This window comes from Primulina eburnea, chromosome 9 (assembly GCF_022965805.1).
Source record: "Primulina eburnea isolate SZY01 chromosome 9, ASM2296580v1, whole genome shotgun sequence".
Lineage (NCBI taxonomy): Eukaryota > Viridiplantae > Streptophyta > Magnoliopsida > Lamiales > Gesneriaceae > Primulina > Primulina eburnea.
The window spans coordinates 28,430,740-28,492,801 of NC_133109.1; the positions used below are offsets into that span (position 1 = coordinate 28,430,740).

Here is a 62,062-nt window from a genome sequence, read left to right on the forward strand (position 1 = left end):
ATGAATTTGCATATTTAACTTGCATAACTTAACGTAGAAATCATACTTACTCTCGAGCTCGACCACTACTTAGGACATTCTAAAATTTCCCATGACACGACCTTGATAATCCTTGCACTAAACCATGACATCAAACCTCAAAGCATGCTAAAATATTTTTCCCAAAATATGCAAGACACGGACCCCGTGCCCAGGTCCGGCCCCGTGTTCGTGTAGGTACTGTAAAATGTGTGTGCAGAAAAGGGGAGACACGGACCCCGTGCTTAGGTCCGTGTAGATTCTGGAAAAAGGCAATCCGGAATAACAAAGGCACGGACCCCGTGTCGAGGTCGGTAAGGGTCCGTGTACTCTCGGTTTCTTGGCACTAAGGAGGAAACAAAGGCACGGACCCCGTGTCAGGGTCCGTATGTCCTCGATTTTTCTGCACCTGCGAGGAAACTTATGCAATGTCTATTCACCCAATTTGACACTTAAATGATGTAATTCAACACCTTACAACTCTTCTTAGGACACCATAACATTGCACCAAAACCCGTACAAAATCCCCAAAACACGACGTCCCCTCTACTACCCAATGCAACACAAAAAAACGGCAATCGACATCAAATCGATTTCCTACGTCTTCCCACTAGTTCAAGTGCCTAACGACATGAAACGAAAACGCAATAACCATCTTAACAATATGCTAACCATACCTAAACGCGGCAACGATCGCACGTCGATTCCCAACGAAGCCTGCAACATATAGACTTCAAGACACAAATTTTCGCAAAAGTCGCAGTTTGAGCAGTCCCACAAAAACCGTCATAACTCACTCCATTTTCATTCAAAAATCTCGAATTTTATATCAAATCGAAGGCATCAAAATGTTCCACAATTTTATAGTTGAAAGTTTTCTCAAAATCTCGACCGAAAATTCGCAGTTTCAACCAGAACAGTAAAAACGTGATTTTTAGATCTAAAAAAGGGCTCCAAAAGCGATTTAAACATGATTGCTCAAACTTCTACACAACATACACATGGCTTTACGCATAAATAACAATGCACGCATAATATGACATGATCGATGCATCAAGAACAGAATATACGTGCCTTTTGATGATAAACTTTACCGAAACGACGATACCGACGTGGGAACGGAGCGAGGCTTGATCGGGGACGATGGTGGCTCGATTTTCTTTGAAGAAACTAAACGAAAATTTGCTGGCAGATGGAGAGGGGAGGGGGCGGCTGCTGATGACTTAAGAACCCTAAGCCTTCTCTTCTCAAAATAATAAAAGTTTTGAATGAAATAGGTGTGTGTGACTTACGGGTGTAGTGTGAGTGATTTTGTGTGTGTGTGCGTGAGAGAGTAATTAAAAATAAATGAAATTAGAGGTTAATTAGCTTAATTAAATAATTGATGAGCAATTACATGGTAGTTGTAAGGTCCGAGATTACAGAAATGATATTATTTTAAACCGAGATTATTGAATTAGAGAATTATGGAGTGTTGAATTATATTCCAAGATGTTTGCAATTATTTAGGATTGAAATGGAATTAATTAGGATTGAATTGAATTAAAAAGATTGATCGGGGGCCAATTTGCAATTAGTGAAAAGTTGAGGGACTAAAGTGCAAATATGAAAAATTGAGTTGGACACTTGTCTTGGTCACCCTTGAACGTGTCATGTTTCCTTAAAAAAAAAAATTCAGAATTGCATGAGTAAGAAACGAAAGCTCCATAGAAATCCCTCAAGCTTTTATTTTCTTTAAAATTGCGATTCGGCAAGATCCGTCTATCAGAATTTGAATCCGAACACAGCACCGTGCTCCTCTCGTCAACAGCTACAACTGGACGTAAGTTTTGTTACGTTTTAACATATTTTGAAATTATGATATTGTCAGAATTGAATAGAAGTCATATATGCAGTTCTTGTGATATCAGACATTGTATAAACGAAACCGGATTGAAGAACGGACTGCGTATGAAATTGTTATGAATTTTCAGAGTTTATTCGATTGTAATTATACCCATTGGATATCAGAATGACGGTATTATCGATTATGTGGTATGGGTATTGATATTTGAATTATACTGTATCACTGGATATATTGATATTAGTCAGAGTTGAATCAGATGAGTTGGTTATTTGGTTATACTGATATTCTATTGCCGGTATTGCAAGACTATACAGAATTGAGATTATATTTTGTACTGATATTGATTAGGGGTCGAATTATGATATCTGTGATGTTGGAATTGACGGGGTTACTGAGATTGTATTATTATACCGTCGAAACATCAGTGGAATGAGATTGATCAGACTCAGTAGTGATTGTGATTATATCGTGATATCGTCGATATGGATTCGATTGTGTCTTGATTCGATATTGATCAGATTATGTTTTGATTGTGTATTGATCAGAACAGGCTTTGAATTAAGCGGTATATTGACACGGTCTATTCTATATTGTTATTTCAGATTGATATGGACAGATTTGAATTCGGGACTTCGTCTTCGTCAAACCGAGAAGATAAAGGTATAAATCAATGTGTATTGGGACATCGACTCAAGTAGGATGTACTTGAGTTTCCCTAAATCACATACTTATTAATTGTTTATCATTGTGTATAATGATTTGATTAAATGCTTGTTCTATGGATTTATAGGAGCATGCATTAGACGAGTACTCTTGTGACAGAAGTACCTGATAGTGGCAGGTAACCACGGGTACATTGCACGATGTCACAAGATAGTGTATTGGCGATAGACCACTGTCTATGACGGATATGTCTGGACACTGGATGTTTGGTTATATCGACTTGGATAGAACTGGAGTCTTTTCTATTACTGTTTGTCGATATAGGAATACCACATCTGGACACCGGGATCCCTAGGCTAGAATTGAGTCTAGTCTGAGTCGTGGAGTCACGAGTCTATTTGACAGTTTATGTTGATTTATGTTCCTAATAATGGCACATGTTTAGAATAGGAATTATTCTTGATATGGATTTATATTCTGATTTGGATATATGTTATGAATTTCTGTTACATGCGTTATATTATTTACATGATTGCATGTTTCGTTGATTTATACTGGGAATATAATTCTCACCGGAGTTATCCGGCTGTTGTCTTGTTTGTATGTGTGCATGGCAACAGGTGGGATAGGATCAGGGTCAAGAAGAGAACGAGGCTGGACTAGATAGCGTGGAGATCCGGGCTTTGAAGCAACTTAGGATTCAGCATTGACATATAGTTGAACCTGGTTGAATTCTTGTGAATAATACAAGATTTGTATGGTTATGTTTAATATGTAATTTGAATTAGATTACATTACGTTTCCGCTTTGTATTTAAAAAAAATAAAAAAAATTAGACCCTGTTTATACTAATGGATTAATTAGTTATAATTATGATTTAGAACATGATTTGCGTCCGGGTCCCCACAGTAGTAAAAATAGAAATCCCTCCTTAAATTACTAACCTCCCTAAATTTAAATAAATACACAAGTGCTACAACTTTAAAAGTTTGAAATCATATAATTACCTAATAATTAAATTAGGCCTTTAAAATGCTAAAAACTAAATAAATCATTTAAAATGCCCTATCTTAACTTAAAATAAAATACGGCAATAAAATTTGCCTAAAATCGTCACCGATCTTTTCCTCGATCCCGCATCGAATAATCGCCTGAAACATGAAACTCAAAAAACATTTTGACATGCATCAATTAGTCATAAATATTAAAACTATGCAAATTTTTAAACCGTGAATTAAAACCCAAATCAATGAATTAAGAATGCATTAAAACCAGTTAATAAAATACATGAAGAATTTAATAACTTGCACGCACGTGGTTCATGTGGAACTCAAATTTTCGGGACGTCACATATATATATATATATATATATATATATATATATATATATATATATATATATATATATATATATTGAAAATTATAAATCGAAATATATCATATAATACCAAATTTAATGTATTGAATTTATAAATTTGTCTAATATATAATTTTTTTTAAAAAAAGTGCTACTATGATTCATTTTTTAATAATAAATAAAATAGCTATACATTATATGAGACAGTGAAACTAATTTTTTTTTTTCAATTATGAAGCAAAATTGATATATTATAAGAGCTGATTTTGAAATTAAAACCAAGAAAAGATTTAGCTCTAATTTTGGTTCTACTGTCTTTGGGAACCATGATCGGGTTTACCTTTAGACCCTTAATTAATGTATAAATATTAATCAATCTTTAATTTTCTTATTATAGCTAAACTCTCCAAATTTTTCTAAGAGGTTCATACTTTATGAGAATATTAACATATTGACATTCATAATTATTGATATAAGATTGTAGTCTACAAAAGATCGATTTCGATATAAAGTTCAAAAAACAAAAGGTAAAAAAGTTCTATAGGATATTAAATATTATTTAAATTGAATATTATGAGTTATATTTTACTATTAATATTATTATGTCATTAGTTTTGATACTGTTTTGATGAGTTAGTCACGAGTATTTTAATTAATAATTATTTATCCTTAGTGTGCTTCACTATGAAAATTATGATTTATGCATTGATAAAATCCATAATTCGATTGATTTTTATGTTATTATGCTTTATATGTGGTGTTCGGATATATATTTTAAAAATTTGTTTTAGTTTATTTCGTTCTATATATTATGATAATTATAATTTATTATATAATATAAAATCAACTGCTTGAATTTTAATTTGAGAAACAATTTTGAAAGTAAGTTATATAAGTTCTTAATTAATTTATTCGTCAAATATGACAATATATTGCACTAGATCACTTGTAATTTATTCGTCAAATATGACAAAATTTAATTTTTATTATAAAATTGGTATTTACGTGAATCGCACGTGCTTCACGCTGGTCTATGAAAATGGACTGCCCACTCAGTGAAGGAATGGAAAAAAAAAACCAACACTTAAAATGCAGGCTTTGGATTATTAGTACAAGGGGGGATTTACGTTTACACTTTTGGGAGATATGAAATCCAATTTCTTGGTCGTCTATCCCTTGAATCTGTAGTTGATTTTTTTAAGGTGGCTGAAGAATGATCCGATTCTCTGCCTTAAAAGAGCTTTTAAATCCGACATTCTTTGAGGAAAACCTCGGAGATAGTCTTTGAAATCTGTCATTCTTTGGATAAAATATGCGTTTGTGCGCAGGTATAGGACAAGTGATATAACAAGGCAAGCAAGAGTAACACAACCTGTAATGGCAAAAAGTACCACAAAGCTTCTTAATGTAACACTGGTCGCAGAGTTCAAACTATCTGGACCTGCTGCACATTGTTGATCGGCAGACAAACGCTGATCGATCTCCTGAATCGTTCCCTTTTCGGTCAGCTGGACTATTGCGCGAGATATATCAGCAACAATCGGCGAACCTTTAGGAAACGCCTGTCCATGAACATATATAAGAGAGAATGTTGGTTAACACAAGCTCCATTTTTTTTATCATGATTTTTAGATTGAAAGAGTAGATGCTCACGAAAGCGAATCCATCAGTTCGATGGATAGGACCTATCATCATGTACTTCCCACAGTACTCAGTCAAGAAAAGCCTGATGTGAGGCATGACATCATAATAGGCCGATACACCTCCGTATTTGCTTCCCAAGGTTAAAGCTTCGTCCACATATTCAATGGAACTGAATGTCTTGATTTTTGATTCATTGAATCCTAACCCTTTCAAGTAACCGACAAGAAACGAACCTTCCTGACACCCCACATGTTGTCCGCTCTTGATAAGTTCATTCACATCTGTGACGGTTGGTTGAAGTCTCTGTAGAGTTAGTCTAGATGACAAGCTGGCAGTGTAAGTCGAGTTCAGTAAACTAGCTACCACTGCCCATGTTACTAAAACCAGACACAGTAAATTGGCTTGGATTCCTTCCCCTACATGTAAATAGAGTTACATTAGCATTAGAGTAGAGACTAAACAGAGTGTTACCCACCCGAGCTTATAGTTTAGTTCTGCTTCAGAACGGAAGAAGCTGCAAGTATAGAAGACTTGAGCGTTAATATAGAAGACTTATAGTTTAGTTCTGCTTCAGAACGGAAGAAGCTGCAAGTATAGAAGACTTGAGCATTAATATCAGAAAAAAAGAGGCGGGTTGGAGGAGAATCACCTGGAAAGAATGGAAAATAAGCCATCAGGCCAGGATGTTGACCAGGGGGATCGGCAATCCTATGTGCCAGTATCCATACTGCTAGAGCAGTGGAGGTATAGAATAAAGCAGTCATAAGCCACAGTTCTTTGGTTAGAGGCTGCACAAAAGTCAATATACCATTCTCATCCTCATACTCAATTGGAACTACACTAGTAAGACCTCCTTCAGCATATGGCAATGTGAAGTCTGCATATATCGAACGGTTTGCTGTAATGGTGATATCTCCGAGAGCAGCATCATATTTTTCCTATGATCGTCACCAAAGATGAAAAATAAATGATGAATTTATAAAACTGACATGTTTTAGTATGGATTTCACCTGCAATGAAACTTGATATACAAGATCATTGTAATTCCCAACTCTTGAACCCTCAAGATTAAAGAACGAATAGGGAACAAATTCATGTGGCACAGCATAAGGTAATGCTGTCATGACAGAGTCGAAAATCTCTTTATAATATCCAGTGACTGTGACGGCATTAGTTACAGGGTCCACTTCCACTTTCAAGAAATCGTTAAAACCAGGCTTCACCGGCACTCCAATTCTTAGTTTTTTGCCACTTACTGGGACCTCCCATCCTTTCGGTGCTGCAGTCGAGTCTCCTGGCCAAATGATAGTCCTAAAATTTTCCTTTGAGGTCGAGTAAGAACATGTGACATTTGGATTCAGTTCCCTGGAAAATCCAATAGGCGGTGTCCAAATTCCTACCTCTTTCTGGGCTTTCCCGACGATATTGACTATCTGATATTGTGTCTGCTTCAATTGTCCATTGACAAGATGAAACTCTCCAGAAAGTCCTGTAAAATATGTATTTGATATTGCTTCAAGAAGCAGAGGACCTGTTTTCGAAACTCGAAAGGTGAACAGGCCCTGGGGATCATCTACATGGGCTAAATTCTTTACACCATTTATCCCAGTTTTAACCAATGTTTCTGCTGCCATAGCAAGAGCCCACATAGTATCGTATGCCCAAAGACCAAAAATACTAACTTCGGCCAGTTTGACGTCTTGGTTGTCCCGCATAAAAGTCCTGATCCATCTCGAAGCAAAAGATTTTTGTTCTCGGGAAATGGGGGTTAGAGGCTTCACCCCTAAAACACCTTGCATTGCTTCAATAACATCCAAATCAATGAAATCGAATAGATCAGTCACTCCAGTGGTGACAATCCAGGCATATCCACTAGTCATCATTCCCAGTTCTTTGGACTTCAAGAAGATCCTTCCAGCAAGTGACTGCATGGTGTGCACTACAAACACTCTAGTCTGCATCGTCATCATCTTGTACAGTTCTTTGTAGATAGCATCATCAGTGGCTGTTCTAGACAAAACGCTTCTATACGATATACGAGTATTGACATCTTGCAATGCGTTAGCCAAATATGGCATGATTCCATTACCAAACTCCGTGTCTTCATAAATGACAACAGCTTGGCTAAACTGGAAGGCTTTGCATATGGAAGCAATGGCCTCGACCTGATTGGCATCACTTTGTGCTGTCCGAATAAAGTAAGGCGTCCGAGGAATGAGAGAGGGACTTGTGGCTGAGAACGAAATAATCGGAACATGAGCCCTATCCCCTAGGTCCATCACAAAGTTGGCCTGCGCCGATTGCTGAGGACCTATGATAGCATCCACTTCAACCTTTCGCAGCAAATCAACAGCTGATAGGATCAGGAGAACACATATGTGCGAACATCTTAGAAACAATACTTACATTGGCTGAGATTCGAAGCTGTAAATTACCAAGAAATAACAAAAGTAGAAGCCTACCTGCTGCATGCAGCATCAATGACAGTATCAGTTTGAATCTCGAACATTCAGAACCAGCTTAGTTTTGTGGTCTCCATGCACTGAATAAAAATCCTCAAGCGCCTGTGACAAACTACACATTCCAATGCGCCCCACCAGAGAATTTGTCGAATTTATATCAAGAATGACACCAACTTGAATATGAACCGTTTTGATGGCGTCGCTTTGTGCTATGCAGAAAGGAAGTGTGGAAAGAGAAATGGACAACACAAATAAAAAAAGATCCAGGCCCTTGGAATCCTTCATGATAGATTCTTGCAACTTGCAAAACCGCTATATACAACAAGTAAGTTAAAAGAAACTACATTGAACCTTATACAATTAGTAAATCTTTTTCTTGAAACATATGACAAATCACTTGCCAACTCAAAAGGGAGTTTTTCAACTCAATCTAGCAAACACAGAAATGAAGTTCTAGTGTATTTGTAGGAAGGATTTTAACGTTGGTTACACGTAATAACCGTCGCTTTTGTTAGCGACGGTCTCCTTTAAATAAACCGTCGCTATTAAGCGACGTGTGTTCAAAAACCGTCGCTTTGAGAAGGCGACGCGCACTTCTGTGTCGGAATTTCAAACCGTCGTTAAAACCGTCGCTTTAACCTTTTAGCGACAAACCGTCGCTAATTGTTTTTTTTTTTTTTTTTGTAGTGTAAATTCACTGCATAGTCCCCAAAGAAACATACAGCTTGTAATATGCTATGTCTTTGTCTTTTTATAGACTAGCATTATGCACGTGCGTTGCACGCAATATCAATTATATTATAAAAATTTGATTTTCTAAACAATAATTTGAATAATTTTGTTATTTATTTGGGTTTGATTTCTTATCATATTAGACGATTTATAAGAACTTATATAACTTACTTTTATAATTGTTTCCAAATTAAAATTCAAGCAGTTGATTTTATGTTATATAATAAATTGTAATGAACATAATATATAAAACAAAATGAGCTGAAACAAATTTTTAAAATATATATTCAAACACCATGTATAAAGCATAATAACCTAAAAATCAATCAAATTATGGATTTTATCAATGTATAAATCATAATCTACAAAAGCGAAGCATACTAAAGGCAAATATTTATCAATTTAAAATCATTGTGACTAACTCATAAAAACAATATTAAAACAAATGAAATAGTAATATTGATTGTAAAATATCAAATAAACTCATATAATAATTATTAAATATCGATTTTAAACTATTGGTATGATTTTCACCAATAAAATTTGAAATATAACAAAAGAAATATACTTTCATTAAAAAATGTTATTTTTGTATCTATTGAATTAGTTAATTTGATTTTAAATAATTAAATAAAGATATTAAATATCATATGTAAAAAATTCTGATACTTTGACAAATGCTAATAAATTATCAGTATAATTAAATTTATTATAAGGATTATATCATATATATTGTTTTTACATTAGAAAATAACTTAGAGTCTTTTTATTTCTCATTAAATCTCTTTTCATGAATTACATATTCAAAATTTTGATTAATAAACTAATATTGATGACTATTAATTTCTTGTTAAATAAGTTTTAATATAATAAATAAATCAACACATGTAAAGAAATGCACATTCAAATAAGATTATATGGTAAATATCAAATAAACTCATATAATAATTATTAAATATCGATTTTAAACTATTTATATGATTTTCACCAATAAAATTTGAAATATAACAAAAGAAATATACTTTCATTAAAAAATATTATTTTTGTATCTATTGAATTAGTTTATTTGATTTTAAAATAATTAAATAAAGATATTAAATATCATATGTAAAAAATTCTGATACTTTGACAAATGCTAATCAATTATCATTATAATTAAATTTATTATAAAGATTAATCATATATATTGTTTTTACATTAGAAAATAACTTAGAGTCTTTTTATTTCTCATTAAATCTCTTTCCATGAATTACATATTCAAAATTTTAATTAATGATTGATTTTACAAGCAATACATGCAATTTTTTAGTTCTAAAATTGAATAAAATAATTATGCCTATAACATATATATAATCGTTATAGATGGTTTTTTTTTCATATTTTTTTTGAAATCGTACTATCTTTTAAAATCAAAATTAAACTCTTTATTTTCAATTCTTTGTTAAAAAACTCATAAAATATGTTAATTATTCAATTATTGCACATATATATAGTTATAAATTTTCATATATCTTTTTGTGTTACTATAATTTATTACTTAATTAAAAATTGCACTAAAAATATAATTACAAAATTAAAAAAAAAATCATTGGAAAAAAATGTAGAGAGAAAATTAAAAAGATAAAACATTTAAATATAGTATAAAGATGAGTTATTCGATAAAATTAATATATGAGGGAAATTAAAATGTTCTAAATGTCCATTAATTATTAGTAATTGTGAGGCATTCATGTCTTATTTTTATCTTTACAATTTAAGTTTGCAAGGAGGGTATTCTTGTCAAAGCACAATCGGAAAACAATGTGTATTATACACACTTTTATAGGTATATAGATTATAAATAAATTGAACTTCTTTAAACTTGAGGCCGGCCAAGTAATGATAGCTGAAATGTTGATAAATGAAATAATCAATTTACAATGTAATTTGTCATCATTGTGAACGACGTCCAAATGTAGATAACAAAAAACATGAAGAATTGGCTTTTCCGAAGAATTCAAAAGAAGTTGAGAAAACAACAAAGTGAATTGGCTTTTCCAAAGAATTCAAAAAAAGTTGAGAAAACAAAAAGTTTAGGAAATTGCGAATGAGATTGACGACAATGATGAAAATTATAGAATATGTTGTAAGGGCCCAAATCAACTATGATCGGAAAGAGCCATCCATAACAAGTCGTAGGGAAAAAGTTCAAAAAGGTGTTGAGAAGTTGGAAAGGGTGCTATAGATGCAATATCACGACAGCTTAAGATGAGTGTATTCCACAACGACTTTTTTTAGTTTAAAAGTACACAAAAACTCTTATAAGATTGTCTACTATTCGACATTTTTAAGAATATCCTTTCGCTATGAATACAAAGTAACATGTGAAAGCATCTGTTTGATTCCATCCCGTAATTCTTTCTACTTCCAAAACCAAACTTTTTATGGGTTAAGAGTTTTTACGGTGTTCGAACGATCTCCTTTTCAAGATTCAAGTGATATCCTATCCGACATGATAGATAAAAAATATTATTTTTTAATGCTAAAATTATTACTTTACACTCCATATATGGATCGAGTCAATCTGTCACGAACATAAGATCTACTCATAAAAAGTATCGAGGAATCCAATCTAGATTTTAATGTATCCTATAAAAGTTTTTTGGCATTCAATATATAATTTTCCAGAGTTTTTTTTAGAAGTCGTGTAGTATTCACACTTAAATTTTTGAATTTCTATAATAGTTTAGTGTTATCTAAAAAATTTCCATAGATTTTCAATAAAATTCTTTGGGTACAAACTTTAAAGCCCTTGGTACAATTATAAAAACTCAAAAAATTTATTCTATTCGCCCAACAGATTTTGATGGAGTTTTATCTATTGTATAAACCTTTTTATAAAGAGAAAATAAAAGGTTAAACTTTAGTTAAAACAATATCATATATTAAATTATAATTAAATATTTAACGTATTAAAAGAAGTTTTTACGAAAAATAAAATAAAACTTCTATAAATTAATATGAATATTAATTAAATAAGTAATCAATGTTTTTAGCCCAGCCCACAAATGAATACTGACTCGTGCGAAGCCCACTTACTTATGCCTCCCTCACTTTCGCACGCACAATTTGATGCAACTGAGCAAAAGAAGAACGAACCCTAGCTAATTCCAGTTTTAGGGTTTACTATGGAAGCAGAAGATGATGCCGCGGGAACGATGATCGAGGACGAGGATATCTGCGTCAATGGAGCCGTTTTAGACGGTGATTCGAAGCGTCACAGACCAATCATTAGCCGCGAGCAGCTCGACGTCGAGGCCTACGCGGCGCTCTACTCCGGCCGCACGAAGATCACTCGGCTGCTGTTTATTGCTGAGAAAAGTGGCGTCGCCTCGATGCAGCTAGAGGCTTTGAGAATGGCGTATGATGAGATTAAGAAGGGGGAGAACACGCAGCTGTTCAGGGAGGTGGTTGCCAAGATTGATGGCCGGTTGGGCCCGAATTATGGACCGGATAATGGATGGGCCGATGCGGTTGACCGACGAGCTGATGTTCGGAAGGAGAAGCTCGAGAATGAACTCAATGCTTACAGGGTACCGTAATTTTACATTCTATCGCATGCTAAACTCGAGCACACAAGAAATTACTACTTGGTGCTTCTTTCTTCGGTTTTTTTTTTTTTGTATTTTTTTGGGTTTACTTTACTTTTAACACTCTTATTGGGTTTTCAAGCTGTTTTTATCGATGCCTTTCCAATTGGGTTTGAAAAATAAGTGACCCAATCTTGGTCTGATTGATGTAAATACACAGATTGCTGATACTACTCTGTTTTTCACCGTGACAAGTGTATTGTGTTTCTGTGTTGCAATTGGAGCTATGCAAGAACATTAATCCATTTTTATCTTAGTGTATTTTGGATCTTGTGTTAATAATTGACATTAGCTTTGATTCTTCATGTATTGTCAATTTACTGAGTTCTTTCATGTTTTTTCTTTGTACGGGGTGCTGGGTTGTTTCTTGCTTTTTTATAATTTTTGGAGGATTATTGCATAGTTTACCTACTGATAAGTACATATAACATCCTTGGCTTTTGGAACTGTCTTGTTCTGAATGTTACCTGTAAATTTAGCCTGACTCTTTTTTGTGGTGTAAAGATTTGGTGAACATTGAACTATTTGTCATTTTATTTTTTCAAATTGTTTTTAGAGTCGAAGGAATTTTTATTTTATTAGCAATATTCCAAGACATACTATGGTATGATTTGAGTTTTATTTATAGTTTGTCAGATTCAGTGGTTCGATTCCTAGAAGTAACAAATGTGAGAAACTATTCTGCTTATTTGTCAAAGTGCCAGTTGCTGATTTGTTCAATCATTTTATTTAAATCCTATCTTTGCAGTGGCTCAAGATTTAACTCTATGAATATTTCTAACCCCAACCGTCAATATACCTTCCTAAATCCTGATTTTAAATTGTTTATTCTCAGTCAACTAGTCCAAATTTTTTACTTTTTTGTCTGTGTAATGGAAACTTGTGTACATTTTTTTCTGTACAGCTGATCTGTATTTTGCCCTTTTTTCTTACCTCTTATTATTTATGTTGCAGACAAATTTGATCAAAGAGAGCATTCGAATGGGTTATAATGATTTTGGAGATTTTTTTTATGCACATGGTCATCTTGGTGAAGCTTTCAAAAATTATGTCCGCACGCGTGACTACTGCACTACATCCAAACATATCATCCATATGTGTCTAAATGCAATTTTGGTTAGCATTGAGATGGGCCAGTTCACACATGTTACTAATTATGTTAGCAAGGCTGAGCAAAGTCAAGATGCCTCAGACACCATTACAATTGCAAAATTACGTTGTGCCGCTGGTTTGGCTCATTTGGAAGGCAAAAAGTATAAGCTTGCTGCCCGAAAGGCATGCCATTTGAATATTTTTCCTACAAATTAAATGATAGTTTTAGTTTAAACTTCTATTTCATGAAATCATCTTGTCCATGTTAACTGAAAAGTAAGAACGAACTATGTACTGATACATGTCTATGGCTAAATTTAGTTGTTCTAACAGTGTCCTGTCTACTTGCAGTTCTTAGAAACTGGTCATGAACTACTGAATAACTTCACAGAAGTGATTGCACCTCAAGATGTTGCAACCTATGGTGGTCTTTGCGCACTTGCAAGTTTTGATCGTGCAGAACTGAAGGCAAATTTACAGTGCTTAAGTTGTTTTCAATTATGCATCCATAAATTTCTCATTTATGGAATATTTCTATTTGGCAGAGCAAAGTCATTGACAACAGTAACTTCAAGAGTTTCTTGGAATTAGTACCTGAAATTAGGGAGCTAATTAATGATTTCTATACCAGGTAACTAGACTTTGTTGCCTTTAAATGGTGTATACATACACATGCATCAAAGGGCAAGAAACCCGAGGCTTCCATTGTGCGACACTGATGCTACACCACCCTTGTACACCCTCTGCTCAGGCACACAAAGAGGGCGCAAGAGTCAGGGTAAATGGCTTTGTTGCACGTGGCATCCTTAAGAATTGAAATGCAATCTGGTTGCTTATTCAAATATAAAACAACTAAAAATCAGAAATCCTCCATTTTCAGTATCTTCGTGGATGATTTATAGCATCTAGTCCCTGGTTTGATTCCAATAATTGTTTTTCCTTTTGTTTTTTTCAGCCACTACGCTTCCTGCCTTGAATATCTTGGAAACCTTAAGGCGAACTTGTTACTCGACATCCATTTACACGACCATGTGGAAACTCTATACGAGCAAATTCGCAACAAAGCTCTTATCCAGTACACTCACCCATTTGTCTCTGTTGATCTGCACATGATGGCGAATGCTTTCAACACAACTGTTACAGGCTTGGAGAAAGAGCTCGAAGCTCTCATTACCAATGACCAAATACAGGTAATAAACACCAAATCCGCAGGTGATTTAACCGATCTAAACTCGGTTTCCAATGTTTGAGATCAACATACAAGTTTCAGATTTGTTTGGAATTTGCAACAATTGTCCAATTTTGTTACAGGCACGGATTGACTCCCACAACAAAATTCTATATGCTCGGCATGCAGATCTGAGGAAAGGAACTTTCCAACGTGTCCTGCAGACTGGCTGTGAATTTGATCGTGGAGTGAGAGCCATGCTTTTGAGAGCAAACCTAATCAAACATGATTATAACCTCAGAGCAGCTCGCAAGCATGGAAATGTATAGTTTGTTTATAAGAACGAGAGAGGCCCATATTTTTTGAGGTTACATGGAAAGCAAAATGGCTTGGATGCGGCTTTGTCACTCCGAGCTATCGGGATTTCGTGGAGACGGGGGAGGAGGGGTTGCCATGGGCATTGTATCAATCAATCACACAAGTTTACATTCAAATATTTTAATCTTATATTCATAGCCCTGCCTGTCAATTTTCGATTTCGGGTCATGTTGATTTATTTACACAGTTCTTATATTTGTTGGTAAACAAATGTCTGATTGCAATTTTTTTCCTCATCTCCTGTTGATCACGTCCAAATTTTTTCACCCAACATTTATAGGATAGTATTCTCTATATATATATATATATAAAACAATTTAACTAGATCACACCGATTCATATGATTATGCAATTGTCTTTATATTAAAAAATGTAGCTGGTAGTGAAAATATATTTCAAAAATTTTCTGGTAGTAAAATAAATCTGGTGCTTCGTCTCAATTGGTATTCCACTATGGATATTATTGGTCTTTGGCCAATCTCTTTCGATAACTGTAGCAATTTGCAATTCATGATATGGAACACATGATTTTGACTATTTTTTCGTACGTGTTGTCTCCATCTATATACATGTATTTCTTTGTAAAAAAAAACAACTATTTTTTATTCTCAATATTTGTAGATACCAAAAGTTCTTTATGATTGACTATAACAATCATTATTAACAAATTAATTATTTCTGAAAATCAATCTAATTTTGACAGTTACGATTATCAACAACTTATTCATTTCTTTCTCTTTTTCTAAAACACAATTTATTTATTTTAATATAATGAGAAAACATATTTATATTTCTTTAAAAAAAATTAATTTTTTTGTAGATTATGAAGGAAAAACTACTCGTTGTAATATAATATCAATACGCAGTTCTCTTGATCATTTTATTTAATAACGTAAAAAATAATATAAATAAATCTAATATAAGGCAGCTTGGAAAAATTTGTTTTATGTCAAAAAATTATTAATCCGATTTTTTTTAATAAAAGATGGATATTTTATTACTATAAATCAAAAGCGATTACATCTGAAATAAAGAATGGTGACGAACTTGTCTGACCTAGAGTCGTACCTGTGTTGAATGAGACTTGAAACGAAAATTGAAAAACGGACCCTCTTGTTGCAGTAATAAATATGAAATTCAATTTGCAAATAACAAATATACTAATAAATACATAAAAATATCAAAATCAATATACTACATCAATAACAACTCAATAAATATTTAAAATAACTACATAAATACTACTCGTCTAGTTTTTTAGAGGCGAAAATATTTATCAAATCCGTGTAATCCAATTGTCGGACAATTTCTTTCTCAATCGACAACATAGTTGGCACATTTAGTCTATCTTGCGATATTGTTGATCGAAGATAATTATATATATATATATATATATATATATATATATATATATATATATATATTTATTTATTTATTTATGTATATAAAGGGCCTTTTATTGGGCCGGACCCTGAGACAACCGCTAATTGGTTGGCCTCATAAAAGGTACGGCTCTCCGACCTACTTGACCAGACATAGAAGCAGTGACCCTAACTATTTCATGGACTGCCTGATCTATTAGTGAAGACGAAACTGCAACTTGGTAGATCCAAAACTAATGTTTTGCAATCATCTATTATTAATCCGAAGCTAGAAGAATTCGAGCATGAACAATTGAGTGCAGCAACCACTACTTGTACGTGCATCGGATTCGACCATTACATTGCAAGCCAGCTACGAGCTTCTCTAAATCTCAACGCTTCCGCCGTAGAAGGGTGATGATTTCCAGGAGTACGTCCATGCATAGCCGATATTACATGGCCTTGAGTCTCTCGAAGAATGCATCCAAAACATGCGTGAGCTAGAAAAAACAGTTGCATCAACGTTTGCATTTCACAAACCCCTTCGAGGGCTTGCTCGATTTCGCTTGCACTTGTTGTTTGCGTTGCGCCCGATTGTTCCCTAGCCATTTGTTTGCTGTTTGCCAACGTTCAATGAGTGCCATGGCTGATTTAACTACTAGTTCTGCAGGTTTGCTCCTTTTGTTCTGTTGTTTGTACCTGGTGTCCTTCTCGAAATTTTGGAACAGCAACAAGTCTTTCAGTCGAGGCAAGGATAAATCATTTATCCGCAAGACGATATTGCCCGTATACAAGTGTTTTACGTTAACGGCAGTCGTCTCTAAGATACAACGACTATTATCAAGAGTAGTAGCACAACAAACTCTTGATTTCAACGAACAAAATTTGCAGTAATCTTTCAAGTATAAAAACGAGATTGAGTGCAGCAATATGAGAAGAAATGCAATGAAAATTCAGCAGCCTTGGACAATGAATGGAGGGATTATTTATAGATGATCACCGGGTGCTTTGAAGAGACATGTTTCTTCAGACCGGTTGCAAAGAAGAGACACACTTCTAGGCAAGGGATACACTAGTTGGGCCAAAAGCAGCCAAGAGGAGACACTTTTAATACCAATGGACGCGCACTTTTCCAGAAACAGCGATGCGTGCGCAGCCGCGCGCGACACACTGTAATTGTGCAGCGCACGCACAGTAGGGCGCGCGCGCGCCCGCGCGAGAAGCTGCGTGGCCGCGCGCCCTGTTCTGGACGAATGCGCACATTCCAGTGACATGCGCGCATCCGCGTGCCCAGTTCTGTCCGAGTGCATGCACCATGCACTCTTGTGCATCCATGTTGAGTTAAAATTTAGCTTCCAAATAAATTTGGTCTAAAAAGATTAACTTTGGTCAAAGACCGCACCGCACCGACCCGAGACGAGACGAGACGAGCGCACGTGTGTTTCACCGAGACACAGCCTATTAGCGTCTTCTCCTTTCTAAAAACTTCTGGTACCCCTTGGGGCCCAAACCCTTGTCTCAACTTGGAGCTTATTAGGGAAACTTCATTTGGTGATTTTCTCAATGTGGGACAAGCCACATTAAGACATTCCACTTCCCTATACAACTCTTCACTCTTCATTATTCATTTATCCAACATGTTCCAAACAAAGTCGTTTCTATATTGCCAATTTTTAAAATCTTATGGTTAAATTACACGTATAAATATCCCATTTTATTTCACATTTAAACATTTATTTATGTGATGATATCAATCTTTTAAATTGTAGTCTAGGAGTCTAGGCTAGGGTTAATTGTAGAATATTATAAATTCCTGGTTAGAGAATTTTCTTCGTGTCGTTTGTTATAACATTTATTTACGTCAGTTTGTTTTTATTTTTAGATCAGCGAAATAGGTTGCCCACGTTCTTTCTAGAGAAGCTGCTTCCATGTCTGGTCTACTAAGAAGGGTCTCCCCCTCTCCTACTTAATTACGTCAGTAATTATACCATATTTTATTTAATATTATATATCCCGTTTTTTTTTTTAAAAAAAGATTATCACTCAATTTTATATAAAAGGAGGAATGTGATATGTATAAAAATAGCTTAAGCTATGGAGAAGAAAGCAAGTGATATTCAACGAAATAAGATGTGTTCAAAATTAATCAAATAGGGTAATAGCTAGTGAATGATATATGAGGGAATAAAAGAGGTATTTTCATCAATCTTTTAATGAATTTTGAGGCAAACTTAGAATGTGTAATTTAAGTAGGTTAGACTAGAGAAGTATACAAGTTTAAAATATTATCGGAGATTTCAATCTTCGGAAATAGAATATGATATTAAACCTAAAATTAAAACGAAGAAAATGCTTGATCTATCTGGGAAAGCAGCAAGAATTACACATGTTACTAATTGACTTATAATAAAGTTTTTGAGAAAAATGATATGGAAAATTCTATAAAAGATAGATGTTATACCATGATTGGTATATTAGAATGGAATAAGCAATTAATGAAATTAACTTTAATTTGGAATGAAATAAGAGTAAGTATCATGTAAGACCGTCTCACGGATCATAATCTGTGAGACGGGTCAACCCTAGTCATATTCACAATAAAAAGTAATACTCTTAGCATAAAAAGTAATACTTTTTATGGGTGATCCAAATAAATGATCCATCTCACAAATATGACCCGTGAGACCGTCTCATACAAGTTTTTTCCATGAAATAATTAGGTAAAAACTTGTCTGAGACGGTCTCATGGGTCGTATTTTGTGAGACTAATCTCTTATTTGGGTCATCCATAAAAAAATATTACTTTTTATGCTAAGAGTGTTACTTTTTATTTTAGTAGGGTTGACTCGTCTCACATATAAAATTCGTGAGACCGTCTCACAAGATATCTACTCAAATAATTATATGAATAAAATGATATGCTTGTTATGTTCAAATGATTGGTGGCAGAAAAATGAAAAATAAATTGAATAAAATTAATTATAATTGTCAAAAAATTCCTTAATTAAATTTCAAAAGAACAACTACTCAAAAATTATTGTTATCATTATTATTAAAAATAATGAAATTATAAATATTTATACTCTATTAATTATTATTGATACTCACGAGAAATTTAGGGTCCGATCCACGCAAGCGTCACTAATCCAGACACGGGCTTCAAAATTACCCTGAGCCTGAAATCACAAATAAGACCGTTAGGAGGGGGCCAGGTGGGTGTCCTGGCGTAGCCCCTTCGACGCTCAAGTCAGAGACTGAGGGTATATGGGGGGAGCAGCTAAGGGCGCTGCTGAAAACAATATAGTGAATGAATCAACTGAACAATCAAACCTGGTATTTATAGGAGAATACCTGGGTCTTTGATGGACTTGTTTTCCACTTGGGCTAGGGATGAGCCCAAGATAATGGGGCCTTTGATGGGCCTGTCTTCCATGGGGTATCAATTATAAAATTATCTTTATCATAAAATTAATATGGTAGTATTTTATTTATTAAAATATTTTTAATATGCTTTAGCTTTTTTTATTAAACTTTTTATGCAATTTTTTAAAAATCTAATTAATAATTATACATTTTTTTTAATATGGTAGTATTTTATTTATTAAAACATTTTTAATATGCTTTAGCTTTTTTTACTAAACTTTATACAATTTTTTAAAAATCTATTAATAATTATACATTAAAAATAAATATATGTTTGATTTTTTTTTTTATCTATATATACATGTATATCTGTATTTATTTCAAATAATGGATACCTAATCTGAAATGATTTGATATGAAAGATAATAGAACAAAGGTTTACATTGCCGACTCCATTTAATGGTCGAAAGAAAGACTGTACGTTAAGCAGAAACAATTGTACTCCCTCCACTTGCTGGTGGCATATCACTTCCCCTTCCACATTGGGTGCAAGTTGTTTCTCGATTCACTACCACAGTTCCCAAACTTCAGATCTTCAAGAATTCGTGTGTTTGATGAAATCTTGAAGCTCTGTTTGAACTCTGTAAAACCAGTCTTGATGGGTCACTTGAATCTCCATTCTTCCAAGACGCGTTCTTCGCGACAATGGCGTCTGCTGGATATAGTAACCGCCACTTTTTTCGCGGCGGTTCTGCTCTTCTTCATTCTTGTATTCACCCCATTGGGAGATTCCTTAGCGGCGTCTGGGCGTCGGACGCTGCTCCGGTCATCTGGGTCTGATCCGCGCCATCGCGGGAGGCTGGTGGAGCTCGTGGAGTCGGGTCGGAACACGGCACCGATCGATGCCTGTCCTTCGGAGATGGTTGATCACATGCCTTGTGAGGATCCGCGGATCAATAGTCAGCTGAGTCGGGATATGAATTATTACAGGGAAAGGCATTGCCCTCCATTTGAGGAGACACCGCTGTGTTTGATCCCGCCGCCTCATGGGTATCGGGTGCCAGTTCAGTGGCCGGAGAGTTTGCACAAGGTTAAAGCTTTTTTGTGAATATATGGCTTGGCTTCTAGTTGATTTCATTGATTATGCTGAAGAGTTAGTGTGGTTGTCTGGTGTTGATTTTTTAGCTTTTTTACTAAACTTTATGCAATCGAAAAAGATGAAAATAAAAATGCTGATGAGCCACGTGATGTTGCATATTTCTTGGCATCTAGCTGGTTCGATGAATTGCTAAAGTTTTTAGAATTTCCGGTGCACTTTTTTTAGCTGTAAAGCTGAAAGGTGGGTTAATAAATGGTTGTATTCTGCGTCAACTGCTATAAGGTTTCATTAGCTTGTTTACTGTGTGAGAAAATAGGAAATGAGTCGGTACAATCGGAGTTCGAGTTCTTGAATTTTCTTTAACATGGACTTGTGTCTTGAGCTTTCTTAACCGGTTGAAGGTTGTGGATCTGATAAAGTGGTGTTGAATTTGGTCTTAGTACAAGTTTGATGAACTCGGGCACAAGTTAAAAGTTCAATCTTGCCATTGTATTATGGTTTTGTGAATTTCGGATCTTATGATTGTATCTGTGAGTTAGTTCTGGTAGATTGATTGGCATGGTTCTGTAGTTGATCTTAATTTGGCTTCTTTTCATATGGTATTTTTTTATTGTCTCAATGTTATGTATGGGTAGTTCTTTCTGATTCTCTTCCCCATTAGATATTGTTGCCTTGGACTCTTTTATATGAACTGTAATGAACTATTAGACAATATAGTCAATAATAACATCACTGCTCTTGTCGCTTTTACAGAATCGATAAAGTGACAAATGTTTATTCTAAGGTCTCGAATTAGACCAATTAAATTTTGTCTGCTAGATTTATCCGATGTTATTCCTTTTTTTGTTGTGTTCTTTTTGTTTGTAGAATTTTGGTCTTCTGGAAAAAATTCGAGTTTGATCCACTATTAGATTTAGTGTATATGTAACAGTTTGCTGAATGTGTATTCCAGAGGCAGTTGAGCTTTATTATTTCTAGCTTAAGATAGTTTCAAATCCAAAGGAGGTAAGTTAACTATTTGGTCTAAAAATTGAAGGCATCACCTTGGTAGTTATTCCTATTGTGGTTGTGGGGGGGGGGGGGACTGAAAAAAGGAGACTCAATGCAGAAGGTTAATTGGTGGAAGATTTTTTTTTTTTGTTTTATGAACCAGTGTTTACATTTTATTTATAAGATGCTTACTAGAGTTTGATCGGGATTTTAGATGGATCACATAAGCTCAAATGGTATGATCATATAAGCTTCTTACAAAGTTGGGAGACCTAGTCTTAATTTTAGTGAATAAATTGCTTTGAATTGTCCATATTAGCGTCTAAGTATTGACTAAATAGCATCTAAGTATTGACTAAATATTACCTTGTAACTTGTAATGGGTGATTTAATTCAACCAATTTTATAGCATATTTATAATGAACAGACCTCGTAAGCGCCAAAGACACTTCAAAAGTTCCACAGATAACATATCTTCTGTAGCGAAGCAGAGCACCCTTTAAGTACCTTCAATAAGATCCTTTATGAACGCGGTTCGACATTTCATATTTTACACAAAACAATTGAAGGTTTGAATTTGGCCTGTATACTGATATCTGTTTATATACAGATATGGCATGATAATATGCCTTACGATAAAATAGCGGAAAGGAAAGGCCACCAGGGATGGATGAAAAAGGAAGGTCCACATTTCATTTTCCCTGGAGGTGGCACAATGTTCCCAGATGGAGCAGTACAATATATCGAGAAACTTAAGCAGTATATCCCTATTGCTGGTGGAGTTCTGAGAACCGCCCTTGATATGGGATGCGGGGTAATAAACTGTCATCTTTTCATATTGTTACTGATTATTGTTGTCTTTTTTAAATATCTTGATGGTCATTATATTTGCAGGTTGCTAGTTTTGGTGGATATATGCTTGCCGAAGAGATTTTAACTCTTTCTTTTGCTCCAAGGGATTCACACAAAGCACAGATACAATTTGCTTTGGAAAGAGGAGTACCAGCTTTTGTTGCAATGCTTGGCACTAGTAGACTCCCTTTTCCTGCTTTCTCTTTTGATTTGGTGCACTGTTCTCGGTGCTTGATCCCTTTCACTGCATACAGTGAGTCCTTGTCATCTTAGAAGTTTATGATATCATTTATTGAAATTTTGTAACCTATCTCCTCTTTTTAACGCAGAAAACTTGTTACTTTTCAGATGCCACGTATTTTCTTGAAGTTGATCGGTTACTTCGCCCAGGAGGCTTCCTAGTCATCTCTGGCCCCCCTGTACAGTGGCAAAAACAAGACAAAGAATGGAATGATCTGCAGGCTGTGGCCAGATCATTGTGTTATGAGATCATTGTTGTGGATGGAAACACAGCAATCTGGAAAAAGACTAATGGGGATTCATGTACTCTAAATCAGAATGAATTTGGACTTCATTTTTGTGAAGAATCTGTTGATCCAAATTTTGCATGGTAATGCACATGATGCAGTCTTAATGTTCCGTGTTTTTTTATTGTGTGACTGACAGGTGATCCTGAACTTCATAATTTTGCAAATGACACATTCATTTCTGTGACGTGGTTTGTTTTAGCTTTCGACAGTTATATTTTGTGGACTGAAGTAAATGAATGTGCAGGTCTTTCAAGTTGAAAAAATGTGTGAGTCGGATAACATCTGCCAAGGGAAATTTTGCTATTGGGATGATTCCAAAATGGCCCGATAGATTGACAAAGGCTCCTTCACGGGCTAGTGTCATGAAGAATGGAATGGATGTGTTTGAAGCTGATAATCGAAGATGGGTAAGAAGGGTTGCTTATTACAAGAATTCGCTAAATTTGAAACTAGGAACTCCGTCTATACGAAATGTCATGGACATGAATGCATTCTTTGGAGGTTTTGCTGCAGCAATAACATCTGATCCTGTTTGGGTGATGAATGTCGTCCCTGCTCGCAAGCCTTCGACTCTTGATGTCATTTATGATCGTGGACTTATTGGAGTTTACCACGATTGGTGAGTAGAATCAACTCTATGTTGTATCCATTTTTCTGTGGCGTTGTTTAGGCTTGTGAAAGAGAGTCAGGTAGATGAATCAGGAGTAAATTCATTCAATGCAATAGTTGAGATGCACTATATGCATGTTTTAAGTGTTAGCTATTCTGATTGTTGAATTGAATCTTGCTTGTGGCTGATGATGCATGCAGGTGTGAGCCTTTTTCCACTTATCCTCGGTCTTACGATCTAATTCATGTAGCTGCTATAGAATCTCTTATAAAGGATCCTAGTTCTGGAAAGAGCAGGTATGTTATTATTTTTGCACTTTTTTCAACTTAACTATTTGTTGGCTCTTTACCACCCTAGGAAAATTTCAAGTGCATTTTCTGCTTCTGGGTGATACTTGGCTATCCCTGTTGCACCGGCACAGACAGGGACACAGATAAGACGCAACATGGATGTGACTGACACAAATTTTTTGAAGTTTTTAAACATGACACAACGTAGGCACATCCATACAAAATACACACAACACACACACACACACACACACATATTTCTTATGAATGAAAAATATTAAAGTTTTGTTAAGATGTGCACCGTTTAATGTATATTAGTCTACTAATTCTACTTTATTTTAAATTTAGGCACATAACTAAACAAGACTTTTCGACTGCATATGCGTGCATGTAATTAATGCTCGAAAAAACTTAAAAAATTTAGTAATTATAAATGCTGTCAAGTTTCAAATAAAATTGAACAAAGTAGACCATGATAGTTGTCGGTATTGATCTTCCTTGTTCATTCTTATACAATTTAATCGAAGAACTCATGAGAAAAAAGTTAAAAGGCTAAATGACTTTTAACTATGTAATGAAAACTAGTATTTATTTAGTTGTTATTAGTAATCAATTTTTTAATTTTAAAAGAATTGGATGCAGTGGTTTAGAATTGCATGAGTACAATCATTTATGTATTTCAGATTTAGTTAGGGACTGGAAATTTGTATGGTCGTGAGAATTGTGTGATGATGTCATAGAGCTGAAATTTTAAATAATCTTCTTGTAACGTTGTGGCGGATTACTTATCCGCGCCTATGGTGTTAGGTGTAACCTCAAAATATTATAATAAAATTAGTTTTTTTATCAAAAATTAAAAAATTAAAAAAAATAAGAAACACAAGAGAGATGTGATTATATGTCTTTCAAAATTTTGATATATTTCCGAAGAACTAAGAAAGTTCGAAAATAATTTGGTGTAATTGTAAGATCAACCGCTTTCTTGGTAATAGATGGTGGTAAAATGCAATCTCGAATCTATTGTGCAGTAATTTAAACATCATATTTTGATCGCTTTTCTTGCAAAGACAGTTATCATTTCCCAGTAATCTACCTTCGAAAAATTGTACTAAATTGCAAGCCAGGGAATCAAATATGTGATTTTGGCTTTGATACTTATCATAGGATGGAGCACTTATTATTTAATCAAACATCAGTCCAAGTCTTGCGTTTTGGTAGCTCTGCCAACATGGGCAATTATTGCTGCCCAACAGTGACCAAAATGTACCGGAGTCCGGATATATACCCATAAATGTGTTGATACATGTCTCCGTTTTTTTATTTTAATTTCCTAGACACTCCTAGTGGTATATCCAACATGCATGTCTCTGAGAGTCCTGTCCAACAGGATATTATGTGTTTTCTAAAGTGTGTACATTACAGTTGGCAATTCTTTCCCTTCGTCCCATTGTTTATTTGCCATTTTTAAGATTTCTGCGGCTAGCATAAGTATCGAGCCTCCTTCTCATTTTTCTTTTTATCTAATTAGCCCATACTTTGAGACAATTGCAGTTACATTTCTATGGCATTTACTATTCTCTCCTGGAAATGATTCTATGAGATCAATTTTCTATTTTGCGGTTTAAGATTTTTTTATGACATCGAGCATTAATCTCTTGCGTGATTGAGAGACAAATTTATAGATGCCCAACTTTTTAATGGAAATAATCACTCGACTTCGAACGGTTGCTCGGGAATAAGTCTCCATGACACAAACAAGCTATAATATAGCTAAAGCCTAAGAAGACTTGCTCGTAATTTGAGCCTTCACTTGTTTTTCTGTTTGTAAAAGTAGCAGAAGCATTATACCTCCATACAGAAATTTGATGTCATTCATTTGGACTTGTTTGTTCTTCCAATCGGGGATGTCTTCTTTTTGCACCAGCTTAATCATCTAGATTGAAATGCAGGTGTAACCTTGTGGATTTGATGGTAGAAATGGATCGAATGTTACGTCCTGAAGGCACGGTTGTCATTCGAGATTCACCAGAAGTGATTGATAAAGCAGCTCGCATCGCTCGTGCGATTAGATGGAAACCAACTATACACGAGAAAGAATCCGAATCACACGGAACAGAGAGAATTCTGGTAGCACACAAGAACTTGTGGAAGCTTCCTTCCTGATACTGTTAATGATATTGATGGTATGATTATCCTATATAAGCAAGTTCCTTGATGATTCATTTAAGTTCAATGGCAGTCCAAAGCATCAAGAAAACGTCCTCTGTTTTACTTTTTTGTCTCATTTATGTCATCAAAATGGTAGCTGTTATATAGGACAAAGACACTGTAAAAAGCCCTACATATTTATTTTTAATCTATATCGAAATAGCATCCTTATTTCTGACTCTTGAATATTCATACATCTTTTGATTGTGTCGATAATATATTTGATGTTAGCCTCCAAATTTAAGGGCCATAGGAATTTGTCGGAGGGAAGAATTGTCATATCCTATGATCTGAAATTTTAGTTGGTTTTATCGTTTCCAGAGGTGAAAAAAGTCAACATCCCATGACGCTGAGCCAGATTGCTGCATAAACCTTAAACGAGATCCATGTGTATGTTGAAAAATTAAATATGATAGGATAATCTAGTGATTATATAGGTTGTACTTATTCAGAAGATTTATATCACTATTATATAGGTTGTACTTATTCAGAAGAGTTATATCACTATTATTTAAATATATTTAATATCTTTAAGATATAGTTTGATGGAAATAATAAGATATTAGAATATTATTTCTTGTCATATCAAAAATTTGAGTCAAATTTTCTACATAATTATATTCACGATATATATATATATATATATATATATATATATATTATCGTCGCTAATTGTTTGCACAATATTTTGATATGCGGGTAAGTCATGTGTATTTTTGCGTAAAAACAATAAAAATCTAACTTCTAAATATCACAAAAATTATTGACACTAAATTTGACCGTTCGTTATAGTCTCCTGAACTAATACAACACCAAAACGAAAGAAATGACGATATAAAGTGATGAAATAAACTCCAAACATGATTGTGTACCAACAAATCAATAAGAAATCACAAAAATATAACAATATAGTGCTAGAGTATGTACGAGAATGCTAAAATATTACTGGAAAAGCATGAAAAAACTTGACTAAATGTATGAGAATTCTGCAGGGAGTTGCGTGGAGTTGTGCGAGAGATTGTTGTTTTCTTTCTGTGTTGGCCGATCCTTTTTCTTCCTATCAACTGTGCGATTCTTTCTTCCATTACCCCATTGTAATGCCCGAGAATTAATCATTGTTAATCAAGGATTATTGACGTATAATTTAACGTGATTACGAAAGGGTAAACGGAGACACGATATAAGATAATGTGCGGCCATTTATTTTGAATTTCAGAATGTGTTGCCGAAGCAACACTGCACCCGCGCCCTTGCATGTACCGCACCCGCGGTGCAAGTATTACCGCACCCGCGGTGCAGGACCGCACCCGCGGTCTTGACATGTACCGCACCCGCGGTCTTGACATGTACCGCACCCGCGGTGCAACGTGTGTTGCGAAAATTGTGACACCTCAGGACATGCATGCATTGATATATATAGTGCTGTAATTCCTTCGAAATTGATTCAGAATTGAGGAAAAGGTCCGAGGAGGAAGAAAGAAAATCCTGCTGTAATTCCTTCGAAATTGATTCAGAATTGAGGAAAAGGTCCGAGGAGGAAGAAAGAAAATCCTTACGCCTTTTGCGAGAAATATGCCCGTCCGATTTTGAATCTGACTTCGGTATCGAGTTCTTATCGACGTAGGCTACAACAAGAACAATTTTGACATGCTTTGAAATTATGATATTGTCAGAATTGAATGGAACTCGTATATGTTGTTCTTGACGTATTAGACATCGTAGAATCGAAGTCAGATTAAGAAACGGACTGATTATGGAATTGTTATGATTTTCGGAATAGTTTTGGATTCGACTTGATATCAGAATTGAATTGTTATCGAGTACAAGATGTTGGGATTGATATCTGACTGATATGGTAGCGCCGGATATATTGAGATTATGACATTATGTTATTGAAAAAGAATTTGATTGAATTCTGTTTATATCCAGTATTGATTTGAACGAGTATACTCTTTGGTATTGTCATTGCCAGATTGATATTGACAGGTTTTGAGTTCGAGACTTCGACAGAGTCAGAATATCAGAAAGAAATGTATAAATTAATGTTGAGTTGGGATTGCACAACTCGAGTGAGATTTGACTCGAGTCTCCCTAAATCACATACTTTCATTTATTGCATTGATATTTGCAATTGATGAGACTTATGATTGTAGTCTATTGATTTATAGCCACTGCATGTAATGACTGCTGATTCGCTAGTCATCGATTGATTTGCTTAGATACTGAATGCATGTATTGATTACTGAGTCGTTGAGTCATTGGCTGATTCGCCTAGTCACAGGCTGATTCGTCTGGTTATTGGCTGATTCGCCTAGTCACAGGCTGATTCGTCTGGTTATTGACCGATTCGTCTAAACTTAAGCTGATTCGCTTAATTACAGGCTGATTCGTCTGGTTATTGGCTGATTCGCCTAATTCTTGACTGATTCGTCAATTCTGCGGCTGATTCGCCCAGACACTGATATATGAATTATATCGATGCCGTTTAGGGATTGATTCATTCCTATCGACTGAGATTCGATATAATTACCTATATCCAGACATCGGGATCCCTAGGTTAGAGTTGAGTCGAATCGAGTCTGAGACGACGCGTCAGTGGAGTCGAGTCTGAGACGACGCGTCGGTTGAGTTGAGTCTGATACGACATGTTGATTTACATTGTTTATATCATTCATGATTATTGAATGCTTGATATTGATTTATGTTTCTGATTTGATACAGGTTAAGAATATTGCTTATATATGCTTTTGCATATGCTTTTATATGATTGCATGTATACATTGTTTATACTGGGATATTTATATCTCACCGGAGTTATCCGGCTGTTGTCTTGTTTTGTCTGTGTGCATGACAACAGGTGGGGCTGGATCAGGGTCAAGAAGAGGATGAGAGAAGATTAGATAGCGTGGAGATCCGGGCTTCGAAGCAACATAAGATTCAGCACTGATATGTAGTTGAACCTAGTCGAATTTTTGTAGATAACACAAGATTTGTATATTCATGTTTAATATGTAATTTGAATAAATTACATTACGTTTCCGCTTTGTATTTTAAAAAAAAATTAGACCCTGTTTTATAATTGATTAATTAGTCTCAATAATGATTAAGAACTTGATTAGCGTCCGAGTCCCCACACCCATGATCCATGTTCTTCCGTTATTCATCCTACGATATCTCTCTTTCAGCCCACGATCTTCTCTTCCTTTCAGCGCCTCGTGATCAGTTTAAATCGATAGAGATTGATCTGCTATACTTGATGGGAATGTATGATTTAATCTGGGCACCTATAATTAAAATTGGACCTCTATAATTAAATATTTTAGCCCAAACACTAATTTAACAACGGTTTTCCTTAAATTGAAGCTTCCATAATCGCCTACATTGTGCATCACAGTTGTAAGAGGGACGCTTTCTCGCTTATTTTTCTTTTGATATTGAACCGAGGAAAATAAATGGCATATTTGAAGTTCGAAGAATCTTATTCTACTTTCATAGTAAAATAAATAAATAAATATATTTCCATTCTTCTTCCCAATACTTCTCTTCCTCTTCAAATATTAACAATTTTCAACCCTTCCTAAAAAATATTATATGTCAAAAAATAATATTTCTAAATCTAAAATATTTGTTATCCTATAATTTCACATGATCCAATATCAGTAATAATAATTATATTTTTTTTATCAACTCATCAAATTACACACAAAAATTAACCAGGTCTGTTGGTCCAATCCGCGCTGCTCCACCACTTATATTAGATGGATTGGGTTGGTAAATTTCCAACCCGCTAAAAACCGACCGACATGTTTCACTTGCCTGTTTTGACATCTGTAAATATAAGATGCGAGCTTTATAATATGTTTTCAATACTATTGGATTATGTATGTCCTTTACATTTTTATGCCAATCCAACTCATATTCCAAATTTTGGATCCAAGAATTAGGTTTGTATGTATCTTACGGGGAAATGTTTTTAAGTTTTTCAGTGATGATCTCAAATCCATCGATTTCAAATTCTCATACTTGTTTAGATAGATGAATTTGGGGTGAATTCATCAAGTTACACAATTTCAATAGTAATTGAGGTGAATTTCAAATACATAATATCGGTGTTTTTTAAAAGTCATTGATCAAATCAATCAATCCAAGCGTAACCCTAAAACATCGTAGATAAAACCTAACTCATCTAAATTAAATTAAAATTCAGAAAATAACTCAATAATTTGACTTTTGCATGCCAAATGGTCCCATTCAATCTAATTCTCCAACACACACGAGCATAATAAATTTAATGTTCTATAGTTTTTCAGATAAGATTGAAATCGAGGCACTACATTTCAATCTGACCGCGGTTAATATCAAACCTTTTGAACTTGGTTGTTCGTATAATTTTGACAATAAAAACAAATGAATAAAATTATATTATCGAATATCCCGATATATTTACGTTCAAGAAAATTCGTAACGTAATAGCGAAAAATATTGATATAAATATATTTTTGTATATACATGCAACGCGTGTGCTCGAATAGCTCGTTGAGTACCAATATATATGGGTATAAATATAAATAACAAAATTTATAGTATGATACAAAATTTATAGTACGATATATTATAGAAAATTTATAAATGCATGTGCATGGCCCAGTAGAAATTTTGAGGCTGGGCCAAGTCCAGACATTAAAATCCGACGGCCCAAAATGGAGTCATCAAAAGTGAATTCAATCGATTCAGTTTCGCCGGAGGAAAATGGGAGCAGCGGACAAAGCCGAGCAGCCGCCGCCACCAGAAACGACCTCCGACGCCATCGACGCTTTGCTCGAGGTGCTCCTTTCCACCTCTACATATCTATTTCCACTGTTTTTTTTTTGTTCAGCTTAACGAGTAAAGTTCGCGTCAAAACGTTGAGTTTCTGATTGATTGATTGATTATTGGTTGTTTATGGTTCTGCGTTTTTTCTGTGATTAAGTGTCCTTGTGTGAAATGGATCAATGCTAGGATTTTCAATGCCGGAAAGAACCTATATTTCTATACTGTATTTTTTTTTTCAAAATTGTGAAGGGGTGCTTTATTTAAGAGTAGAAACCTCTTAAAAACTTGAAAGGTGTATTAGATTCTGCGGCAAACCTTTATTGATTTTTTTATTTATTAATTTTTCCGTTGATTGTTACTGGAATACGTGGCATAAATATTGTTGGGTTTATTGGCTTGCCACATATAGTGTTTCTAGTATTCTATAGGATTTTGAAAAAATCAGCAATCAAATAGATGCTTAAATTAAGCTCGGCAAATGACATCTTAGGACGGTGAGTTTTGTAAGCTATTTCATTGTTTACTCAATAGTTTCCCAAAAATCTTAAAATACTGCATTTGTGATTGGATCTCGATTTCCAAGTATTCACGCCATTTGCATGTTTAATGTTTTATTGTTCAAAGGTTGTTCTGAACAAACTAGTTTATTTGCATATTTTCGCAGGCTGCTAGATATGATGATATCGATGATCTCATGAGCATAGCATCCCAGGGTGTTTCTTTAAATTCTAAGGATTCGGAAGGCCGCACAGGTTATAATTTAGTATCCATTTTCATGTGTGTTCATGATTTTTGAATTATACACTGAATTGTACTAAAATCTTTCCATAGCTGAGGTATTGGTTTCACACTAAATACTAATTTTTTTTCAAGTTTATTTTTTGTCACAAAATTCTCTTTGACATGGTCTTCATCCTATTACCCTTCAATTTTTTTCGTGTCAGCTTATTGGTTGCAAATTTTTTTCTGTTTTGTTTTCTGCAACTTCCTTATTCTGCCTCCTGTTGGAATGTTCAGCATTGCATATGGCTTCAGCAAATGGGCATATAAACATTGTAGAGTATCTTATTCACAATGGAGTGGTGAGAGAGCCTTGACCTTGTTTTAATACTATTGATTACTCATCTCAACAGGCTTGATTGTTTGTTCTTCTGTTTGCTGCTCTTACTTTCTATGGTGGGATATTATTCCTTTCTTTTTAATATTTCCTTGTCGTCGTGTATGGTTAGGATTTGCTGTTTGCTCTTTAGACTAGAAGAAGTAAATTTGTGGTGAAATAACTGAAGGAACTGACGTAACTCTATGTCTAACCTGTATTTGGATATTTTTAGGTGATTCAATTAATTGTAGTGCACCTGGCAGTTTTGGTCTCGAATTGTGGATGTGGTCGATTGATCGATGATGAAAATTGAGGCTCGTTTTAGAAGAGAACCTCACGATCTTTTAGCACTAGACTTTTAAGAAAATTTCTGCTTGACTATTGCAATGACTTATAAATACATGAATTCTTCTCCCTATCGACTATGTAAAAAGATCAAGAATTCGAAAATAAATAAAACGCTGGCACACCGCAAGATCAGCTGGTGACATTGGTACACCGCAAGCTCAGCCGGTCTACATCTAAAACAAAATTAAAATCTAAGAACTTCGATAATCATAACAATATTAATCCAAAATAGTCTATATTACTTTAATAGAAGTCATGGAAGACAAGAACCGCTTGATGTACTTGATTATCTCAATTTAGATAATTGAAGGCGGTGTAGAAACCTGCCAAAAAAATAGCAGCATTTGGCTACAAACTGAGTTCAAAATTTTGGATCTGGCTACAAACTGAATTCAAAATTTTGAATCTAAAATTAATATTAAAGCAGACATTTACTCACCTTCGCGATTAGAACTCAAGAAACACAAGCATCGATTCTCTACAACCCCCAAATTCAGTGATATTCAATGACAAATGAGTTTAGAGGCTGTCCACCGAACAGATGATATTGTTCTCTGGCCAATTTAGTGACCACCTAAACTCTTGATGGGTGCTTCCCCGAAATTGATTATTCCCAATGAGTGAGGATGATGTGGGATGGTGAAGAGAAAATGTTCGTGGTTGGATACAATAATATATGAGTACAGAATGGTCTATGGAAGAGTTTTATGTGAGCAAGATTAGGTTGGCTACCTTTTGAATGTTTGCAATCTTTATTGTTGTTCAATCCAGTAATTATCTTTAGATTAATAATTTGAAGCTTTGAACCACAAATCTAATCAGTGATCATTTTTAAAGAGATTCATGGGTTTTACAATAATGGAGGCATTGAAAATCTGAATTAGAGAAACTTGAAGTGAAAATATTGTATGCTTTGGGCAATTTTGGGATGAAAATGACATGTATATTATAAGTATGTGCATATGTTCTTTTCTCCACCTGCATTATGTATTGATTCTGGCTGTGACAAATAAAAAGAAAAATGAGTTGCCTTTTGTTTGAAATCCAGGATATTAACGCTTGTAACATGGAGAAAAACACCCCTCTTCATTGGGCTTGTCTCAATGGCCGCATTGAGGTAATATCTGCAGCACATTATACATTTCATGCCCGCGATGACCTTGAAAATTGTGTCGAGAGTAGGGTGTACCTGGTGTAATTTGAAGTGGGAATCACATTTATCCATTTGCTCTCTCTGTTTCAAATCACTTGCTTTCATGTCTCAATTCCGTAATCTGTCCTTGTAGGTTGTCAAACTTTTGATTCTAGCGGGAGCGGATATCTCATTTCTGAACAAGTGAGTGATCTCCTAGGTGCCTCTTGTGTTTTAGTTTCTTATAATGATAGGACAGTTTGCATGTTTCTGAAATCTGTTATGCGTTGGACGATAATCAGACACGAGAGAACTCCCATGGATGAGGCAGTCGGTAGGGGGAAGATGGATGTTATAGATGCCATGAATGAAGCGGTCGCCCAGGTTGAACTTACAGGAACCAGAGTTTCATAATTTAGAGTTTTGTGTGATGGATCTAAAGGATAAATAATGTGTTGCATTCAAGATTTTCGACAAGCAAAATTGATTCTATAGTTGTAATTATGTTTTTCATATCATATACTTGTTGGTTTAATTTTAGCGTACGTCAATTTCGAGGCGAATTGATGTGATTCATAAAAATAGTACTTTTGTATGAGTCGGGATGATAGAATATATGTCTCATAAAATTGATCATGAACGTCATGCATCTTTTTCTGAATAAATTAATTATAAATTATTATATTACTTTAATTCCACAAAATAAACTATACATAAAAAAATTACAAATATTTTCAATACAATTGTTCATATAAACTCCAAAATCAAAACAGAAACAATAATTATATCCTTTGGTTGAATGTTTGGTTTAATGGCAACTTTTTATTGAATTAATCAAATTTATTGTTAAACTAATTAATTATATGTATATAATATTTTATAAAAAATTAATTACACACAAAATGAATTTGAGAACTAAGATTGAGTTAACCTGAATGGCTTGCGAAGAGGGCGATCAGTACTCCACATTCTTCGTCGCCGTTCACGTCGGCGCGGGATTCCACGCGCCTTCAAACGAGAAGGCGCTCCGATCGGCCATGAGACGCGCCTGCCTTTCCGCTGCTTCTATTCTCCGAAAGGTATATCATCTACTTTTTCGCCAAAGGAACTCGATTTTTCGGCGACTCTGATGTTTTACTGAGAGAAATGGTGCTTAACTATGTTCTAAAGCATCTGAATTTGAAGCTGACTTTACATTTTCAATCTTGTTAAGAAGTTTGATTTGTTTTTGGTTTAGGGTTTTGGCGAGAGTGTGGATGCTGTTGCAGCTGCAATTCGAGTTCTGGAGGTAGAGATTTGTTTTTTTTTCAACCCCTTTTTGCTGATTGCTGAATGTACAATGCGGTTGAGATTAGATAAATAGTTGTGGTGTTTTGTCTAAATATTGGAACCGTACAATAATCACTCGTTCTTTTCCTATTCATTTTCCTGAAAAATTGATTCACACTAAGGTAGGAAATTCTTTTATACCTTTTAGTGGTCTCTTTAAATTCTAATCTACGAGACAACATGGTTTTTGATAGGATGACCCTTGCACAAATGCTGGGCGAGGCTCAAATTTGACTGAGGATGGTCATGTAGAATGTGATGCCAGTATAATGGATGGCAGATCTGGAGTTTTTGGTGCTGTGGGGGCTGTGCCAGGTACTCTGCTCGAAAATATTGAGTTGTATTTTAATTTGAAGATAAGAAAAGTGATACTGATATATACATTTTTTTGTGCTGTTTTCATTAATTTTTATGTTCTTGTGAAGCTAATGGTTCACAGGTGTTAGAAATCCAATCCAGATAGCTGTTTCGCTGGTCAAAGAACAGATGATGGGTTCATCTCTTCTAGGTCGAATAAGTCCCATGTATGGTGATTTCTATTGGTTCTTTGAAGATATATCGTCTAATAATCATTTTGCACTTTTAACTGCACTTCTTCTAATGTTGGCTTCTCTGGAAGTGAATACTTGTGTCATTGTACTCTATAGACATTTGAATGGTACATGTCTTTTTAAATTTCTGAATCATCATTGTCTTGTTGGACAAATGGTTTCATTAGCATGTCTTGTATCATTTATTCTCATGTGACCTACTTCTTTGGAATTTTACCCTGTGGTCTTTTTTATTCTTGAATTTGAAAGCTGCAACGTTGTTACATTTTTATAGGAATTGTTAAATTTTGTTTTTATGACACGAGAGCATTGAGCAACGCTCTGCCTTCTGTCTATTTTTGTTTACTATATTGCGTATGTTCATGGATTCTCCGTGAGGCAGATGCTTATGTTTGAGTAGGAATAATCTTATGTTTGAGTAGAAAAATTTGTACTGCAGGTTTTTGGTTGGTGAAGGAGGCCATGCATGGGCGAAGTCCAAAGGTATTGTTTCAGATGGAACTATAGCAGAGGTCAATAAGGTACTATTTCTGTAGTTGCCTGCTTCAGCTATGCTATAAAAATAATCCATCCTTCAAGCATTTGTTTTAAAAATTTTGTTCTAAATTACAGGAAATACTTCATTTCACTAAGAAATATTAAAAAAAAAAACTTTGATTTATGTTTGAAAGTTGGTGTTACTGTATTTATTTTGCAAGACTTAATTTGCAGTGGCTGGTGACTGAAAAGGCAAAAACTCAATGGAAAAGATACAAAAAAATGCTTGATGATGCCAAAGCTATGACCAACTCAGTTACAGAAGGACCTATAGGTTTGGAAGCATCATTTGAGTCTAAATTTTTCATTACACCTTCTTAAGAGATGTTAATTTACTTCGGAATCATATTTATATCATGTTTGCCAGTATAATATTCTTGTCTTTTCACATTGTCATCACCTTTTAGCTGTTGTGTCAAAAAAGCATGATCATATATGCGGGGTGAATAAATTCCTCATCTCTGTTTGCACTATTTATAATATGCGAAATTCAATACCATGGTTTCAACGGTGTCGTTATATTTACCATATGAATCAGTGGCAAAGCAGAGGCTTACTGCATGCAAAACCTTGAATTCTGATGTGAAAATTATGTAGGGCTAGCTTCTGAAATTTAAAGACCAGTGAGAATAAGTCACGTTGGAATCAGTGATCGCATCCTTGTATCTGCAAAATTCAATCTGGAAGAAAATCACGAACATCCATGGTTTTCTTTTCTTTTTTCTCTGGGTTCTGAGTTTTATCCTCTAGCTTGGATATACCTCATTGTATGCATTCTAAAAAGTTCCATGCCTAGCTCATAAAACACTTAGCATCACATCAGTTGCTTGGTGTTCGTATGATTCTGAGAGTGGAAACCATTGGCTTTATTTTCCATCTCTAACTCACGTACAAAATTCATGGAAAATTTGCAATGTATATGATCGAGCAAAACTTGCACTATGGAATCCTCAATAAAAATATGATTTTGTATGCTCAAAATTAATCGCAAGTGCACGATGTCAAGTAATAGTGTAGTGTACGTGAGTACGAGTATCGTTCCACTGAGGACTGTATTTAACAATTATTCTTTTCAGTTATGAGATCTTTAGCAACGAAAATTTGATTGAGTGATTAATACTACCATGCTTAAAGAAAGATGCAAATAAAATGATTTAATAAGTAATGAATGAGAATTAATATCTAAAATGTTGAGTAAAATTCAATGAGAAATGAATTTGTTGGGAATTTCGGTTCAATTACCCCTCGTTAATTAATTAATTTGTTCGAAAGTGATTAAATTGCTTCCGACATGATTTCCTATTCTATTGAATACACTCTCTCGAGCTATGCCAAACTAATTCTACTCAATGAAGTAATTAAGTATCCTTGATTATTTATCACGAGGGAATCGCATTTCGATTTATGAAATCCCCTAGTTTTCGACCCTAAGGACTATGACTATCGGCGCGTATCCAATTTCATATATCTATGTAAATTGTAGATCCACGGATTATACTACTCGTTCCTATCACAAGTTATTCTCTCGAACTCACTCGCCATATAAAGACGTTGTTAAAGTTAGCTACGCTTTAACGACACAATAAAATAATAGTATAATCAAGAATAACGCAACAATCGAACATAAATTAATTCAGATCAAAGTTGGGGTAGGATCCCCTTAAATCCCAACAAATATTAAAATTTAGCTACTAGAATTCATGATTGAAATCAACAAAATTAAGTTCAAGTGCTAAAAACTAAATAAGAAATACTAGAAGTGACGAAAAACGCGAAGAACGACGTCCGGAAAACTTCAAATCTTCAATTCAAGCGCGAAAGTCTCTCCAAAGCTTGTGGCGGCTCAAGAATCAAGTCTGAATGACCCCTAATTCGTGCCTCCCCCCTTTCCATATCTTTCCTTCTCCAAAATAAGGTAAAAGATCAGACAAGAAATCTTGCCAAAATTAGGTGGCGCTCGGGCGGTAGAAAAGTACCGCTCGAGCGCCACACTCTCTGTAGAATGCCTGGGAAATGCGACTTCTGGCGCTCGGGCGGTAGAAAAGTACCGCTCGAGCGCCACACTCTCTGTAATTTCTTCCTTGTGGATCATTCCTCGCGCTCGGGCTGTAGAATTTCACCGCCCGAGCTCCACATCTTCTGTACACAATCTTGTTGGCTTAGAACTTGGCCCCGAGTTCCGTTTTTCCGGCCATTTTTCCTGCAAATTCATCACGCGACAGTGAGACATGATAATATGCAAATGATTACTCTAAAATGAACAAAATGTGAATGAAATAAACGCACGCACAATGCAAACACACACACATTAATGCAATAAAACACGTAAAAACAACACCTATCAGTATATCTACTTTGTGATTGTCTACTTTATTTATCTGTAGAGAAAGCATGCGATCTTTCAAAGGTTAGGGAAGACGGTATTCAACTGTCTGCACTCAACATGCTAGAAGAGGACAGGATAACGGACACAGTTGGAGTTATTTGTGTGGATTCTAAGGGACATATAGCTGCTGGAGCCTCAAGTGGAGGTATCGCCCTTAAGGTGTTGACATCTTTCTAAAACTTGAATCCAGTCCTTTTTAAATAATCACACTTTCTATTGATTCTCCCAGTGGAAGCTAACTCTGGGAACGTCAATTATACATGTTTCACTGCTTGAAACATATCCTGATTATTTGTCCAGGTTAGAGGCCGTGTGGGATTGGCAGCAACTTATGGTTCAGGTTGTTGGGCATCCTTGAAGGACCCTTTTGGTGCTCCTTTTATTGTTGGTTGCTGTGTGAGTGGTGCGGGAGAGCACCTAATGAAGGGATTTACTGCACGTGAATGCTGTGTATCATCTTCGTTGTATGCCCTTGAATTGTTTTCTTAATATTTTTTTCTTTGTTAATTATCTTGTACAGAAATTTTTACAAACTATATACAAAGGGAACCGTAAACACTTTATTGCAGGTCTCAGAGTGGTCCAGTGTCCGCTTGCACGGAAGTTTTACATGCTTTTCATAGGGATGAGCGATGTGGCGGTGAGAAAAGTGCTGGAGTTTTACTAGTGCAAGCGGACGTTTCTCCTGCAATGGTGTGATGTTACTGACTCAAGCACCAAATATTTATTTTGTGAACTATTTAATTCGTTCAACAGCCGAAGAAAGCTCGTACAACGACAATGGCTCATTAATTGGTCGGTTGTGTAGGTTCCTGATACTCCTCCCATGACGCTGAAATCTGTGGAGATTGTTGCTGCCTATACTTCCTCTTCCTTTGGAGTTGGCTACTTTGGAAACTCTATGGAGCGGCCAAAGGTACGCTAAAACTTCTTTATGATCATACTCCGTACGAATTTAATTTTATTAGACAATATACTTATACTGCATGACATTTGGGAGTGTGAATGTGGACTACTTTTCTTTTACATGCATTTATTTATGAACGGCCGTCTCACGGATCTTAATCTGTGATACTGATCAACCCTACCAATATTCATAATAAAAAGTAATTTTTTTAGCATAAAAAATAATACTTTTCATGGATGACCCAAATAAGAGATGCGTCTCACAAATACGACCCGTAAGACTGTCTCACACAAGTTTTTGCCATTATTTATTATTTTATTCTTTACAGGTATCCATCCTGCGGAAGACGAGCCTACAGCAACAAACTGGAGTAGACCACTTTGCTGCACGAGTTAATCTAGCCGGCGATAATTTGTAGGCCCAAAATATTGCAGCGTGTTTACCTCGAAAGAGACGAGTTCTATACGTATTTAAAACTCACGGATTAATTTTTATATATTATATGTTTGAAACATGCAGAACCAAAGATCTAGGATCCCATAAATTGGGGCCTGAAATTATTTCTATCTTCTAGTGTGAGTCCATTTGTATTTCTTTGAATTCTGAAATAATATAATTTTAATTTGGTGCTTGGACACCTCGGTGATAAACTAAGGGTACAATTATCGAGTTGAATATTAAAGAATCGAATTCAGCTCAAAATAAATATATACTGACTTGATTCGAAAATCGAAAACTTTAATAAATTCGAAATCGAATTAAATATTTTTTCGAGTAGACTTGGAAAATTTGGAAACCGATTCATTTGCACATGTAGTGATAAACCCGAGATCCCAATGCAGCAACAGCATAATTTTGACAAAATTTATTGATAGATGACAACATTTGTAGACCTGATATTTTCTCACAAATTGTACAAACTCTTGATTATGATGTTTTTCATGACACCGCAATGCACAACAATAGTTTCTTCGGGACATCTCACGATACACTAAAAATACATTGAAATGAGAGTAGAGTCACTTCTTTGTACAATCCCTCCGCAACAATCCAAAGAAGTAACAGACAAAAGAGGATCAAGGGTCAACATAAATATGATATAATCATGTATTGATGCACCATACTAAAATATATAAATAAAATAATTTTATGATTACAATGAAGTGACTGTCATGATATCTTTACCAAAGATAACAAATGAGCAACTAGAATGACTGTCATAAAAGTTCTACATTAACCCTACCATGCAACAACTATCAACTAACCATGATGAATCATATAACGGCCCGACAACGACTGAAATTAACTGATCAGTACGAGCATATGTAATGTTTCCAAAAGTCTTAACTAATTTGGTTATTAGCCATTCTTCAACAACAAATCACGAGTTTTTATGCCTTGAAAACACACAGATTCAAGATGTAATGAATACTTCGAAATGGCCAAGAATCAAACTGTTTAGCCCAAAATACTTGCCTCTAACAAGATACGAGTAGATATAGTTCTGTGCGCTCTAATAAACCTAAAACAAAACTTTTAGGGACCATAAGTAAACTAGCTTCAAGATGAAAGTGAAACTAATGTCAAAGAGAAGCTTACTATGCGAGGATCACGAATCTGAAGTCAGTTCCTAAATAGAAGGATGATTTCTCGGAGTCTCCTAATCACTGAACTTGGTTATCTTTTATTTTGATTATACACACATATATCAAGTTATAGACGACTCATCCATGGTGTGTTTTTCGTTAACTCAGGTATCCAAGTTTCGCCTGATTAATCTTGGGGAAGGATGGTATTTCCTCGGGTTCGTCCCTAACGTAAATATGGATGCAATCATAGTCTATAACACTATGTCATGCCCATGGTGCCTTATCCATAGTTTTTTAGTATGTATCATAGATATGCATAAATAAATAAATATATATGACTCGAGCTTGTGCGATGAAAAACATAGAAGCAAAATGCACCACAAAGAATATCAATATCAATTACTGAAATTGCTAGATTTAGGAGTAAAAAAATCCCATTGAACACAAGGGATGTGATTAACACTCAAGTTACCAATCAAAGAATAATGAGGTAGTTCGAAATATAAGTTCGGTCAACCAGGATTAAATGCCCAAATTTCCCAGAATTAATGTCTCCCTACGTTTATACACTGTATGACAAGTCATGCTGCCAATGCTCCGTCATTGAATCGGTTCTCGTCGGAAGAGTCCGAAGGTTGAGGCTTAGGTTTACTAATTCGAGTAAATCCGTAACCAAGAGAGCTTCCACTTGCCTCACAAAGCTGGAGACACAGAGAGAGGGAAGAAAGAATTGTATTAGAAGACATCTTAATACTCTTCTAAGATCTTTACAAAAATAACATGAAGGTAAATTACAAGATGTTTAGGCCTAAAGATGTGACGGACACTCTCTTAGGTAAGCCTAATACTTGGATTCACACTCCTAGTCATATTGTTGTCCCAAGGGATTGACAAATGACATCATAAAATTCTCATTTTCTAGTTTTAACTGATGTAAAAATCAGAAAAAAGCTTGAGTTTCCAGCATGAAACAATGGATAACAGAGATTCATGAATCATGTCCCGACTCCAACACAATGGAAACATAAACTTGACTGGTAATGAGAATGATGACAGATAAATCTACCATAAGAGGTGTGTAGATGTAATTTAGACCTTGTGTAGGAAATGAGACTTCCAACAATTTAATATTAACTAACAATAAGTACTTAATGTTTCATACCTCAGTAAGCTCGGATAGGTGGCGGGATCTAAACTCGTTAATTGCAGCAGCTATCTCTGATGTCTGCAATTTAGCCTAAAATAATGTGCAGCCGTTAATGACAAAAGCTTTTGAATAAGCAGGCCAAGTTTACAGCCAACACATGATTGGAACAAATAATAAACCAATTTATTATCAGCATTCATAAAGGCTCATCATCTTCATTTACACAAGGATATAGATCTCAGGAACCAAATTTATTTTAAGTCGTAAGGCACATAAGTGTCCTGGAGCCTATGCAGCAAGGCGAGGCGTACGCTTTATCGAAATAACACACCAAGAATTAATTGTTAGAATTCACATATTTAAGTTGAATTTAACTAAAATTTATATACATAGAAATAGATTTCACATAATATTAAACAGCAATCAAAATAAAAAATTCATTAACAAATATACAGTGTAACTTTTCAAAAAAATCAATTACCTAATCATTGACCCTCTTCGTCTTCTTAAGAAAACATTAGATGAAAAGTTGGATAGGTCTTGGAATTAAATTTCAGTAAAAAAAAACAGAGAGAGAAAAAGAGTTTCAGCTAATATATTTAAGTACTGTTAGCGTGTATTTAAATATTTGTTACAGCTCTAGGGGTAGAGTTAGTCTTATCGCTATATAACAAACAATCCTATTATTTAGGAGGAAGTTATATCATGTTATCTAGGTTTGTTACGTAGGGATCTCTATATAAGGATTGTAAACTCTAGTTGTAAAGTAGAAGAGTTTTTTGGATAATACAAAGGAGTGTTTCAGAGTATTTAACTATTTTCAAACTTTCATGGTATCAGAGCTAGGAGGTTTCATTGAATTGAGAACAATGCATTCCATCGCACTCATGGCTGGAGTATCGGGAGGTAATGATTCAGAGGTAGCATCGGAAACCTCTATACCTACCTCCCTCACAGCTCCCACTACCCTACACTCTGATAATTCTTTTTCCGGCGCCATCACCGCATACAAACTTAATGGCCGGAACTTTGTTCCCTAGTCTCGATTTGTTCAGATGGTCAATCGTGGAAAAGGGAAGTTTGGATATCTCGATGGGTCTATCCCTTCCCCACCCTTGGATGACCCTTCGTTTGCTGCCTGGGACATCCAGAATTCTCTTGTCATGTCTTGGCTCATCCACTCCATGGAAAACCGGATCGGAGAACTCAATCTCATGTACGAGACTTCCTCTGCCATTTGGGATGCTGTCAAACGGGCTTATTCAGACCTCGAAGACTCGTCTCAGATGTTCGCTTTAAGGACGAGAGCTTGCGACCTCCGTCAAGCCGATGGTTGTGTCTCTGATCATTACCATTCTCTAACTCGTGTCTAGCAAGAATTAGATCTGTTCCAAACTCAAGATCGGAAAGATCCGGCTGATGCACGTCTCCATCGTCGCATGCTAGAGAACGAGCGCACATATGATTTTCTTGCTGGTCTGAATCCCACTTTGGATGAAGTTCGCGGTAGAATTCTTGGCGTGAAACCTCTACAATCTCTCGATGAAATTTTTGCTGAAGTACGTCGCGAGGAACATCGCAAATCTGTAATGCTAAGCCCCAACGCGCCTTCACCCGTCGATTCATCGGCTATGGCGGCTCGGGCAGGTGATGAGAAGGGCAATAAACCAACAACTTAGTGTGATCACTGCCACAAACCGTATCACACAAAATCAAAGTGTTGGAAACTACATGGGAAGCCAGCCGACTGGGTTCCAAAGCATATGCGCGACAGTTCAGATCACACGGCATCTACACAGTCCGCGACAGCTCTACCGCCTCCTGCCCTCTTAACTAATGCTCAACTTGATCAATTAAGCAAGTTTTTCTCATCTACTCCTACTGCCTCTCTTATGGCCTCAATCGGTAATCCTTTGAACTCAACTTCTGCTCCATCAAAAGCTCCATGGATAATTGACTCAGGCACCTCTGATCATATGACGGGTAGCAAAATGTTTTTTACTACTTATTCTCCGAGCATTTTTCCTCGCACTGTTGAGATTGCTGATGGTTCTTTCCTGCGCATTCACGGGACTGGTTTAGTCTCTCTCGGTCCCTCGTTATGCTTGAAAAACGTCCTTTATGTGCCTGGTTTCTCGTGTAATTTATTATCCATCAGCAAGCTGACGATGGATCAAAATTGTAATGCTATTTTCTCACCCTCACGATGCTTTTTTCAGGACCAGAGATCGGGCTTAGTGATTGGAAATGCTGAGGAAAGCTCGGTTCTCTACTATTTTCAGCAAGGTGATTCTTCTAAAAATAAACATCTGGCAGTTGTTGGATCCTCCTCTACTCTTTCTAGGCATCAACAAATAAAGCTCCTTCACTGTCGTTTAGGTCATCCAAGTTTTCAATATTTGCAAAGATGGTTTCCAGCAATTATTCTTGAAAAATCAAACTATCTAATAAATCAAACTCCTAATTATCCAATGTTTGGTTATTCAACACTCCCCCTCAAGTTGAGTTAAATATGTGATCATGCCTAACTTGGAAACCATGTCTTCAAAGATAGGTCAAAATAAGACCTTTGTCAGAATGTCTATCACTTATAGTTGAGTGGGTACGTAGCTAAGTTCACTACACCTTTCTCGACTTTCTCATCAATCTCAACATGCTTGGTTCGATCATGATGATTCGGGTTTTTGGCAATACTTATTGCAGCTTGGTTATCAAATTTCAACTCTATTGTTTTCTAATTTCAATTCTTTTAGTAGTATTTGGAGCCATATCCCCTCACAAATGCCATTGGCTAAGGCACGCTAATCGGCCTCTGCACTACTTCTCGCCACTAGTCATTTTACTTCTCCAAGTCACAAGGTTTCCCCGTACAAATGTGCAGTAACCTGATGTGGAGTGTTTGTCATTTGTTGAACCTGCTCAATCTGTATCTATAAAGTATGTTCCCTGAGAAGGTTTTGCAAAATAGTAATCCCTTTTCAGATGGCCCCTTCAGGTACCTTAGAACTTTATACACGGCATCCATGTGCTTTTCAGTTTGGATCTTGGAAAGCTTTAGAGATATTTGATGGAACTTGAACCTGATCCAAGTTAGATGCAAATGCTCGATATGCAGGTGATAATTTCTTAGGATCGCTGGAGTCCGAGGGGGTCGCCTTGCCCGTGAGATGGTCATCCTCACCGCGTGATAAGATCGTAATAGTTCGTATATTTATTATCAAATTTCTCATTGTTCTCATTTCCGACATGTTTAACTGATACACTTTTGTGTTATTTCATTGTAGAAGAATTGCCAAGATCAAGCTATGAAAGATGGACAAAAACAAAAAAAGTCCTGGCACAAGGGCACAAGGCGTGGTCACGCCTTGTGACTGTTTCGCGGCTGTCTTGTGACTATATATAGAGCTCGAAAATTACGATGATAATACCATATTTTAGGAGTCTTAATTGTGATATTTAATTCATTGAAGACTTTTGGAGTGAGAGATTTATTATTGAGATAAGGAAAGATTTGATAGAGTTTTATTCCATAAAAACTCTAGTTTCCTTGTTGATAAATTTAATCTCTTCCTAGTATTATCAGGATTATTCTAGTTTTTGTGCTTTATCTTTAGACTTCTCTCTTCTTCATCTTCCCACTTCAACATGAAACACGAAGAGGCGCAAGAATTTTTCATCTCTTCTCAAGAGCTATAGGCTATGTTTTATTTCTGATTCAAGAGATATTTCTACTATTTCAATTTTATCATTGTGAGGTTTTTGCGTTTTAGTTTTATATTCTTATTTGTTCAAGTATTTGTTGGTTTATGATTTAATTATATAAAAGTTATATGACGATTAATCTTACAATTTAATTTGATACATGCTAATACTATCCATGAATTCAGTGATCCGTAATTGTCAAGAAGGATTGGTACCAAAGTAACACTAGATTAGGTGTGTTGTGCTAAATAAATCGACGAAATTAAATTCATCAGTTGCAGCTATCTCGATTGTTAGATTTCATAATTAATTGTTTTCACAAAGCGAAAATGTTATCTTTAATTAATATAAAACGCTATCGTACCCAGTGGATTATCAATAAGTTTTGACTGGATGCTGAGTTTGGTAAATTAAATTAAGAAATCACAAAGATTTTAGCGACTATCTTTATAATTCTAAGGTAATTGTTTGTAACTGCATGAATAAATATTATGCCAGCCGATAAACAGTGATACAATTAAATAGCGGAAACCTGTTAAATCAGAACTTGGTAAGATCGAATTTTTTTTAGTATACTCATTTTGATTATTTAATTATATTTAAATTCATTATTTTTCCTTACTTGCTAATTTTAGTTTCAGAATTCTATTTAGTCTCTTTTTTAATTGTTTTTCTTCGAAAGAAATAAATCTCTAGTTCCTTGTGGATTCGACCATAATCATCACTACACTCATTTTATTTAAAAAGTAGAAATTTAAGTTTGGTGGCTGAAAGACAGCACATCACGGCGTCGCAGATGATGGATTGTGACCATGGCAGAAAGTATGGCCATTCAGTTCATCACACGTGATAAGAGATAGGCGAAGCATTATCGCACATGGTAGGAGTCGCGGTCGCAGAACCGGAATTTTCATCGGAGAAAGATGCCATACCATACTTAGTCATCAGTGTGTGCTGACATCAGGCCATGTAAGTTTCTAAAAGGAAAAATATGGGAGAGAAGTATTTTTTATTCAATCTTTTGAAATCAAATAATACATTATCCAATGTTCAGTTATTCAACAATATGCATTTTCAGTTGCAAATCTATTTATAAATAAAGCAAAACCTCATTAGACTAACATCTTCTAGTTTTAGTTTACTCATTAAATAGTAAACTCCTTAAATAATATACTCATTTTGATTATTTAATTATCTTTAAATTCATTATTTTTCCTTGCTAGTTTTAGAATTCTATTTAGTCTCCTTTTTAACTGTTTTTCTTTGAAAGCAATACATCTCTCGTTCCCTGTGGATTTGACCATAATCATCATTACATTCATTTTATTTAGAGAGTATGAATTTAAGTTTGATAGCTCAAAAACAGCACATCACTGCGTCAGCAGATGAACAATAATATGGATTGTGACCATGGCAGAAAGTTATGGCCATTCAGTTCATGGCACATAATAAGACATAGGCGAAGCATTATCGCACATGGTAGGAATCGCGGTCGCAGAACCGGAATTTTCACCGGAGGACGATGCCATACCATACTTAGTCATCAGTGTGTGCTGAAATCCCACCATATAAGTTTCTAAAAGGAAAAATATGGGAGAGAAGTATTTTTCATTCAATCTTTTGAAATCAAATAATACATTATCCAATGTTCAGTTATTCAACAATATGCATTTTCAGTTACAAATCTATTTATAAATAAAGCAAAAACTCATTAGACTAACTACTTCGTTATATCAAATTTATAATCCCGAAAACATCATTTGTGCTTTTTTAGGCACTTCTAATTTGTTTATTTTCAGTTAAAATATATTTCAACATAAATATTGAATTTATTCATAGACAAAGCGTGTCTCCAACGACCAACTCTCTTTTAAATCAAATCAAATCAAATCATACGTCAACCAAAAATATGTAAGGATAAATAAAAAAGGAGGAAATTGCCCCAACCAAATCACAATAAAACAGAATAATTTGTTATCGTAATCTAGAGGATATCAAATTTATTCCAACGAATCAGATATGGTATTCTTTCCTCAAAGTGTAACAATTCTGTCATGGTTGATTTACTTACTTGTGCAAGAACAGCAGCTGCTAACTGCAAACTTGGTTCCAAAGTCTCGGGGACAACCTGTCACAAAATTGTAATTTGCTAAGACAGAATGACACATTAAAGAGGACAAATTCCTCTAGAATTTAAACTGCTAGAGTTGAAAAATACCGCAGTTGCTCCAGCCTTTTCTAAGTTGAGGCCATGATCAACATCATGAGCACGGACAAATGTTTTAACATTGGGAAAATATTTGCTTAGAGCCCAAACTGTTCTATAGTTTGCTCCAGGACTATCTAAAGTTACAGCCGCAGCACATGCTCTCTGAGCTCCAATCTTATGAAGGACCTGGGAAACCATAAAAAAGGTTTACAAACTGGCTTATTTTTCAAATGCACCAGAATGAACCTTTAATCATTTAAATTACCTCTCGACTACCAGCATCACCAAAATATACAGGAAGGTCAAGTGCTCGACCAACAGCAACTCGGTCACTGCAATGATAACACTTAAAAATAAGCATTCAAATGTTAAGTTCAGCTGTGGATTTTACAAATAAGAGCTGTCTTCTTGGACCATGAAAGTGGATTGCATCGAGGACTCAAGGTTACAAAAATACCTAAGTAATTCAGAGAACATAAGATCGTAAGTTATACAACATAAATAAGAATGGATGCATGGATTGGTGTAACAGTTTCCAGGATGCGCTATGCCAGTCAGCAAAACACCATGCATGTGATGAACACGGCACATCCAATTTAGCTAGTTCGTCGTTCCTATTTGTCTACCTTTTGACTCGGTAGCTAGTTCTAGAGTTGGTAATGGCAGGTTGCACATAAAGGTGATCGATACATTTAGGAGCGTCATGTCCAAACAAAAATAAACAACTCCCCAAGCACTGAACGTTTTCTCTCAAGAATCGAGGTGGAAAGATACTAGACATTCTTTTACTTTAAAGTATAGTTTATTGACAAATACCAGGTCTCTGAAAATTAATCAATGGCAAACAGCGAGAAATTCACTTCTGGCAATGGAAGGAGGATTCTACCCAATCACTTTTTCTGTCACAAATATTACTTTGCGTAGTTAATAGAGTGTGGGAAAAGGATGTACACCTTCTGACATCAAGTGCAACAAAAGGAATCAGTCTTTCAGAAAGAAGCTGCGCTATAATCTGTAAGATTCACAACAAAATTCAGATAAGCCTAGGACAAAATTTGTAATAGATTCACAGATATGATAGGTGATAACAACTTCGATGATTTTTAAGCATTGTGATTAGTTGGATATATGCAATACCTGACCAACTCGTCCAAAACCACATATAATTATATGATCTCGCAAATCATCTGTCTGAAGAAACCAGGAAAATATTATAATATTTCACTGGAAACACAGAACACTGAAACTAATGTGAAGATGCTTGTGGCTACAACATATCACTTGCTTTATTTATGATATAATCGCATAGGAGAAAATATTCAAGTAGAAAATCGAATATGCATTAAAAAATCAAGTCACGCGAGGGACTTCATACGCAGGGTTGATGAAGAAAGACACCTAAAATAATAAATTAAGTTGTGATTTTTTCCATCAACTCACATTGCGTACGGTCAGACCAAAATATTTTTCTACAGCCATCATGTAGCAGTGATAAAAGAATACCAACTTGATAGGAAACAAAAATGTAATTGCAATTCTAAACAAGAAAACGGTGCCAACTGTTATTGAAAAACATTTTAAGCTGACGCGTTCAGTAATAACAGAATGTTACAGCAATCTACCTCACTTTCCACGGGCAATAAACTCCGGACATCATGCAGCTCAAACCGTGAGGCAATCAATTGGCCTCCAGCAGCTAACCATGGAGTGAGGGCCATGGAAATTCCAACCACAAGAAAAAGCAACGATGACATTTGTGTAGACATTATACCCTGCAAGAAGGGCAGAGAATTGGTCGAAATAACAGACCAAATGGTAATGAGTTTCCCATATTTTCAAGTCTCATTTTATGACTGTGCGTCCTTCTATTACTTATGCTCCAGTACCGCACATCAAATAGGCATGCCTCTCTAACAATAAGTCATAATCTTGTGAGTTGTGAGGAAAGACAGTGCTGCTTGAAAGGAATAAGGGAGGAACAAAGAACATTAAACAAGTGCATATGGTGCTAATTTCTTTCTTTTTCATAGAAGAATTATATTGTTGGTGGAAGTGGAAAAACATATGATCAGCCTGATTTTCAATGCACTAGCTTCATTGTCAAGATGCAGCATATCATGAAGAGTGAAAATCATTACTCAGCAACAAGAAATAAGATTAGTACTTCATTTCTGAGATAAGAAGGCTACAAACGATATTCCAGAATTTTAATGCTTCACGTTCACCACATTAAACTAAGCAGTAAAATTTCTGATATCACGAATAATACGTGAAAATCAAACCTGATTAACTGCTTCACCAAAAGCTACAAACGCAAATTCTCCACCCGGGGCAAGTAGAAGACCAACTCTTATTGCTGATACAATTGAAATACCAAAAAACCTGCCAACTAGCGCAACCAAGATTGTCTTGCCAACAATTAGAAGCCCTAATGCTCCGATAACAACTGGAAAGTTCGAAACTAAAAGTTTTGGATCAATGGACATCCCAACCTGGAACATATTATACATACTTTGAGTCATAATGACAGCGAAACTCTCAAGGAACTCTATGCAAAAAAGATATCAAATTAAACATGAGGCAAGGAGTAATTTCATGGAAACATTCAGTCAAATGAACAAGAAATTGGAAAGATACAATCTCACAAAATGGAAAGTTCTGAAACACACATTATGTGAGGCAATATTTTCTAAGACAATGCACTCATACAAGGAATAAATCTAAATTTTACAAGAAAAACTCCCAATGTTAGGATTGATGATAGGATTCAGCAGTGAAATATAATCAAACAATTGATGATAGGATTCACAGGCACTCCAAATTAAAGAGTATACCGTCATGAAAAAGAGACCCAGTAGAAGACCACGGTATGGAGCAATGTCAGATTCAACCTGCAATGAAAATTCGGTTTCCGCTAAAAGCAAACCAGCCAAAAATGCTCCCAAAGCCATGGAAAGACCAGCCTGTTTTAATCACAAAATGAACTGTACCATAATTATTTAGAAAATTCACAAGCTACTCAATTAAGATGAACACATAGAATAACATCCAAAAACTAGAGTTCTCTTACCCTGGCAGTTAGGAGACTGGTCCCCAAGATAACAAGAAGAGTATTTGCGGAAAAAATTTCTGGATTTTGATTCTCTGCAATTTGCTTATAAATTGGGCGAAGAAGCTGGAAGGAAAGAACATAACACAATTTTTTCGTTACAAAAAGATAATTATAATAAGCAACAACCACATGTCACGGGAGAAAAGTTAAGTTCCCTGCAGTGCATTAGCATCCCACATTCACATGATAACATTGTGTGAACTTCGATAAAAAATATATATATACCATATAAGCTCGATTCACACTTTTTGTCAAAATGTCTTTGGTAAAACAAAATAAAATCTAGCACCAAACGCAATCTGCCAGAAGATGAAAATTGCTTACCAAACGGCCTCCAGCAATTATTGCTGAGATAGCTACAACTGCCTTGATGGCTGCCAATCCAAGTGCTTCGGCAATGGCTTGGAAACCAACCTAAAAAACCATAGAAATATCGGCAACCATAAATTTATAAGATGTGGTATCGATAAGAAATATAGCTGGTTCTCACAATTAATATAACAAGTTTATCAAGAGTGCAGTAAACCGAGAAAAAAGTTGCTTTTATGAACAATGTTAATTAGCATTACAATAAAAAAGAATAAAAATATGCAGATAGGACAGCATGTCATACAAGTCTTTTCAATCCATATTCAACCGGGCAAATTTATTACCCCTCCTTTAGATGAGCTTGGTGACAGAAGTGGAATCAGGATAAGCAAAACTACCACAGCCAAGTCCTGAAAAGCGAAAATGAATAGCTTGTATAAATATTAACCACCAAAACTCATAAATGGGGGCCGAGTAAGAGAAGTTTACAACACACAAGCAACGGTAAGACAAGGGAACCCAATAATAGGAGGTCCAAGAAAATATGAAAAATAATACTGAACAGATTAGAATGCAGATACCTGAAAGAGTAATACAGAAAAAGTGGCTCGACCGTGGCGTGATGTGCTCTCACCACGTTCCTGCAGGACCTACAGACATCCCAAATAAAACATTATGATAGCTCTGAAGCAATAATACTAGTTGGCAAGTTGCACGCAAATCAAATAAGCACACAATGAAAACCGTTAGAAAAGGAGGGTCGATATAGAACTCCATGAAGACTTGCACATACAGTACTTCAATGATGTTTACCTGCAAAACAACAGCAGTTGAAGATAATGCAAGACCATTCCCAATGACAATTGCAGCAGGACTAGGCTGACCAGCAATAAAATGAGCTATCAGGCCAGCAACAACAGCTGTCACCAAGACCTGCGTTTGTACATGCACCTTAGAGAAATCTTGAACAAGGAACTTGTGTTCAGAGTTGACATCAGAAGACAGATATGAGGACAGCATTAACAAGTCAATGCATTTTCGGTCACCTGAGCAGAACCCAATCCGAAAACATATTTTTTCATAGAACTCAACCTTTCAACAGAGAGCTGCAGGAAAAAAATTTGTCATGGATGGCTTCTCATCACTAGTAATTGTTCACGTGAAGGTGATACTTCTGTAAAATTCAAACTTGGAAACTTTGCAGACCCTACCTCAAGACCAATATTGAATAACAAGAAGACAACTCCAAACTCAGCTATTGCCTTCGTTTCATGTACATTACGGATAATAGATAGACCATAAGGTCCAATTAAGACTCCAGCAGCCAAGTATCCAAGAACAGGACTGCCTACATTATGCAGCATAGAGAAGATACATCAATAATAACAATTATGTTGTGAAAATTCACGCTGGAACAAAGGCTATTTGATTCGTAGGACATGGTCTAATTCAAAAACATCACAAATGTGACAGTTATTATTACACTGGCCTGCAAGAATAAGTTAGCAAATTGAGAATATGATACCAAAAGGACAAAAAAGAGCATGGGACCAAGATGATGAAGATAAAGATTTTGGAATAGGTTGCTATAATTTTATATTTACTGGGAAATAATGTATGGAGGCTTTCTATAACACTTCTCCTTTTATTTTTGTTCAGAGGGGTCTGGGAGCAAACACACTCACTTTCAGTTTACCTCCAGGAATTTTCAGGAAAAGAGGTACAAATATAACACTGGCAAGTAGTAACCACAGCATGTCAAATAAGGAAGCTTCCTCCTCATTTATCTGAAAGGAAGATAATTAAAATTAAAAACTGGGGTAGTATCCCATAGCATGAACAAAGAAATAAAGGGATTTTATCCAATAAAGCACATGAAAAGGAAACTAAGTCATGCCTCTTGATGAGGAAGCATTTCGACCAGTTTCTTCATTCTCTGGGGAAGCTGTTTAATGTGTGGAACTAAAGGCTTTGCAGTAGCTGATACTTCATCAATACTGGTACTGATAATATCTGGCTGCTGAAATAGCTGAGCAACCATTCCACCCCGTTGGATATAGAAGGCAATACTGTGTTTTATTTCAGGAGTTCATGAAAAATCCAAAAAAAAATTTACCATTAAAACAAACCTAAAATGAAGCAAATTATTTGATTGCATTATTATAAAAACATAATTGCTTCGGTCAACTTAAATTGAATAATGTAATGTATATTTTTGGCAGTTGCACTTAAATTGCCAATGCATAATAACCTTACCCAGCTCCAACAAGTAGGGACCCAAACACCAGCTTTGGAAGTTGCTTTCTAGCAGACTCTACCAGACCATGAAAAACTGAAGCAGGTGTGAACTCATCCCCCTCTACAGAAGAGAAAAACGAGGCCGAAAAGAACCGAGAGGATTTTTTAATCAATGCTTTTGGAGAGGTCGAAGTTGAACCCTCTCTTGTTGCTTCTTTCTGCATTTCCTGTATCTTACTTTGAATTGTTTTCAACTTCTCTTTATCTGCTTCAGGGTCTTTTGGAATGTCCAGGCTCGTCTTTTTATTCTCTTTGTCACTCGAATCGGACAAGATTAGTTCCTCTAACTGGCCATGGGGTAAATGTTCGAGTATCTCAGCAACTTCAGCTAGTGCCTCTCGTTCCTCAAGAATGCCATCTTCAGCTTTTTCTTGAGATATCTCTTCAGCACCACCGTCTTCAACTGTAGAATCTACAACATCACTGTTGGAAAAGGCAAGTTTCTTCTCGGCTCTCTGTAATGCAATCTCAGCATCATCGACGTTTTGTGCAGCCTTCAGTTCACACGCAACAGCTTGCTCGGCAAGAAGCATAATGTTCGCAACGTCTTCCTCTGCTTTAGACACTTTAATCTGCGCCTGCTCAGCAACATCGTTCAGTTTGTCCAATTCCTTTTGCAACTCCTCTTTCCTGTTTTGTAACCTTCTGAGCTGAGCCTCACAATTTTCTAAATGACTGCGACACTCCTTTATTTCATCCTTAGCAGCCAAAAGTGCTTCCTCATCTTCCATCGATGAACTTGATTGTTCGACTCCATTTTCATCACCTGAAGCACTTTCTCTCAATGCTTTAGGAGAACCGTTGTTCTCTTTCACAATTTTCGGTGAATCAATTAACACTTGAAATTTTGCCTCAGTTAAAGAAAGGCCTGTCATTGCTTTCTGAACTCCTTCTTTAGCAATAGACTCTTCATTCACTATCTCTTGAATATTACCAAGAGAAATATTTACCTCATCCCAAGCCTTTACAGCTTCATCTTTAAGCGCTATAGCAGCTTCTGATATACTCTGGGCTTTTTCCTCAAACATGATACTATTAGACCTTGCAACTTCCAAATCTTTCAGTGCCTTCTGCAGCAGCTCCCTCAATTCATCCAAACCAAGACTCTCAGTTTCTTCTTTCCCTGATCTTTCTTTGGAATCGTCAGTCACAAGGCTAGCTCCATTATTGACACTCTCAATCAATTCAAAGTCTCTAGTATTATCATTTACATAAGAAGTTGAATCATTAACTTGACAATGAGGTAAAGTAACATGCTTTGACATTTTAAAAATATTGTCACGGTTGTAAAATGGATAACCATTGGCATCATTACACCACAGCCTGAGATTGCCCAAAACTCTTGTAGAGCCTGTGCTAGAGCAACACAAAACGTTTTTCTTCAATTTCTTCCGCGAATAATCTTTAGGAACTAGTCTCATATCTCCGAACAACTGACAACTAAAACCTATATAGTTTAAGCTTGTGAACATATTTAAGTTTTCATGTACCCTGCAACTTGCAACGTTGCCACGGTGAGTCACATTGGGTTGAGGTATAAGGTATGCAATATCCATCTCTTTTCCTTTTATGATGGAAAACCCATAAACATCTGCATATTCTTTTTTGATTTCCTGAAACTTACGAGCGCTAGATCAACCTGAAAAGGAGTAAAGAAAAAAGAAAAAACTCTACCAAATCACAATAAGTACATTAAATAGTCCACTGCATCGATAAGATCTTTAGTTTTTATAATCAAGCATGGATATGAGGCATATTCAATATGATTTATACACCGCTGGATTTTTCTTTTCAAACAGTTCTCAAACCTTGAGGTGAAAAACAAAAGTTGCTTTTTTAATAATTTCATCTTTTTTATTGATTAAAATAAAATATATTTCATAGTGCAAATCTTCTTATATTTTAATATATTGAATTCATATTTTTTGAAAAACTTCATTTATTAAACATGAATCTCTTACAGGCTTCACCAATGTTTCTTTACAAAATAACCATAATCATCAAACTAAAAAACCCATAACCCCGAAAACAAAAATATGCATACTTAAAACACACAAAAAATGTAAAATAAGCTTCATTAAGAATTAAAAACACAAAACCTATATAAACGGATTAAATGAAAACCAAAAAAAAAAAACTATTCATGTTCTAAACAGATGCAATGTGTCCTAAATGTTCCTAGTAAAATTTAATAAATGTAGAGAGTGACACAGAGATAGAGTTTCCGGTCATAGAACTTTGAAATAATCATCTTGGAATTAGGAGAAAGGCAGAATCTGTGATGGAAAACGCAGGTATTTTCAGATTTTTTTGTGTTTTATTCAATCAAAGGGTTTTAGCCTTTTTGAATCATCAAGGATGAAAGCTGCCATTTCACATAACTTCATTGTAGCATACTACACCAGTGATACTATCGTAAATATAAGGTAAAAAGAGCCAAAGTACACCCCAACCTCACACCTCCACCAGTAACTAGCACAGAGTAATTACTCCTACTGCATACACCCATCTAAACGCACACAGTCTATATAAATTGAATTGCAGTTCAGAAGCTTAAGCTCAAAAATTATGCGACCAGCAATAGATTTTTTCGACCCTTAATCATTAAACTCGCAGAAAACACTGAGCTTGACGAATCCAACTCCAAAAAAAAAACCCACAAAAAAAAACCAAAATAACTGAAACTAAAACAACGCGTGGACTAACTCCAGAATGGAGCAAGATACACTAATGCTCACACGACGTACCGAAACTGACGGATGAAGCTTGATGAACAGAAGCTTTATGCCGAATTCATCAGCAGGTTCACTTGGGGAGAATGGGAATATTCGTATATAATTTCTGCTGGAACTAAATTTGGCATGCGGATAAATAACTGAATCTACGTATGAGAAAATGTGCGGAGGCCGTGAAATCGCGCCCTTTGTGCCTACTTTGTCCTTTGCAATTGGTGAGAAGCTAGTTTTGGTGCGAGAATCGTACGAGGCAAGTTGTACGTTTGAATTTTTTTCCCAGGAATAACATTTCTCATATTTGAATTTACTTTTTTTTAAAATAAATTTAGACTTATTATATAAAATAATGATAGATTATTTATTTTATAAAAAAAAACGATTAGTTATGTTGAGTTTACATAAATCTCTCATCTCATTGTATATTTGGTATTTGGCAAAAATTTGTATGTGACTGTCTTACAAATCATATTTTATGAGACAGATCTCTTATTTAGATCATCCATGAAAAAGTATTACTTTTTTATGCTAACAATATTACTTTTTATCGTTAATATTGATAGAATTGATTCGTCTCATAGATAAAGATTCGTGATACCGTCTCACAAGAGTCCTACTCTTGGTATTTTCGTGTATTCATTTAAGTCTCGTACAGTTTATTTTTTAAAATAATAATAATAATAATAAATAGTATAATTTTGAATATACAAAAAATATAACGTTCTCGCAAACATTCAATTAAATGACTTCTTATATATATATATATATATATATATATATATATATATATATATATATATATATATATATATATATATATATATAATTGATTAAATGTAAGATGTAAAAAATGACTCAACTCGAAAGCATATGATCAATCTCTTATGTTAAATTACAAGGTTTATTTACGATCCCATGTTTTTAAAAAATAGACATATTTGCCTCATTTGCAGGGGGTTTTACGTCTAATCTTTTAAAAATATGAAAGTTGTTTCCTGTTGAAATGCATGACACTTACATGTCACAATCGACAATGCAAACTAACATTCAAGATTATATTACGAAATCAGATGTCAAAACAATTTTCGGAACCAAAGATTCGCACGTGGAGGGACGAAAACCGTGCTCGGAAATTTTCCAAGAGCGAAATTTTAAATTTTTATATATCTAAGCTCGTAAAAGTATGTAAATCTATGAAAAATATAAGACGGAATGGGAGCGGGAGTGAGTAGAAGTGAAAATGGCAATGGAATAGTGATCACATTGGGAAATATCATAATGGATCAACAGTATTTTATAATTATATGAACTTCCTAAGGCCAACAATGTATAGTAGACCTTTCTATACAAGTGCTTGTACTAAAGTAGGTTACTGCTACCATATTCTAAGAACAGAGTCTTACAAGTAGATGTCAACGCTGAAATTATGTACGAACCGGAGTGAGAGTTTGGGTCGGATGAATGTTGGTTGGAGGATCCATCGACTGTTTTTGACCGTCCACCATAGTTTTGGTCTTCGAAGAACGAGACTGAATACTTCCCACGATAACCTGAAATCGACCGAACAAAGACAAGGTCGAATGGTTTAGGAGGACAAAAGGTTGAGAAGAATATAGCAAACAAGCCATTGTAATCCAGAATCCCATTTCTCCGAATGATCGAGGTTGCATATAGTGCTATAGAGCTACCTGGACTGGGCTTGCTGCAATGAGAACTCCCTCTACGCAACCACCTATAACATTCCCATCAGAACCAGCAAGAATGACATTCAGACCACCAGTCAGGCCAGTAGTATCGTCGTGCATATAAGAGCCTGATAAATTTAACATATCAAAACATCCCTACAAGAAGATTTAAATGAACATGTTACTTCCAATCGAAGAAGTTCTGAAGGTGAAAATATAAGTATTTTTTGAACAAGAAAAACTAGCTACTCCATCAAAACCAACTAATATAGATGTGTTTTTTGTCCTCTCAGACCGGGTACAGCATATTGTTATGTATAATTAATGATAGAGATATAATTTTTCCCTAAGCTGCAGCGATTTTTACAACTTGAGACAACGAAGAAGCTCAGATTTTACACCTCATACGTGATAGTCCCAACCGAACTTGAGGTTTTACAATTTACGGTTGAGATGGCGCCAATGCCTGATAAAATGACAATGCCCCGTTGTCCTCGCTCGAAAAATGATAGTATCTTTCTTTTGATATCCTGCAGGAAAAAGCAATTATGTTTTTACAACAGTAAACTCTCCATTTCGAAACTGTAATGAAATATAGAATAAAGATTTCTTTCAACAGCAAATGAACAGCACCACTATTATATGTGAGTGGAATCTTGAGCTAGGCATGTTTACCATACAAACATGGACTGAAGCACGATCACATAAGTCACGCTAATCTTATGTAGTGTCTGACTAAATATGGATGAATATACACATGGCAAATATCATGGCTTACGCAGTATTTAAGGCAAAAACTGCAATTAGAACTTAGAAGCAAGGGATGGTACATACTTCTCCCTTTACAACGTGGATGACATGTGGAGTCAAAGTTCCACCAAAATTTAACATTGGCATGCCTGGCATTGATCAAAATCACAAGAACACAACCGATTATAACCACAATTGTCAAAGACAGTGATTGAAAATAACCAAAATTACATGTTGAATCAATTTCTAGAAAAACATTTCAATAATAACAATTATTTGATACGGTTTTCGATTGATGGACCGTAAGTCATATGATTATTACCAAGAGAAGCTAATTTCAGCTTTCGACCGGTCCCTGGTGGCCTTCCTCTCCGTTTTTCAGTCCGGCTAACTGTCACGGGATGAGGCGTGGAAGGCAACGATGCCGATGGAACGGCACCATCCTGCCCATATTTCCTCGGTCTTCCCCTTTTTCGACGCATGGATTCGCCTTGCAGCACTGCAGAAGGTGGTCCTACACTAACTCTATGAGGTGATATTGTCGATGAAGTATCCAAAGGTAATGTTGAGCCAATGAAGTTGCTCCCGGTGTTAGATGGAAAGTGTAAATTAGCATTAGATAATGGATTCATGATGGTTAAATCTTGAAAACCCGCCACCTGTTCCTTGCTTCCTCTGTGAATGTAATAGGAACTCGAACCGGATAGTGTCATATGCTCCCTTTGATCCATATTAAATATGAATCCTATCTACCTCGGATCACTCCGAAATCCAAACAGGCGAACCCTCAATGTTAAACGAGTGCACAACTTTTTATTGAGAAAATTTTGAGAAGCCCTGAACTAATTTCCAGTTTCTTAATTGATTCTTGGATTCTAAGCACTCGGCAACTTCAGAACGTGGTCAAGTGTAATATACATGATCCTCTGTCACAGAATATGCAAGTGAAGAAATATACAAAACATGCAACTGAAGATCTCTCATGAAAGATCTACTGAAATATATTAAAGTGACTCAAGAAAGACAAAAGCTAGCAAGACTAGACGAGAAAGAAGGCTTCCTTTCCAAGATTCAAGCGATACACAGACGAAACTTTTCCAACTCTTCCCCCCACACAGCAATCCTCAACTAAAAACCCACCTAAAATACAAAGCACCATTGTCTCACGAGAAGTTACATTCACCAAAATCGATTGAAATGGCTGCAAGAAAACAGACCGACGGAAACCCAAATACATGTATTCAAAAGCTGTACAGAGCACAATATTAAAAGGGTTGGAACTTGGAACTTGGAACAGAAAAGAATGCGTGTCAAGAAAGTTCAAGCTCCGACAAACTGCACCGCTCGGAAGAGGAAGAAAAAGCCATTGATGAGCTCACCAAGTTAACAAACAGCGAAAGAATTGTAATCTTAAAATGCAAAGCATTTTCTTCAAAACTTTCCCTGGCACCGAGAATTTGGAGTGTCGTGTACTGTTTGCTGTCTGTCTGTAGTGTGTGGTGAGCCGAGGAATGATGCGAGATTTTAGCTTTCCTACTCGTTGCGGATATCGTTTGACGAATGTGAAGCGTAAAGGAGAAGACAAAAAAATGTGACACGGTACATAGTCGGATACCCATGGGCACCCACAATTTGCAGTCGATTTGGAGCGTAACATTTTCTAATTTCACTGCGAAACACGAATATTTATATGTGAGAATGATCAATTTTACCTATATGCACAATAAAAAATAATACACTTAGTATAAAAAGTAATATTTTTCATTTATTACTCAAATAAGATATTTGTCTCACAAATAATCTCACACAAATTTGGCAAAAACTTGTGTGAGACGGTCTCACGGGTCGTATTTGTGAGATGAATCTCTTATTTGGGTCACCCATGAAAAAGTATTACTTTTTATGCTAAGAGTACTACTTTTTATTGTGAATATGGGTAGGGTTGACCCGTCTCACGGATTATGACCCGTGAGACGGTCTCACATGAGACTCACTCCACAAATTTTTGTTTAATATCTTATGTTTCAATTAATCATTAGGACCGACACTCTCTGTCTCGGATGATGAGATGCTATCATAGAACCGTACTCTTAACACTACAAATAATGGTCTAAATTTAATTTGATTGTGGGTTAATAGGTTTTTATAAACTCGACATGTCCAAATCGATTTTGGATCTGGCGTAACGATATTATAATTATGTTAGCATGAACATTGTTTGGTACATGAGATAAAGATGTGATTAATAAATAATCTTCATTATTCAATGTTTGGTACATTTTTAAAAAACTCATGATATTGATAAATAAATTTTGAGAAGGATAAAACATCCTTTGTAAGAGGTGTGATAATTTTAATGTAATGATAAAATACATTACAAATGACTTAATTACCCTCAATTTAAATATATTTAAGTTAATATTAAATGTTTATTAAATACATACATATATACGAATATATAGATACATATATACACACACACAAATATATATATATATATATATATATATATATATGTATATAAATATTTATAGGGTTAATTTTGTCATTACAATTTAATATATAAATTTAATCACTCTTGTTAAAATCATACCAAACATTCAACATAATATCTTATCATTATATTTATCATTGATTTATCCTTATATTATATATCACTTACTTATCATATCTTATGTACTAAACTGTACCTAGGTGCATATAGTTAGAGAGGTCTTTAAATTTTCTAATGCTATGCTTAGTCTCACAAATCATGTTCTATGGCTTCTACAAAATGGTAGACGAAGGGGAAAGATACTTGGTTTATGAAAGATGGGGAAAAATTGAAGATAGTGGGGACGTGGATATAACTTTTTGGTTAGTGAATAGTTTTATTTTGGAAAATAAAATACATTCATGAAAAGGCATAAATTATAATTAATTTTTATAAAATTAAAAAAGGAAAGATAAAATTGGTCTCTTAAAAAAAATTGGTAATTAAAATTTTAGTCATTACAAGAAAACATAGAAAATTAATCGATATCAAACACTATATAAATTATCATATTAGACATAGTTTGGTACATGGGATAAGGGATGGATTGATACATAATCATCCTTATTCTATGTTTGTTACATTTTTAAAAAGCTCGTGATA

At 35.2% G+C, this 62,062-nt stretch overlaps 7 protein-coding genes across 12 annotated transcripts; 4 read left to right on the forward strand and 3 right to left on the reverse strand.

The window, feature by feature from the left end:
* Nucleotides 1-4,941: 4,941 nt before the first annotated feature.
* On the reverse strand, nt 4,942-8,006 carry LOC140840860 (glutamate receptor 2.2-like). The gene is made up of 5 exons (XM_073208022.1): nt 7,991-8,006; nt 6,539-7,881; nt 6,178-6,466; nt 5,538-5,944; nt 4,942-5,446 (listed from the first exon to the last, which is right to left on the reverse strand). The coding sequence occupies exons 1-5, from the start codon at nt 8,004-8,006 to the stop codon at nt 5,054-5,056; spliced, it is 2,448 nt and encodes an 815-aa protein (XP_073064123.1). The 3' UTR covers nt 4,942-5,053.
* A 3,808-nt stretch (nt 8,007-11,814) lies between these two features.
* Nucleotides 11,815-15,169, forward strand: LOC140841450 (COP9 signalosome complex subunit 1-like). Its single transcript, XM_073208898.1, has 6 exons — nt 11,815-12,294; nt 13,306-13,626; nt 13,795-13,911; nt 13,989-14,074; nt 14,399-14,633; nt 14,755-15,169. Exons 1-6 carry the CDS (start codon nt 11,890-11,892, stop codon nt 14,938-14,940), a joined length of 1,350 nt encoding a protein of 449 aa, XP_073064999.1. The 5' UTR covers nt 11,815-11,889; the 3' UTR covers nt 14,941-15,169.
* A 4,989-nt stretch (nt 15,170-20,158) lies between these two features.
* Nucleotides 20,159-26,463, forward strand: LOC140841451 (probable pectin methyltransferase QUA3). Of its 4 annotated transcripts, none has more exons than XM_073208901.1 (7): nt 20,159-20,803; nt 22,413-22,616; nt 22,697-22,832; nt 23,003-23,264; nt 23,429-23,803; nt 23,995-24,090; nt 26,034-26,463. In XM_073208901.1, exons 1-7 carry the CDS (start codon nt 20,372-20,374, stop codon nt 26,245-26,247), a joined length of 1,719 nt encoding a protein of 572 aa, XP_073065002.1. In that variant the 5' UTR covers nt 20,159-20,371; the 3' UTR covers nt 26,248-26,463. The 4 variants fall into 4 exon arrangements, with proteins under 4 accessions (XP_073065002.1, XP_073065003.1, XP_073065001.1 ...); XM_073208900.1 differs by having other exon boundaries at nt 20,160-20,803; nt 22,697-22,907; XM_073208903.1 differs by having other exon boundaries at nt 20,160-20,803; nt 22,697-22,907; nt 26,009-26,131.
* A 4,461-nt stretch (nt 26,464-30,924) lies between these two features.
* On the forward strand, nt 30,925-34,329 carry LOC140841453 (uncharacterized). Its single transcript, XM_073208905.1, has 6 exons — nt 30,925-31,116; nt 31,769-31,856; nt 32,122-32,186; nt 33,600-33,668; nt 33,838-33,887; nt 33,986-34,329. The coding sequence occupies exons 1-6, from the start codon at nt 31,042-31,044 to the stop codon at nt 34,095-34,097; spliced, it is 459 nt and encodes a 152-aa protein (XP_073065006.1). The 5' UTR covers nt 30,925-31,041; the 3' UTR covers nt 34,098-34,329.
* Nucleotides 34,330-34,572: 243 nt separating this feature from the next.
* Nucleotides 34,573-40,046, forward strand: LOC140841452 (putative threonine aspartase). The gene is made up of 11 exons (XM_073208904.1): nt 34,573-34,762; nt 34,921-34,971; nt 35,207-35,327; nt 35,452-35,536; nt 36,003-36,084; nt 36,275-36,374; nt 38,485-38,645; nt 38,787-38,950; nt 39,056-39,179; nt 39,295-39,402; nt 39,722-40,046. The coding sequence occupies exons 1-11, from the start codon at nt 34,619-34,621 to the stop codon at nt 39,809-39,811; spliced, it is 1,230 nt and encodes a 409-aa protein (XP_073065005.1). The 5' UTR covers nt 34,573-34,618; the 3' UTR covers nt 39,812-40,046.
* A 1,373-nt stretch (nt 40,047-41,419) lies between these two features.
* LOC140841454 (K(+) efflux antiporter 2, chloroplastic) lies at nt 41,420-56,744 on the reverse strand. 3 transcript variants are annotated; one of them, XM_073208908.1, is made up of 21 exons: nt 56,507-56,744; nt 53,718-55,372; nt 53,359-53,530; nt 53,158-53,248; nt 52,673-52,809; nt 52,508-52,567; nt 52,275-52,394; nt 52,043-52,111; nt 51,806-51,871; nt 51,477-51,566; nt 51,111-51,215; nt 50,875-51,003; nt 50,323-50,532; nt 49,663-49,812; nt 49,178-49,231; nt 48,994-49,052; nt 48,306-48,372; nt 48,050-48,226; nt 47,903-47,959; nt 42,145-42,219; nt 41,420-41,683 (listed from the first exon to the last, which is right to left on the reverse strand). In XM_073208908.1, exons 2-21 carry the CDS (start codon nt 55,313-55,315, stop codon nt 41,564-41,566), a joined length of 3,606 nt encoding a protein of 1,201 aa, XP_073065009.1. In that variant the 5' UTR covers nt 55,316-55,372; nt 56,507-56,744; the 3' UTR covers nt 41,420-41,563. The 3 variants fall into 3 exon arrangements, with proteins under 3 accessions (XP_073065009.1, XP_073065008.1, XP_073065007.1); XM_073208907.1 differs by having other exon boundaries at nt 53,718-55,398; nt 56,517-56,722; XM_073208906.1 differs by having other exon boundaries at nt 53,718-55,398; nt 56,507-56,722.
* Nucleotides 56,745-57,752: 1,008 nt separating this feature from the next.
* LOC140841455 (AT-hook motif nuclear-localized protein 11-like) lies at nt 57,753-60,523 on the reverse strand. Its single transcript, XM_073208910.1, has 5 exons — nt 59,249-60,523; nt 59,011-59,075; nt 58,578-58,706; nt 58,180-58,332; nt 57,753-58,041 (listed from the first exon to the last, which is right to left on the reverse strand). The coding sequence occupies exons 1-5, from the start codon at nt 59,655-59,657 to the stop codon at nt 57,916-57,918; spliced, it is 882 nt and encodes a 293-aa protein (XP_073065011.1). The 5' UTR covers nt 59,658-60,523; the 3' UTR covers nt 57,753-57,915.
* Nucleotides 60,524-62,062: the final 1,539 nt, after the last annotated feature.

Bases quoted from the DNA above. Each gene is read 5' to 3' on its own strand.
- LOC140841451 (XM_073208900.1), top strand. From the start codon at position 20,372: ATGGGTCACTTGAATCTCCATTCTTCCAAGACGCGTTCTTCGCGACAA. The intron at 22,617-22,696 runs GTAATAAACTGT...TTATATTTGCAG, and splicing joins CCCTTGATATGGGATGCGGG to GTTGCTAGTTTTGGTGGATA. The intron at 24,091-26,033 runs GTATGTTATTAT...ATTGAAATGCAG, and splicing joins CCTAGTTCTGGAAAGAGCAG to GTGTAACCTTGTGGATTTGA.
- LOC140841453 (XM_073208905.1), top strand. From the start codon at position 31,042: ATGGGAGCAGCGGACAAAGCCGAGCAGCCGCCGCCACCAGAAACGACC. The intron at 31,117-31,768 runs GTGCTCCTTTCC...ATATTTTCGCAG, and splicing joins CCATCGACGCTTTGCTCGAG to GCTGCTAGATATGATGATAT. The intron at 33,888-33,985 runs GTGAGTGATCTC...GACGATAATCAG, and splicing joins GATATCTCATTTCTGAACAA to ACACGAGAGAACTCCCATGG.
- LOC140840860 (XM_073208022.1), bottom strand. The intron at 6,467-6,538 runs GTGAAATCCATA...TGACGATCATAG, and splicing joins TATATCAAGTTTCATTGCAG to GAAAAATATGATGCTGCTCT. The intron at 5,447-5,537 runs GTGAGCATCTAC...GTTCATGGACAG, and splicing joins GAACTGATGGATTCGCTTTC to GCGTTTCCTAAAGGTTCGCC.
- LOC140841455 (XM_073208910.1), bottom strand. From the start codon at position 59,657: ATGGATCAAAGGGAGCATATGACACTATCCGGTTCGAGTTCCTATTAC. The intron at 59,076-59,248 runs GTAATAATCATA...GATCAATGCCAG, and splicing joins GCTGAAATTAGCTTCTCTTG to GCATGCCAATGTTAAATTTT. The intron at 58,333-58,577 runs GTGTAAAATCTG...ATCTTCTTGTAG, and splicing joins TTGGGACTATCACGTATGAG to GGATGTTTTGATATGTTAAA.
- LOC140841452 (XM_073208904.1), top strand. From the start codon at position 34,619: ATGGCTTGCGAAGAGGGCGATCAGTACTCCACATTCTTCGTCGCCGTT. The intron at 34,763-34,920 runs GTATATCATCTA...TTTTTGGTTTAG, and splicing joins CTGCTTCTATTCTCCGAAAG to GGTTTTGGCGAGAGTGTGGA. The intron at 34,972-35,206 runs GTAGAGATTTGT...GGTTTTTGATAG, and splicing joins CTGCAATTCGAGTTCTGGAG to GATGACCCTTGCACAAATGC.
- LOC140841454 (XM_073208908.1), bottom strand. From the start codon at position 55,315: ATGGATATTGCATACCTTATACCTCAACCCAATGTGACTCACCGTGGC. The intron at 52,810-53,157 runs GTAAACTGAAAG...TGCATAATGTAG, and splicing joins TTTCCTGAAAATTCCTGGAG to GCAGTCCTGTTCTTGGATAC. The intron at 51,004-51,110 runs GTAAGAGAACTC...TGATTAAAACAG, and splicing joins CCAGTCTCCTAACTGCCAGG to GCTGGTCTTTCCATGGCTTT.
- LOC140841450 (XM_073208898.1), top strand. From the start codon at position 11,890: ATGGAAGCAGAAGATGATGCCGCGGGAACGATGATCGAGGACGAGGAT. The intron at 13,912-13,988 runs GCAAATTTACAG...TCTATTTGGCAG, and splicing joins TTGATCGTGCAGAACTGAAG to AGCAAAGTCATTGACAACAG. The intron at 14,634-14,754 runs GTAATAAACACC...ATTTTGTTACAG, and splicing joins TTACCAATGACCAAATACAG to GCACGGATTGACTCCCACAA.